The sequence below is a fragment of the Dermacentor variabilis genome, chromosome 3 (genome assembly GCF_050947875.1).
Source record: "Dermacentor variabilis isolate Ectoservices chromosome 3, ASM5094787v1, whole genome shotgun sequence".
Lineage (NCBI taxonomy): Eukaryota > Metazoa > Arthropoda > Arachnida > Ixodida > Ixodidae > Dermacentor > Dermacentor variabilis.
Genome location: NC_134570.1, coordinates 54056355 through 54116771, shown reverse-complemented (window position 1 = coordinate 54116771; position 60417 = coordinate 54056355). Strand labels below are relative to the sequence as shown.

The following is a 60417-nucleotide window of genomic DNA, read 5'->3' as shown; positions in this document are numbered from 1 at the left end:
TCTCTGCGAGATTACGTCAGCTCGTCCGCTTTGCCGCGGGTGGTTCAAACTGAGGAAGACCAACGGGACCTTTGCCAGCAATTTCCTACGCAACAAAGTGACACGTTGTCAGAAGGCAAACGATGATCGATGTCTGTCGGCCTAGTTTAACCTAATATTTTCCTTTAGTGTTCTTATAACGAATCCGGTAATTCGCCCAGCTACCTCGAGCACAAAACAACAACTTGCCGGAGCCCACGCACTAACCAAGAGTAGCACCTAAATATTTCTCTTTTAAATCTGTCAGCCATCCCACAACACTACAACACTAAGAGGTTCCGTTTTAAGCAAGTGTTCCGAGTCCACATAACTCCAATAGATTGAAAGCGGTAAGTTTGCATGTATTTTCTTTTAACCAGCCGATGACATTGCAAGACTCCTGGATTCGACCGCAGATCCGTGCGCCAATTTCTATAGATACGTGTGCGGCAGCTCTCGGCGAAATACATCAAAATTAGACCTCTCCGATCTACCGGGATCACTTCAAGCACGATGGTTGAAGGTTAAGGACGATATATCAAGTAAGTGAACACATATTTAACAGAAAATTTTGCTCTTTATGGCAGAAGGTTTTGAGTATAGTAAGCGTTGCAAACAGGCTGCACGTTTCAAAGTAGAGAGGCTGCTATTGAAACACGATTGTCCATGGTAAGTAACAATCGATGGTGCTAAAGAGACACGTACACAACGCCTGTCCACTTTCTGAATATATACATCTGCGGTTGAAATAAAATTTATATTTTAAAAGCAACGCTGTTCGTTCAGTATAGTTTGAGCTGATGCTTAAACGTGAGTTGCGCTTGCGGTATTGAACATTACATATCATCAGTTAGGTAGCCTACCTAGCTAAACACCAACAAGGCGGCCACCAAGAAGACTCCCATTGCTTATGTGTGTATGGCTTACAGTGGCTCTTGTGGCGAGCACATTTTAGAAAGTGAACGCGCATAAGATGAAGGGTTTGTCAACTTGGGAAAGGCTCATAGTACTGAAATGTGTAATTACCGATGCTCGTTGAAATAAAATTTAGATGAATGCGCTGCAGTAGCGCTGCGGTTGGAATGTCAAGAGTTGACTCACTTTTTTGAACTCTCGAAGTCATTCCAAACGAGACGATCTTTGCCTAGACTTTTGAAGCTGAGAAAGAACATGGTCGTTTTGTTCAACCTCAGGTATGCTGCAAATTCGTGAGAGAGCTGGCTCTAAAGTATCAGAGAAAGCCATTATAGCCTACCAGTCTTGTATCAAAGGAGGTAAGTGAGTCCTTTCACAGCTGATTATCTCTGGGGCCAGCGCGACCCGTTTGTTCGGTTACACATTTAAGCATATTCATGAGATCTTGAATCTAAGCATGCTCTTATAAGCGCAGTGCCGCTGTATAATCAAATGAAATATTCTCTAATCAGTGAAACGTAGGTAGGTAGCGTCATTCAAAGGAAAAATTGATATCCGGCTTAAAGCAGCACGAAGCAGCAAGAGAAACTTCCACATATTCCTTTATTGATAGAGCGATTTCCTCGGAAAGGCGGTGGTGCAGTATCTTGTTTCTGGGCTAGGAGGACTTTTTCATTAACTGTAAATGTCTTTGAGAGTTACCTTTATTGTAGATTCGCACGTACATTCAGGTGAATTCCGACCACACCTTTTGTAATGTGACCTTAGATTTCATACATTTGGAAACGAGGTTTCTAAAAGAGGACCATTACTTCACTCCTGGATGCATTTCGAAATATGATACATTCACAAATGTCATTGTTCCCAAGAAGTGTTTAATGGATGCAACAAGTTCTAACAAATTATGCTCTCCCAGACACGACAAAGATCGTTTTATCGATAAGCGGACGCGCATAAATAACATATTCCATTGATGCCCTTTTCTTGTGTCATTCTTCAGAGAGTGCCCACGATATCGATAGTCTGAAGGAATTGCTGACTGATCGTGGGATTTCTGACTGGCCAACCAAAAGCAGCAATGCCAAAGAGGTTTATGACGCAGGAAACGATATAGATTTGACGGAATTGGAGGCCTTCTTCCATTACGACGTCATTCAAGACAAGCACGACAAATCCAGGCACATGCTTTCGGTAATGTGATGCATAGTTCGAGTGTGCTAATTGTTTCATAGGTTACAGCGTTCACATATGGGTCCTCGCTTCGGTGAAAAGATGGAGGCGTATAAACCTTGCTAAGGGCAGCCGATGTTGCCCAGATAAAGACGAGTCTTTTTGTCGAAACGTTAGGTCCATGTACAAAACTGTCTTGATCGGCCACTGCTCATTCCTTGAAGTTTCTGTCTCTCCGCGAAGCCTTTGTCTTGCGTTTTACGTTTTCTTTTTCCTCTCTTAGGTCGGAAGGGCTTCTTTACCTGTTTTACATGGAGGGGTGCTTGCAAGGAGTGATGACCTAACAGAAGTGCCTGAGTCACTTGTACGAGAGCGAGCACATTCATACACCGGAGGAAAGCAAACAGAAACTGGAAATGTGCACATTAGCTGTGAAAGCACGGGCACAAATGACACCGAGGACGAAGCAACGGCTCAAGACTTAACAAGGGCGGAAACGCGCATAGTCCAAGAATATCAGTCGTACGTGAAAGCAGTGATCAACTCCACGAAAAGCTTGGCCAGCGTCGAATCGATGGAAGTAGCAAAGGAAATCATTCGCCTAGAAGCGAAATTGGCCACGGTGAGATTTTAAGTCGTACTCCTCGGCGCTGCATCTAGCGGCGCATTGCATGCATTGCACGCTTAAAATGGTGTAACAGGAATGTATTCCGATAGCGCAATGCGTGTAGTCATAGACGCCGATGCATATATGCTACGAGCCTCAACAATACCTTATGCGCGATTCGCACAGTACATTGATGCGTGGCGCGTAGACATGTAAATAAATTTACCATTGCTTTGCGCAAAAAAGAACGGGGTCACATAGGCATTGCCAGTTTGCATGCAGCAAGGTGCCTGTAAAGTATTGTGCAAGCCAATGATTTCAATGCCAAATGAATCGCTAACGTACTTCCACCTTTCCCTGGCAGGTAACAGAGAAAGGAGGGAATCAAAGAGAGAGAGGTTAACTAGTCTTAGTCGAGTTTACTACAACAAACCCGGGTAATTAAGCTCTTAAACTTCCACGCGCTCAGTTCTTACAAAAACAAAATTTCTGAGTAGTGGATCGTCTTATGACGAGCAAGGATATAGCCATAACTCTGCTACGGTAGTAAGTACCGCTACAAATTTCGTAGGTATTGTTGGAACAATTAAGTGCTTACCCCACTCGAAATTTTGGTCTCTAGGAAAGTCGAAGCAGCTTGGAGACGCACAACAAACTATTGCATTCTTTGAGCTCCAAATAAGCTTGCAGTTTTGTCGTTAGATTGCAGAAGCTGAAACAGGGGCCCAACGGAAGACTGCCATCTACACAACATTAAGGAGACTTAACGAAAAGTACCCTGCGGTAAGTGCGAAGTTTGGCAACTCGTATTCGTTAGTTGCGTGTGAAGAAATTCAATATGAAGCCGAAAGGTAGCGCACACTCACCGAAAGATCTGTTGCACTAAGTGGGCTCCCAATTTTAGGTAACGATTTAAATCTTCCCGCTTAAATAGAAGACGCGCGTCCACGCGGCGCATTCTGCCATCTCTCGGGAAAATATAAAGTTTGCAGTGTTTTGACTTTGTGTTACACGAGGGCGCCACCTGCAAATGAGTTGAGAGGAACGCTTTCAAGAACGTCCGAGCGAAGAGTGAAACATTGTAAATAGAGATTGCGCTTTTAACACGAAAGTAGAACAAAGGACAGGAGCCCGCCACTGCGACAGCTAAGTTAGTGATGGCATAATCACGGGCACGTTGCAACATTATTTCCGCGAGCCGACGTGCCACCCACTGAGAAAGCTTTATCCTCACATCCAGTTATCCCCTTAAAATACGGTTACATGCGAAATTTGTGCTACTGATGTGTACATACTTCAATGCGGTTCCAAACCAAAACAGAATATAAAAATGGTGGTCTTTAATAAGACCGGTAGCCCAACCATAATCGAGCCCTCACTTTTTTTTTTTTTACGCGAGTTAACAACGGCAAATAAATAAGATAAAAAATAAAGCGTGAGGTTAACTAATCCGCAACAAAACGAAATATTCTAATAATACCACGAGTGGCAAAAATAAGCCATTTCCCTGGTAACCGTCTAGGCGTCTAGGCTCAGGCGTCACCATGTATACAGTATATGTATTTGGAAAAGATGATGTGAGAACACTCCTTTTTCAGATATCTTTATCCGTGAACTTACTAGAAAAGTATCTCCGAAAAAAAGGAATAAAAATTCGCAACGACACCAAGATATATATCGCTGAACCAACATACATCGAAGATGTCTTCATTCTGCTTCGCAAAACAAGCAGGTAATTCTCTACAACTGAGGTTAAACAGCGCGAATAAAACACGGACACGAGGAATCAAATACCACAGAGAAGCTGTGGAACAAATTTACATAAGATACAAATTCACATAAAAAATATGTGCGCTTAAGCTGCTTTAAGGGGGGCAGTTTACACAACCATACTATCTATTTTCGTTGCAGAGTTACAGGTTTGTAATCTTGACGCTTTTAATATCTTTTCTAAATATCCAATTCTCGAGAACAATGTAGCCCATTTTATGCCCTAAATCAACGTTTCGCTTCCGACAGTCATTATTACATGCCTTTCTCTCTCAAATTCAACAACTTTCACTCAAATTGGTCCACAGGTTGTGTCAAAAGAAATTCTACGTTTTACATGTGTTTGAATAGGTGGCATGAGGGTTGCCCGCAAGCTAAAACTTCTTATACTGAAGTTTTTGTTTCTACAGGGATGTAATAAGTAGTTACTTGAGTACGTTGCTCGGTAATTCAGTCAATTTCTTGCGCATCTGTACGGTTGGAGCGTAATCAACCGGACACTTAATTTGGTTAACCTCTCTACCCTTCACTTTTTGTTTTGCCTCAGCCCTTGACGACAAAAAGAAGGCATTTTTCTTACTTGCAAATGTTTACTTACTTTCTTTCCATGATATTGAAGCACACGTACCTTACAAGAGTGCCTAATATTAATTGGTGCTTATTCTACTTTGATTCTCCTGGCCTCCATCACCAAGTATGTGATTCACTTGACCACTATGTCTTAGAAACTACTGTTTTACAACAAATGAAGAAGTCACACCTCTTCAAAGATAAGCAGCCTTTGTTTTTGTTTACACTTTTGCCAAAGAGCACCTTATACAAAATTATACTGAGTGCATAGTACTAGGCCTGAACAAGTTATATTAACTCAGGCTGACCTCTCCGCCTTTCTGTAACGGAAAATTCATTCTCTTTTCACTTAATTACCACAATAAAGAGGGAAAGTAGGGGGTTCTCTTAACTTGATATTTCTGTTGTTTCGGTGTTCTTTCAGATATAAAGTGAAAAATTACGTTGGCTGGAAAATTATAGCAACCCTAGCGCCATTGGTGAGCCCGTTGAGACCTCATCATGAGAAATTTATGGCGCAGTACGGATTGCATGAAAAGAGGAAGCAGGATATCTGCAAGGAAAGCATAGCTGCTATAGGAAGCGCCATGCGACCTCTCATCAGTCAGCTGTACGTTGAGAGAAAATTTTCGCCGGAGGCCAAGAATGACGTGCGTATAAATTATGAATTTTTTTTGTAGGAATAAGTGAGAGCTCGAACTTGTCGGATTTGTAATTCCGCGTAGGCTGGCCTTCTATTGAGCTAAGGCGGCTTCTCCGTAAGAAGGTGCACAATACACAATACCCGGCTCGGCGTTAACAATGTTCATCGATGTCACGCGCTATAAAGACAGTTGACCTTAATTAAGTTTCTATGGCGATTCACGATTAATGAAGTACTGCCCCACTAAGATGTGAATCTGAGCTAGCTGGTAAAGCAACATTTTGGAACGAAACAGAGAAAAGTGACCGGAGAACGCGAGTGGTAAATACACACACACAGCGCATGTTGCCCCCTTAACAACTAGCACAAAGATGTTGCCTTACCAAGAAGCTCGGATTCAAACCGTAGTGCACATCGCTCAGTGCGATTATGGTCCACTCGCCTTGTAACATATGCGCTGTTTCGTTCAATGATGGAGTGCATTAAGTAACTACAGTCCGCTAGCCTAACAACTGCGCGCGATGAAAGTATAAAACATGCATCGCAAAAAATGGCGTAGCGAGGCCACACTTCATGGTTGAGCGGGGTGAGATATGTGACTCTAACCCTCAACCTTTCGAGAAGAAAGACTGGCCGACGATCCTACGCGACTAAATATGGACACGGGGACTTCTTCCTAAATGCACGAGAACGGAGACATAGTTTTCTTAGTAACCGCTGAGTCCTGATGAGGTTTCTCGCATTTGAAAAACCAACTTCACTTCTATTGACTCAATGGAGCAATTTTTTTTAAATTTATTGTCATGCATTCGTGTTACTAAAGTTGTTGCAGATGAAAAGAAATAACCGAATCATTAGGTTTTAAGCTATCTAACTCGGTAAAAAAATGAAGTATCATAGTTCTGTCAGCTGCATATAGAGGCATCCAAAGCGGACAAAAATTGATCGAATACCGCTCTGAAACGTGCCACTAATATCCGAGCACGAATTTGGCGAAATCCCCCTTGCACTGGGAGAACGGTAAAGAACCCCTGGTGGTCAAAATTAATCCGAAATACGTCGTCCTCATAATCAAATCTTGGTTTTGGCACGTCAAGACCCAAGATCCGATTTCCGAAATCCTCGTAAACATTTTAACCATTTCGCGCAAGCTGCAAACTCCTATGATATATTTATTTCCCCTAGAGGATGTTCTACGATATACCGTTTACAGAACTGCGATATCAAATTTTTGTGCTGAGTTATAAATTTGTAAAACTGTGTATGAATCGACATTTTGGCGAGTTGGTTGAACATCTTGTATGGGCAGCGCAAGACGAAAAAGGCAACAGGCAGGAAACACACAGGACAGCGATGTAAAATGTGTTCCTCAGTTTTCGAATACGTATATTACCAATTTCTGCGAAGTGTCACTCAAGAAAAAAGAAAAGATATCAGAGACCGTAAATCAAAATTCTCCTTATTACAGTCCTTACACTTCGGCTTTTACTCGCATATGCAATACCTTTTGTTCAAGTTAGTTCCGTAGTTGTCTAATGGGAAAACCTTCGCGTTTCTCGCGTACTAGAAGAGGGAAATAAAAGTCCGACCTGAGCTAAAGCTTCCTCTTAAGTATGCTTATATCCTAGGAATAAGTGGAGCTTGCTTCTTTTTCAATGGGAAAACCTTCGCGTTTCTCGCGTACTAGAAGAGGGAAATAAAAGTCCGACCTGAGCTAAAGCTTCCTCTTAAGTATGCTTATATCCTAGGAATAAGTGGAGCTTGCTCCTTTTTCTTTCAGAAGAGGTAGGAGCCCTGAAACTTTGCCTGGCTCGAAGCTCCTGGCCTCTTCGCGATCGATTTGTATCTTTCGTTTTTGAAACGCTTTGCATTTCACGTGATATGTCCTGAGAATAACGCTGCTTCTCGGGATGATTCTGCTCATTACGCCATCTATTTCAAACGCGTACTTTCGTTGTGCCAATTGCATGAGCTGTTTAAGTGGCGCTTCATTTTCTGTTCACAAAAGAAAGAAGAAGCTTATGGGCTTAAGCAGGCGCAGTATTAGACTTCCTCTTCATCCACGGCAACTTCAATGTCTATTTGGTTGTAACTGATGCGTGCGCTAACATGCGGCTCCATGCGACATACCTTGTTCTCGGAGGCCACCGCTACGGCTCTCGTGTGTGTCTGCCGCGTGACCATACTATACGTGCGCGTCTGTGCAATACACTACTAGCAGTCTTGGCATACATGGGTACCATTTAAATGTAATGTATTGCGCGCATCTGCCTCGCGTCTCGGCCTGAAACTGGCCTAACCCGACTATACTCGAAATACATTGTAGTAGATATGATCTATTATCGGTGCTAGCACTGTGTAGTGTGAAAGAGGAAGGCGTTGGTGCAATCTGGGCTCACTCGTGCTCGACCCGTCTCAGTTGACACTGGCCCATTTTAGTGGTCCTCTTTCAATGGCCGAGTAGATGCTATATACTTAAGCCAACACCCGGATTGATCTGGTTGCAAGATGAACAAGTAATCTTCTAACGAAGACAAATCTTTTTTGCCGAAACGCGTGCTCCAGGTTACTGAGGGTCCCTCTGTACCGCCCCTGCGTGTCGGTTTCGTCGAAATGTGCACGTGGACCCTTTGCCGTGTTTAGATTCCTGGAACGTTATATCGATCGGGCAAGTCTAGTCTATTCAGTTTACATTTAATAACTACGGCACTAGGTGAAGGAAAGAGAAACTGATAGCACTTGTAGCAAACGCTGTCATGTTATCGGTGAAACTTGCCGTGATCAGTAGGCTTTGTTCGGTTGACGTTGGAAAGGAGAGAGAGTATAGAAGAATCTGCAAGAGGCCTTTGTGCTGCAGTGAACGTAACTGGGCTTGTGATAAGATCGATATAAAAAAGAGAAAAAGAACTTAAGTATGACCGGTTCGAAGGATGAGTTTACTTCAAATTGCTGCTACAGCCGCTCATCGATTGCAACGGCTCGTTGCCACACTAAGTATACGTTTTCTGAATTACAGACTACTAGCCCGTCGCAACGAGCCTTGAAAGTAGTATAGAAGCTACCGACGGCAGTAATACAATACTGCGCTCCCTGAACGTTATTGATCGCTTTGCTTACGCATGCCTGTACCGCCTGACTTAGGTTCTACTGATGACAGAGCTGATTCAGCGAGAAATGGTAGCCTCGCTGCGGAATTCAAGGTGGACAAGCCACGAAGCCCGAAGAACAGCCTTAAAAGCAGTAGGGTATCAGTTCTTCTTCATTGGCGCTACAACTTCGCTGGCATTGAAGAATTTCACCACCTTACTCAGCGCATTACTCTCGCTTTGCACAGGTCGTAGAGATGGACAAAATGATTGGCTACCCGGACTGGATGGACGACGAAGAGCATTTGGCAGAACTCTTCGGCAACGTGAGCACTGCGTTATTTAAAGAGAGAGAGAGAGAGACTAAAGATAGCAGAAAGAAGATAATTGCTTAAAAGAAGATTCTTGTTAGATACCCCACTTTGGGGACGAGAGGGCAAGAGGTTACAGAGATAAAAAGGACGTATACATATATACGAGAGAAGTAGGGAAACTGAAGGGCTCGATTTTCGTTTTTCGACACCATATAAAGTCGACAGACCATGAAGCCAAGGAAAGCATCGGGAGAATCAGTTGTTGCTAAAATTAAACATATAAAAAGATAGATAGATAGAGAGAGAGAGAGAGAGAGAGAGAGCACAAGCTCATGCATAAGGAGGCTCTTGCTTTATTCACATACTCGATTTATTCTCTTTTGAAAGAAAGAAAATGGAAGGCGTGAGAGTCTGTCTAGATTCACGAATTATACCGGCAAGAAGATACTAAATCCTAAAGCATTCCTGTTGTATTGGCCAAATGAATAGAAGAACTAAAAACAGGATCAACCAGTATGAAATCTTTCTTTTTATTTATTTAGCAGGGAGCTTTAGCTCGGGGAATGCTCCGATTTGGCAATTCAAATATGTGTAAAATGCAGAAATGTCTGTCGAAATATGTTTAATTTGAGAGAGAAAGTTACGTTCTATTGGCTCAAGGAAGATATTTTGACTTAGTGTGCGGAGTTTTGCACAAAAGCTGCCCAAAATTGGCAAGCTGCCAAACATTGAAGCACAAAGTCTACAAATCCCTAACTGTACGCCAGTAACAGATATCTATATGATGTAACCTTCAATTTTAGAACACCTAAAGCAGATAAATATTATGCATTAACTGATGTCTTATATGCATTCGTTAAGATCTTTACGTTGGTTTTACAAATGTCCTAATTATAGATTGTTGACTTATTTCATGGAGGTGTATAATACTTGAATTTTGTCTGCTATAGATGTATTGTTATGCGCGATTGATGTAATTGTGATATTATTCTTTATTGCTTAGTTTAAGGGTTGCAAACAGGCCTTATTGAGGTTCCTGAAATATCGCGATTTTCAGAGATTTTTAAAGCATTGACCCCCTGTATATATGTATCCTTAATGAAGTCATTAGGTGCTATTTTTTAATGCAGGAAACTTTCGTTAGCATTTTATTTAGATAAAAGCTCCCGAGCTAAATTTCTTGATTAGAAACGATTACGTACCTCATACAGCACGGGCGATGAACCGATGAAGCACGTACGCACTGTGTAAGATACGTAATAATGCGAGACCAACTAACCGGCCAGCATGTACACCCAGCCACAAAATATTACGGACCATAAAATTTGAGAAAAAGCGGAATATCTCTGCAACTTCACAACGCAACCTGGTATTTGCATTTCGGGCATGGACTAGAATATTTTAACAACACAGTCGTATACAGTTCTACTTGCTACTGCTACAGACTGCTTGGAAATTCAACGTTTTCTACAATTCCCTGGTCCGTAAACTTTTGTGGCCGGGTGTACCTAAAGCACATTTTAAAATCAAATCGGAATTATTGGGGATATTACCCAGTAATTGATGCATTGTGCATCATGCGCACCTTTGCACTTCAGCAAGAGAACATAAAATGCTCATTGCGTGTTAAAGCCAGTGAAGAATAACAACGTCTATGTTGCGATCGCTAGAACTTGCTGCATAGATTTCAAGTGCTCAGTCAGCACCATCCCAACAATTCATTTCCCAGGAATCACAAGGCATCGTGTAATGTTCTGTCCTGTTGTCTACAGCGCTGACCGTGACGTCAAGTTGTATACGGCGCTGTAAACACTCATATTTTATTCCAGGTGCGCAACTTCACCACGCAGTCGCCATTTGTACGGGTCTACGAGGAGCACAGGATGGCCGCGTTTGAGAAATTGATGAACAAGCTCTCCTCACCTTACTCCGCGAGGGATGAGTAAGTTTGCATGTCCGTATTTTTACTCTGTTACCAAGTCTAACCCCCTTTTAGTGAACTGAACCGAATTTTAAGAAGAGAATAACGCCGTACAAGATGCATACCTGTGTTATTGCCATTTCTCTGTGTATGTTGCCCGCCGTAGTTGCTCAGTGTCTGTGGTGTTGGGCTGCTGAGCACGATGTCGCGGGATCGAATCCCGGTCATGAGGGCCGCATTTCCATGGCGGCGAAGTGTGAAAACACCCGTGTACTTAAATTTAGGTGCACGTTACAAAAACCCAGGTGGTCGAAATTTTCGGAGTCTTCGACTACGTCATGCCTCATAGTCAGAAAGTGGTTTTGGCGCATAAAACACCACAATTTATTTCTATGTATGTTCAGAGACAGGGTATAATTCTGGCAACAGGAAGGACTTACTCCAAAGGAATTCGTTTTGGCTCTTCTTCCTGCAGAGAACTGTGTCTTCTGTGTGATAGCATTCACCTGAACCGGATGGTGCGACCTACACGCACAAAGAGAGAGAGAGAGAGAGAGAGAGAGAGAAAGAAAAAAAGGCAAAGGAAAGACGGGGAGGTTAACCAGAGATTATCTCCCGTTGGCTCAAACTATTAATACAGTCTGGCAGCTAGATGGTGGCTTCTGATGAGAAGGAGCGAAATAACTTTAAACCAGAATACGTATTTCTTTTTCAGAGGCTGAATATGCTAGCTGCCGCAGTTCTAGCGAGGAACTGTGAGCTTCTACGCGCTGTTCTTTACGGCTACCCCACATACAGTAGTGCACGCAATTCATTGCATGAGCCGCTTTCCTTTCAACGTGTTCGTAAGAGTGAATGTTATATTAATGCGAAAGCATTATATGCTCCGTCACGTGAAAATCTGGCGTTGTAGTTGGTGGCGTGACCGAATCATGGTACCAAAAATGGCCTGCGGCAAACAGTACAACCACGTCAAACTATACTCGGATTGAGGTCAAAATTCTCAGGGAAGTTCTTGTAAACAAAGTAGACTAATCCCTTTGAAAAGATCAGTAGATAAATTTCGGTCTGGGTGGGAATCGAACCCGGGACTCCGGGCTGCGAGACGAGCACGCTCCCCGACGCTACGCTGGCTGCACGGTTCTGATTGGCTGGTGTGCCTAGTGCGTGCGTTATTGCGCACGTCACGTCACAGCCTCCTGGCTGGCTAAAGGTGTGGCCTAGTGCATGTTTCATGGGGTACGCGACGGCGCAGCGGATGGGGAAGTAGGTGGCGCCACCTAATGGAGTGTATAAAATGAGTGCATATAATAAAAAGCATTCATGTCCAATTGAACGCCACTGAGCGGTCCTTTGGATATGAACTCTCCGCAATCAAGCGAGCGCGTTAAGACACTTGACGCACTTTCATTAGGCCTTGCCGAGGCGCAGTTAAAACGCGGGCGGGAGCTTGCACTGACAACGCGCAGACAACAAAACATTAAAAAATAATCGATGATAGGGTTTTACGTGACAAAACCGCTTTCTGATCATGAGGCACGCCGTAGTCGAGGATTTCGGAAATTTCGACTACCTGGGGTTCTTTAACGTGCACCTAAATATAAGTACACGTGTGTTTACGCATTTCGCCCCCATGGCAATGGGGCCGCCGTGGTTGGGAAACAAAGCATTTCACCAAAAGACTAACACTTTCGAGTTTCCCACACATAAGCAGGCTTAACTGTCTCTGCCGAATTTTTCTCGTCTTAGATGGAGTGGTGCGCCGATGGATGTCGCATATGGATATGACTCATCATCTAATTTGCTGTGTAAGTACTTTCGCGCTGCTTTGCTGTACTTCTGAGGGCTTTACGAGGGAGGAACCCCCCCCCCCCCAAAAAAAAACAACTGGCTCAAGTTCTGCCGTTATGTTGGCCTAGGTCGACACTCCACAAGTTAGCAGCCAAGCTAACGTCGCCGTAAGATGTGGCACGGATTTGTAGTGACAGTTGACCCAACTGCTGTGTCGCTCCTCATCGTGGCGTCTTTTCATCGAATTCTCCAGAACAGCGAACTGTCGAGATTTTCATTTCTTCCTCGAAAAATCAGCAACGGAACACTTGAAATGCTTCTAATGACTTTTATAAAAGAGACACTGAGCCGCGCAATAGGTTTTGAGTGGTTCGAGTTGTTCCAAGAGAAGACATGAGCGTTAAAGTCGGTGTTCATTCTGGCTCCCCTGCAACCATTCATACCTACGAAATTGTTGGAAAGGTTTGACAAAAAAAAAAGCCAATGAGAGTCGCCGCCTCACAGTTGACTGCTGGCATGACTTCGAGCTCACCTAAGTGGATGTTGAGATTCGAATATGGCATGAGGGGCATTGCCACGACGTTTGTTACCCGCCTGCAGGACAAACAGTACTTTGTCGATTTTGGGCCTGGGTTTAGAAAATCATGCTGAAAGTGACCCCGAAATTCTTTCGAAGATCATCACAAGTGACGTAAGCTGGTGCTATGAGTATGACCCCGATAACAAACTAATTTCGAGTAGTTGAAAACGTCTTCAGCAAAAGCGAAAAGAAGGGACAAGTGCCCTTGTGCGACGACGATGATCATCGTTTCATATTTTTCTTCTTCACCATTTGTGGTACTGTGCAGCGTGGATTTGCTCGTGCTGGACAGACTGCCAATCACCAATCCTGCTTGAAATTATGAAGGCGATTAAGAAAGACTATGGCACAAAGACTCGCAAAATTGTGGAATGTGGGGGACTAGTTTCTCCATCACGAAGACATCGCAACTCCAATTGCTTGCGTTCCTCACGCACCTATTCATCGGACCAATCTCCCTGTCATTTTTTTTTATTTTAAAGAAGAAAGTTTAATAAAGGTAGCAGATTTATCACAGTGCACTAGGTGAAGACAGCTTTGCAGGGGGCACTCAACAGTATTAAGCATGAGGAGCTCCAGAGATTTTGAAAAGTGGTAGAAAAGCTTGGACACGTGTATAGACTCCGTTAAAGATTATATTGAAAGGAACGAAGTGTTTTTTGTCCTACACGAAAGTCTGTTGTTATTTTTTATTTTGAGGCAGTTTTTTTTTTTTGTGGGTGGGTCGGGGGAGAGGAAGGAGTGGTTCCCCTCGTATAACTACAAAAGTGGCGTGAATGTACGTCTATTTGTACATTTCAAGAACAGTCCTGGTGCCAGAGTCCCTCATGGTTCCTCTACATGGAAACACAAAATCACGTATAATAGGCAAATCAATATTCCGGGGCTTTCTGTGCTTCTGGGATGAAAAATCATGCTGGTGAAGACATTTTTGATAAAAAGTCCAAGGTTACTTTGGCAATTCCTTTCGCGGCCACGCCATAACAGCGATAATGGAAATACGTGGCGTCACGCGTTTGCTATGCTGTAGGAATATCGTCTAGTTTTCCTAAAGAATTGCTAACAAAAATTTTCCGCTTAAGATTTCTCTCACATTGAAATCTGCAATGAAAACTTTTGAATAATTAACTAATCAGTCAAGGTCGGAACATTTCCCTGTAACATAAGAGTGAGACTTTAGCTGTTCGAGACGTCTATTTGTGAGGGGCTTCAGAATCTTTATTTTACATTTGAGAGAGGGATTACAGACTTTAGGAAGCTTTATCACCACCATTATCATCATCATCTTCATCACTGAAAAGGTGGACGTATTAGCCTGGCTAATCCCTTCACATGCTCCTCCATATCCTGGGTGATAATTAGGGCAGAACTGGTGATTACATCAGCACACAAACACCACATACACTCAAATACACTCCCTTGCGCAGATATGCGCTTACATTTGCACGTTCATTCACTGAAAGCAGTGCATCTGCTTTCCGCAAGATTCGCATGGCTTCCGAGACCACCGATCTCCAAGCATAAACTCAAGCTTCTTTCGTTTTAGAGTGGCTTCTAGTACTACATTAACAGCGTGGACGCATAAACATTTAATTTTGTCCGAACATTAGGGCCCCTTATGTAACTGCGCCGCTTCTCTGCAGAAGTGCCTGCAGCAGTTCTACAACCGCCGTTGTACTCTCCGCATCGTCCGAGGTTTGTCTCTTTCACTGTGTTGTTTCTTAAAACAACTTCATGACATCATTGTGACCAACGTTATTTTTCTTCAACAGGGTCGTCAACTATGGCAACGCTGGTGTTATGATCGCCCGTGAGATGGCACAAGCTTTCAGCGCCCAATGTAGGCATGCAGCTATATTTCACGTATAGCTTGGTAACCAGAATGCAAATTTATTGCGATAACAATTATATTGTTACACGAAGGATGAGTCAGTAATACGACCAACTATTTACAGGTTATATTTACAACAACGGTTGCAGCGCTGGCCTGTTAGATTCAGGGCGCGAGTCCAGTTCGTTCTTCCTCCTCTTTTCTGGAGTGATGGCACCCACGCACCTCGCTCAAACAAATGGCACACGCGTGTAGCAATACAGACACTCCAAGCGCATTTATGCCGTCGCCGTCGCCGTGACGTTCCGCATCAAGTCCAAACACGATAACATAGTCGCCGCGCGACGTACGCTGTATATGTGCAAGTGAAAGCTTGCACATGTACCGCGTACGTCGCCCACCCACCGCGGCTAAATCTCAATCTATGACTCTAGGAAGGCGGGGCAAGCGCGCCGTATTCTGTCGTGCGCGAGGCATGGTGGGAAGGCAAGAGAGGAGGGCGTCCTACTGCGGCAGCTGCTCCTTACGGCGCGCCCACCCGGGTGCCACATGTTGAAGGCGATCTGCGACGTGGACAACGTGCGCGCCCCCACGGGCGTCATCTTCGTAGCGATCTGCGACGTGTACAAAGTTCGCCGAATGCTGGTAGCTTCGTATGTGCTGCGCTTTCGACGTTTTAGTTCTCGTTGAAGCGACAGACGGAACGAATGTCAATTCGCTCGCTGCCGGGGCTGCGTTTCCTCACTCAAGTGCTTTGACTGCGAGTTTACGCGGTCATCGACAGAAATGTGTTCATGTTTACCCGTGCGCGCGTGATGTGCGTGTTAATTTAGTTAGTAAGCCAATGTTTGCAAGTTTGTAAATGCGATAAAACTACTGTACTTACTTCGTATACTTGCCTACTAATTTGCTATCGCAATCGACGCTTCGCATTTCGGAAGACACTGGGACATTTTTTTTTTCTAACACAAGTGAACTAGCTGACTGATAGAAGTAGTTACTGTCCAAAAGAACCAAAGCATTGCGTTCTAGAATTTATACATGTAGAATTGTTGCGATGTATTGAAGTGTTGTTTGACTTAAACATGCCTTCATCGTTCCCCGGCACATTGGACTTCCAAGACCTAGAGTCAGTCAGCGACAAGTCGATATGTCCGAAAAGAACTCTTGAGCAATATTACGAACGTAATCCCTCGTGTGCAAGAGTATGCCGGGATGTCGACGGCATTGACGAGGTGGTAAGCATGACATTCTTTCTCGCTTTTTCCGATTGCTCTTGGAACGCTCGCGATAGCTTTCTAAATAAGGTACTGTGAGCGAAGATTACCCGTTGATTAACATATATATGGAAGAAAGGGAACTGAGGAGCCAACAAACATTGGCAACAAGGATGACATCGCGGAAATTACTTGCACTTACTAATTGAATTGAAGAGATGATAAATTAATTGAAACTTAGTGGATGAAAAAACAAATTGGCATAGGCGGGGAATGATCCATGTCGTCGCTTGACGCGTGCGATGCTATTACCATTTAAACATCCGCGGCGCCGCTTTCCCATCCACTTTCTGGGTTATTAATGTTTTACTACTAGAACTAACCCTGTGAGTGTTAGCCAACGCTACCACTCACAGACCGCGCAGGGAATGCTGGCATGATGAGTGGCGTGGGAGCCAGCTGTGGAAGGAGATGACGACGACGACGAACGCGCGAGAAGTAGCAAACGCGTCTAGCTCTGTGACCACAAACACGTATGCAATCAGACATGCACTAGGCACACCCTTAGTAAGCCAGAACCGTGGAACCATGTCACGGAAATGTTTTGGCAAGGGCACCGCGAACGTAGACACCTAAGCCTGTCGCGTTAAAACTATTGCATACGCCCCTCAGCAGTTGTAGCGTCGGTTTTCAACAGCTTCGCTGGTCATCCGCTTTCGTAGGGCCGGGATGGCGAGGGAACGTGAACGCCCGGAAAAATTGTTCGTTGATTTTGGTTTGCCATGAGGCCCCACCGGAAAAAATGAAGTAGCAGCGCATTTCAGAAAAAGTTTATTTCAACAAAAGACGATACGAACACTGAGTCACAATCAGGAAACAATTCCACCACGACGATGACATACGCGAAATACGAAGCATACGTTTTGAAAGAAATGTCCGAGTCCGCACTCACTAACATATACGCACATATACCCACGGAAACGCACAGTTATAAACACAGTTAAACTAGTAACCCCCCCCCCCCCCCCTATATATACTGTGGCGAGGAAAGCATACGTCGCCTTGAAGAAGACAAGTCCACTTGTCGAAACGTTGGCTGCTGCTTTCATCTTGTTCTCGTTTTGCTCATCGTCTTGAATTTCCATCGCCCGCATTTCCCGTGTTCTCCACATAAACTAATTGTGACATATCAGAAAATTTTGTTCAATATATACAATTTACACAATGGTTATGTACAATAATGATGTGACTTTACATAGTTTTGTAGCGATGCTACAAGATGATCATGCATGCACACGATCATGCATGCAAAGATGATCATGCATACGAAAGCAGACGGAAATTATGGGCATCTACATACATGTATATTCAGTGGACACTTTAAATGGCCTGGCTACAAGAACCACGGTGGCCAAAAATTAAGTCATGAGCGTCCATCAGCCACCGACAGGAAACGGCATGGCCACTGTCGAAAGAACCGTTCTTCTACAAGGAGGAAAAACTCGTCTGACAGAAACGACTGTAGCTCAGAGTAGAGCCACCACAGAAGTGGAAACAGTGTGCGGCCATGATGTACCGCGGCAACTGTCTCGCACCGGTTACGCCATAGACAAAAGGCGGCCGCAGCAATTAAAAGTCGCGCGAATCAGCCACGTGAGCAGCGACCAGATGTAATAAAGCGGTTAACTCCAAGGCCACCGAAACCAGTATGGATGGCCTTCCAAACTACCCTAGCGACAACGCGTTGCAGCAGCACATGTTTATTGGATTCTTGAAGGGGACAATTGGGACACAGCGAAGATGGGACAACGCCCCACCGCTCAAGCCTCTCACGAGTAGGAAGCACTTGCCACCCTAGACGCCACATGAAGTCGCGCAGGTGGCCAGGCAGAAATGATGCCGTTATCGCATCCCACGACACATTATTCGAACGGGCGCGGCGCGCTGGATGAACTAGAGTAAGCAGTAAGGTTGACATAGTAATTATAACACGGTTTTCGAGAACGTCTACATCAGGACATACTCGTTATATGTGGTGATAAAATGCCACGGCCATAGAGTAAAATACAGGTGCGTTTACACTTCTGGTCCGCGATTTAAGCGTACCCCCGTTAGCACGTCACGGATTTTTGTGCCAAGGAAATAGCAGGTGAGTTCATGCATGGGACACTGATCACGCTGCAACAGGCGGAGCAGAAATCGCAGGGCAAGCAGCCGGCAGCGGATAGGCACCGATGGGAACGCGAACCCACCGCGAGAGCGTGGTTGTCCAAGCGCCGCGCGGCAGATAAAATTCTGTACGGCCCGACCAGAAGAAGGAGCCCAGAAGGGACTGCAAGGACCTAGTAACCCGTAATGGTGGCTGCAAAACGTGACAAACGTACCACACTCGGCCGCAAAATACAGATTGTGCTAAGTACCTTCTTTCTAATAGGGGTAAATCATACCCTTGAACATCTTGAATATTTCGCCTTACATCTTCAAGAATTGAGAGCCGTGCAGATTCTGATATGTCATCATAGGTGTAATCAAGGCCTAAAATAAGGAGATAATTGCTCTTTTGAAGACGGAGAAGGTGACTTAGGCGTGTGTGTGGTGAACCAATAAGCAAATAACGACACTTTGAGAAATTCAGCGCAGCACCTGAATTATTTCCGTACTCAGTGAAAATTTGAAGACGGGTTAAGCTGTCTTCATTCCTGAGTTATAATGTGATGTCATCGGCGAAGGCTTTCACCTTCACAACACCGCTACCAGGCAGTGTTAGACCACATACGTAATCGTCGCTCACTAATGAGCGCAAATAGTGGTGCACTTTCTCGACCATCAAGGAACAATGTACTTGGAATATTTGAATAGACATTCCTAATAAGTTCAACAAAATTCGACGAAAAGCCGAATGCGGTCAGTATATTATATATGTAGGTAGCTATGTTCAAGGCGATCGAATGCCTTTTCCTGATCTACTGAAACTGAAAGACCACGTGCTGACCTGGTCAGCGTGTATGTCATTATGTCACACGTAACGAACGACAGACTGTGTATCTCTCTGCCAGGGACTGAGCATGCCTGATGGTGTCCAATTAAGGAAGGCATCAGGCTTCCCAAGCGCCGGGTGACTACAGCTGTGAAGGTTTTGTAGTCAACGCTGAGAAGCGTGATTGGCCTCCATTCCTCTGGACGAACTGATGATGGATCGTGCTTAGGTAGAAGCACAATACGACCCTCGCGAAAACTAGACGGGAATTCAAAGTTCTCAAAGCAGCGGCTGATAACAGATACGAAACTGGCACCAATGTCTTCCCAGAATGTTAAATAAAACTCAACGGGTAACCAGTCCAGCCCTGGGGCCGAGCCACGCTTCATGGAAAATAATGCTGCCTTCACTTCACCAGCTGATGACCGTGCACAAAGATGGTCAGCTACCTCAGGTGGAACCTGAGGCAGCTCACTAAGCATTGTACGCAATCCTCGGGAGCCAGGATCTATTTGCATAGTCGTACGCGCCACGTTTTCAAAGTGCGTTACAAAAAGCGAATAATCACGCGTGGGAGGCGATGTAAGAGGAAGTGCTCTTGGGACCACATAACCGAATGCATTAGCCTGTCTAAAAGTGAGTTTCTTGCAAAGCGTAGAACTTCAGGGTGTGCACACGGATTATGTCTGCATCGCCAAGCAGCAGCTGACAAAGACGACGCTGCGATGAGGCGTTGGAAACGCCTCTGTAGTCCACGCTGCCATGACCGCATCAGCGGAGTCAGTTGATTGTCTCGAAGGGCAATGCAGAGTAGAGCTGTTCACAAGCCGCAATCCTGAGCCCGCGCCCGGCCCGGGCCCTACACTACCACAGGCGGCCCGGTCCGGCCCGACGCTAATGAAGCCTGAGTTCGCTCGGCCCGGCTCGGCCTGGCTCGGCCTTAGGCCGTGTTAAGGCCCGGGCCGGGCCCGGCCCGACCTGCAATAAGGCGACGCCGACACAAAAAGAAAGAATATCAGGAAAATCAGTTTATTTAAGTGACTTTAGGATGTTGAACTCTTGCATTCCATATGACAAAATTGTGAATATATACATATGCAGCGCGCGCACAGAATTGTTATTCTAAGCTTTTGTGCAAAAACAAAAAGTTGTCCATTGATGAAGGGTTGAAGCAAGTGCGACGCTCCTGTATTATGAATCCGGCAGCGCTGAAGTTTCGTTCACTGCTTGAACCCCCGTCATTGTGGCTTGCAACTAGCATGGCCGGACTGGAGCAGCGGCGGCGGTGCGCGCTTTCCGCTCCTCGAGCCCGGCTGTGCAACTAGCTACTTGCTCCGATCGGGCAGCGTCGGGAAGACGAACAAGAGATAAGGCAAGCGCTTCCGGGTGCGCGTCTTCGGAGCTTTGTGAAGCCTCGTCCTGAGAATGCCACAAAACACCCGATCGGCCCCTTTTTTGGGTGCCGACAGCGGCGAGTTGAAAAAGTTCACCCGTTTCTAAGGTGCTGCTGAAAGAAAACAAGTGACCTTTCTAGCATGGGCAGTGACTGACGTGTGCTTCCTGTCGACTTCGGTCATCGACCAGTCTTCAAGCAATACCGCTGCCCATTGGAAAAGCCCCCTATACGTCGCCGCTTGGCTAATTTGTATGTGTGGCAAAGGCGACCCTGCGTGCGCGGTACACAGACTTATCTTCGCTTCCCAAACGCTTCCCTTCTCAGCCTTTTTACTGGGATGCGCCTGCAAGCGGCAGCTTTTCCAAAGCGTCGGTACTTGGTAGAACCGAAAACGCATTCCGAGCCTCCGCTAGCTTTCGTTTGCCTTTTGTTAGCGTTTGTACTTTTCACCTGTCCCTGTAAATTCTATTTTTGATGAATAAATACACTGCACTTCCTGCTGTACCTACATGCGCGACGACAAGCATACTTTCGCATAAGGTACGCCGTCGAGATCGGGTAGCCCGACCGGTCCGTCCTAGACATAGAAAGCCTGGTCCGGGCCCGGCCCAAGCACGAGTAAGAGAATCTCCAAATGGCTCGAGCCCGGCCCGCAGGCCGGGCCGGGTTCGGGCTTTCGGGCCGGACCGAGCCCGTGCAGAGCTGTAATGCAGAGCTTTGTGGCAGTATCCGCCAGTTCTTCTGACATACGTCGTCTGAGTGCACGACATTCAACTGAACAATGCAGACGCCACTGCACCTTGAGCGCGTCCCATGACTCTGGGTCGGATCTAGGAACAGAGGCGTCCAATACGCTTGATAAGCAAGAGCGCGAAAGCGCGTCATGTAGAACGCGGATGTCTAGACGCCAAGGTTTTACCGATGAGGAAGCAGGGAAGCGAATTTCAAGTAAAACTAGTCTCTTATCGGAACTATAAACAGGAGATGAAGGTAATGTTATCACATCAGATAGGGTGACATACAAGCTAAATTGCCTGGCACATAGGTACGGTCTAACCTGCTTGACGACGCGCCGCGTCGCCACGTCCAGGCAAATAAAGAACCATGAAAATGACTATGCATCCAGCAACGAAAAGTGCTTGGACGAGGCGACGCAACTCCCGTGCGTTCCAATCAGGGCGACCCCAGCCCGGGCCTTGCACATCTGCTCGCGTGTCTAAGACGAAATTAAAATCCCCAACAAGATCCACGTGACAACCGTCCAGGGAATGCACGTCCAGATCACGAAAATCATTGGCCCTAATAGCCTGCGCGGGTCCATATATGCACAAAATCCCTAACCTAAATGAAGATAGTACACAATCAGATGCCAATATCCGCCCTGTTCCATCATAAAGGACATGATGATCTCGCAAGAGAGTTCGGTTGAAAATGATAATACCAACTCCACTATAGCGTGATGTCGCGAAGGAGAAAAAACAGTCTAGGTTAAAAGTGCGTTTGAAAGTATGAACATATCCAATGGTGAAAAAATTTGTTCCTTGCAAACACAGTATGTCACAATTTTTTGCGCAGGCCACGCTGATAATTTCGGCTTGTTTTACAGGTCTTCGGAACCCTTGTGCGTTTCATGAAAAAATGTTTAGGGTGTCAGCCATACTTAATTAAAGTATCACCAAACTGACCTGGACGTGTTGTTCAAGTAGGCGCCCCGGGAACAAGTCCCGGGCTTATGCAGTGCACGCGTCACTTCTTGGACCCTCTCGAAGAAGGCCGAGGTTTTTTGGGCCGCCGTAACTCGGCACGGCGATCCGGGCCGCCGTCCGAGCCAGAGGCTGACGCATGAGCGCGCTTTACGTCTCGTGGGGCCGCCATTTCTATGTCGAGTTCATCCAGGCTTGGCGAGAGTCCAACGCTGCCATCAACTTCGAGGCTGGCCCTGTTTTCTGATGGTGATGATGGCGTAACGGTAGGATTGATTCTATCGCCGCCGACAGTGTAAGCTGACAAGGAAATTTATTCACGCGTAGGCACGCTTACAACTGTGGTATGAACGAAAAGTACAATACAAGATACATCCCATGTAATACATCATACTTGATGTAAACAAAACAGATTAACAAATGAAATAATAAATGGCGTCTTCTTGACACTGGCTTTGCCACACACAACAACAAAACTCATTACCACATGCAACTACAAAGTTGTTGCTGCGGAGCCAGATTATGTAGTGCAGCACAGCTTGGAAGCCATAACCAGAAGCCCCCTCACGTGCTCTAAGTAGTATCTTTATTTCGACCAATGATTTATTTAGCGCTTGCGGCAATTGCTATGGTTAAGTTGTATTTCCAACACGTTCAATATTAAGCATGTTTTTTTTTACTTAATCAAGACTGCTTCCTTGTTCCAGAAAACATACGTAAAATTGTAGGATAATGATATGAACAGTGTTTTGTTTCCGAAAAGTACCGACACATACGTTTCTTTTCCGATTTCATTTCCGTACTGGTTCCGTACTGGTTCCGTACTGGTTCCAATTCGTGCGTACGCATTACAAGAGAATCATCGCCGTTGCCATCTTTACGACACTATTAACAGTAACATGGCAAGGCTGGGTCGCTACAACGGTTTCCCTCTCACGCCAGTGTGACAAGGAGGCTGACGCCCTGGCAAAGCCAGCATACCCCGCCACTGTGCCCGTCACCACCTCTGTAACGACCTTCGACTACATATGCAACGCGCACGTTGCAACAGAACCTTACGGCGCTTTACCCGGATAGGCGCGTTGCCAGCGGTCCACCCCCACGTCCCCTGCCTGATCGCGGCATCATTTATTTATTTATTTATTTATTTATTTATTTATTTATTTATTTATTTATTTACCCTACAGGCTCGGAGGAGCATTGGGTAAGGGGGTTTACAGAAGAATGACAAATATTTAAGGCAAAAAACTGAACTACACAGTAGGAGAAATGAATAAATTTATACATTGCAAGAAAGGAACACTGGCAAACATTGGAAAAATACATACAAAGTCAAGAGAATACAATGCAAAACAAAGTGAAAATACGATACAAGGGCGAATACAATACAAAGTCGTACAACATAGTCAAGCGAACATGTGAAGCTCCAAAGGTTCACGAAATTTGGCAGGATCTTTTAATGAAACAATAATATTTGGAACGCAATTCCATAGTGTGATGGCGCACGGTAAGGCAGAGTGATTGAATGCCTGTGTGCGGCCAAAAATGTGCCTGAAACTGAGATGGTTATGAAGTCGAGGACATGTGCGAGAAGGAATTTCAAGCGAAAATAAAGCTGCACCATGATTTATAGTAGTACTTATGAAAGAGACATAGAAGGGCAACAGAGCGGCGGGATTCCAAGTCCGGAAGGGGAACATCGTGTTTAATTTGGGTAATGCTAGATTGACGACTGTAAGTAAAAGTTATAAAGCGAGCGGGCACGATTTTGGACGGATTCCAATTTATCCACTAGGTATTGTTGATGACGAGACCAGATCAATGAAAGATATTCAAGTTGAGGGCTTACAAAAGTTTGGTAGGCCTGTTGACGGATGGTAGATGGCGAAAGGTGCAGATGAGAACGTAAAAAAACTAGAGTTCTGTTAGCTTTAACGCATATCTTATTGATGTGAGAGCTCCAGACAAGATTAGTACAAAAATAAACGCCAAGATATTTGTAAGTAGAGTCACGAGGAACTTCCGCCGAACAGATTTTGTAAGGAAACTTAGGATATAATTTCATACGAGTGAAGGAAAGAACGCAGCACTTAGATGTGTTAAGTGTCATTTGCCAACGATCACAGGGCAAGAGTGGCCTCTCTTGCGGCGGCTGCGGATCGGCTGCTCCTGGACGGCATCTTGGAGGTGCAGCAAGGGTCTTGGCCCCATCCCTGGTGTGCTCAGCGTGCGACGACACCGACACAATCGAGCGACTTCTCTGTTTTCCCCCGCTTTCTCCAAAATTCGAGGCGCTATTCTACTCTGTTAAGGTTGGGGACCAGCAAAGCTGTAGCACATCGCACTGGGTTAGACAAGGGTACATGTATTTATTTCCATCATTTGGTAATGGTAGTGACGATAGCTTTCTGATTACTGTGATATAGTCGGATTTGTTTGGTTATAGCCTTAGACAGAATCTTGGCCTAAGTTAAATCTATACACTACCGTTGTTGAGTAGAGTGACTTGGATTGGCGAAGCACTTCAAACGGAAGTCTTCTAGCACGAATTGAAGGAGCCATTTCTTGTCTGGTTTTGAAATACCGTCATTGAAGTCTCCAACGATGATCACAGGGGTAGTGTCATCACGACTAAGTCATGCAAAGCCCATGTTCATGAACTTCTAGATATCCCACTTGGGTGTGCCTGGAGACATATACACAGCGGATATCGCAATTCCGTTTTTCATTTGCACAGCACATACGTCCCCACAGTCGGCGGTATTGTCTTCTTGTGAGTTAAGGGTGTCATCATCATCTTCTTCTTCGTCTTCTTCATCACCATCAGCCAATTTTATGCCCACTGCAGGACGACGGCCTCTACCTGAGATCTGCAAGTATCTCTGGTTGGAACCAACCGATTCCAACTTGCGCCTGCGAATTTCTTAATTTCATCACTCAACCTAGCCTTCTGCCGTATTAGACTGCGCCTCCCTTCTATTGGCACCCATTATGTGACCCTAACGGTTCTAAGGCGAGTCAAGAGGGCATGGTAGTACATAGATTTTCTCCTTTGCGTATATGGGAATGTCTCCTGCTCGTCAGTCCATGGGCTGCTCACAAACGATTCCAGAATACTTATCGACTTGAATCAATGCATCTTGATCGATTTATTTTCTTTTCATAATTATTTATATTATTAATAATAATTATATTATGATTATTAGGGGCGGAGCGCTTGAAGCTTGCTTCACTTCAGCCGCGGATCAGCCCGGTATTGCAGGACCTCAGGGATCGCGGTGCGCATTTTTCTCCACGGACACGACAAATGCATTGAGGGTAGAGGTATACAGCTTCGCTGTAAAGACGTTGTTAGTCAAGAGGTGAAAAAGATCTTTACGACAGGGGAACGTGTAACGATTTAAGGCACAGTGAATAAAAGCTTGAGTATAAGCTTGAACCCATGTCTAAGGCCATGCGAAAGTTCATACGATTGAGCAAGTCGAGACAAAATCAAAGAACACGTCCGACCTGTTTGTCACCGACGGAAATATATTAGGGACATTGCAGTGATGTTCACAGTGGACGCAGACTCAAGAAAACAAGGGACAGGCAGAGGCTGAAGGAGTGCCTGTGCTGCTTCACTATCTGCTAGTCCCTTATCTTTTTTTTAGGTCTGTGTGCCAGGTTAACGCCATCTAAATCAAGCGTTACACCATCGCGCAAGGTTCAACTTGTGCATGCTATTTCTGGGCTCTTAAGGCGAGTCCCCATCATTTCCAACAACAAAGACTGCCCCTGGTTATAGTTAACCAAGCACATGCTCTATTTGAATATGCTTATGTTTCCTAAGCTTGACTTCTACACAGTCATTGACAGCGGACAACGAAGATTTGAAGGAAGGGATCATCGACAAGATTGCCTTGAAATTATCATGGAAGGTAAGGAATACTGCGGTAAAGCATTACAAGTCTTAATATGTGGTAATTTCTTCACCATCATTTCAGGCTTACTTGACTCACACAAAGAAATTAAAAATAGGGGACAATTTGAATACTGAGGAAGAGACGAGAAAAAAGAAACTGTTCTTCGATTCAGCGGGTGTGGTAAGTCATGTTAGCGTCGAACAAATTATTGATCGAGTTTGCTTGATTGCTTCTCAATGCTAGAAACAACAGCATTAAGAGAAGCTTCTTGAGCTCAGCGCCTGCTCTGGTGCAAAACGGTTGATATACTCAGTGATGTTCAAGTAAGCTTGTGCTCTATTTGCTGTCCCAAGAAGTTAGATATTTTCAGTTCCTGGGGGAAAAATATATGCGGCAGGGGGAGCCTAAATTGTTTTGTTGAGATAGCAAATATATGGACACTCCAGGGACATTTTTGGCGTCGGCGTCGCCCTAATGTTCTCTATAAAGTCCAAGGGCGATAACACAGTTGGCGCTCGCCGCATGCTGTATGAGGGAGAGAAAGTAGGCGAGGGGCACCGATGATATCGGCTCAATCTGGCGCGCACGCAGGAGAAAGCGGAGAGCAAACGCGCCGTCTTCAGTCGCGCGAGAGGCCGTGGGGGGTCGGGAGGTAGGGAGGGACACGGGGCGGCGTGGTGCTCAGGCAGCAACTGCGCATATCGCTACAGGGCGCAAGGGGAACTGACAATCGCGGCCACGGAGGAAGGAAACTCTGGAGAGGTCCTGACGTCACTCTTTGTGAAGCTAAAGTGAAGCCGGAAGTTCGCGTTGCTCATGGCGTTGCTCCGCCTGTCGGGCCAGCTATCCTCTCTTGTTTACATTTCTCGCGAAACCACGCCGCGCTGCGCCAGCTGCGCGCAACCGTGCTGCTCGGACCCGCGCGCTTCGCAGCAATACTAAACAACCGTTAGCACGTTAGCATGATTCCGCCAAAGAGGGAAATATTTCCCGAGGATATTCCTTCGTCCGTTGCCATTGCCGTGGCGCGGTACATCGCGTACAGCGTTGCATGCGCGTTCATTTCACGAACTTTAGTTCCTCCTGTCCCACCTGGCTACAGCAACATCCGGGAGAGCACCATCCAGATAACGCAGCGCAACAAAACACGGAGCCCAACGCAAACCTGCGCGCACGGCGCCTTTGCCATGGTACGAAACCTACGGAGCAACACGCGTGAGCGCACAGAACCAAAACAACGCCGCCATTGTGGCCCGAAAGGCGTGGCCACTACGACAAAGAAATAAAAAATCAGCAAGAAAGCAAAAATCAGCAAGAAAGAGGAGAACCTACTACGTCACTTCCTCCACACTTTTCTCCTAGCGCGCGGAGGGGGTAGGGCCTCTCCTCAGTTTCCCTCCTCCATGATCGCGGCTGAATCTCGGTCGTCATACATGGAGAAAAGCGGAGAGGCAGCACGGGAGTTAGGGAGGGAGGGTGGGAGACTTTAAGTGTAGCTTACACGACCGCGCGCGCCCCATCTTCAAAGGAATATGCAGGCTGCTCATACCTTTGTGCGCATTGTGTTCCCGCTGTTGTTGCAATGAAGCGATAGACCGCACGAACGTCGCTTCGCTCGCTGTTGCTGCGACGCTTGCTCGCACAGCATTCTTGCAACTAGTCTCCGCGCTCATCGAGTGTGATGTTTACTTGTGCCCGCGCACACCATGCTCGCTAATTCAGTTAGTGAGCGAATGTTTCCAAGTTTACACGGCCCGATAAATCGACTATTCTTACTTCGTATATAGCTGTCTACTAATTCGCTATCGCAATCGATGCTTCGCCTTAAGGGCGAAACTGCGACTTTCTTAATTGAAACAAATCGCATCGCATTCGCAATGCGACGTAAGAACAGCAGAAATTCAGAAGTTTCTGCTTCTCGACAGTGCTGGCACCGTGTGCACGATTGTGCGTGCTGTTAGGTACGGGACCTGTTCCTGAGCCTACTTCGAGTTCACCAGACCACATCGAATCGCGTCACACCTAAATAAGGAGCGCAGAAGCACATCTACCACGTTCCCGAGGCGCGGTTTGTTCTCGAGCGACCTTTCAGAGGCGCAAAGCAGCTTTGCTCGGGACCCACGTTACCTGGAACAGCGCCAGGCTCCCGCTACACTTTCGCGAAGAGTCAAGCAGTGGGACAACAGCTCCACGTGCGGCGCACGAGGTGGGGGACGCCAACTTGTTCTGTGCGCTTGCAAGCCGTGAGGCAAGACGGCTGTAATGCACCGTGAAGCCCTGGCAGCAAACCCCCCCCCCCCATCCGACTTTGTGACGGTAGTTGCAGACCAGGAAGGCAATACCGCACAGAAGTACTCCCTCGGAGAGGTGGAGACAATGGAGCGACCCTCTGCTCCGGGTGTGACTTACATTCGCACGGGCGCCTACCATTGGCCGAAAATTACGCCACCTGAGCGGGCTCGCCATTGGCCGAACGGGGCGTGACTTCGAGACACCGAAGGGGTTAAAAGTCAGAGATCGGGAGCACCAAGGGCATTCCTTCATTCATCTCTTTCGAGCTTCTTGCCGCGGGCTGCAGCGTCCGAGTTGCTGCCGGCCCGTAATGACCTTATGACTGTTAATTTCTTTGTACTCTCACTGTAAATAATGTAAATAAACCTCCAGTTTTCATCTCAAAGTCCTCCTCAACCTCGGCCAACTCCCGCACTCAACGGCAAGGTCCAAAATCTGGGGGACAGCAATTGGGATTGTCCTCCAGATCCAAAAGTGCCAAGATAATGGACTTCTGAACAAAAAAAGAAGTGTAATACACGTAGCGCGTGAATCTTGAAACATTTCTCATTGCACCTGTGCTGCAAGTTTTAACAATATATGTAAGGTGTTTTAATAAAATGATTGAAAGGCGTTAGCTTCACTTTATTTATTATTTTTCACAATAATCTTACAACAAGCATACTTTTAAAGTGGCTCGATAGCTATGTTACTTTACAAGTATGCTACACGTGAAATAGCTGATGTTCCCGCACGTTGACGTTTCGGTAAAGAGTTATCGCGTGGGGTCCACGTTCTTGCAAAAATTCACTCAAGAACGGGAAAATCATTGATCCGTTCTGCAGGCGTAGGCTTTCGATGATCCTGAAGAAGCAATATATGAGGTTAAACTACGTTTTCAATGGGTAGAATGAATCGGCGCCTGGAGAAGCTGGGCTAGGACACAACTTACCAATACAATCCTCAAAGTGGCAGCCAGTACTAGGCAAGGCAATGTGTCCACTGGCAGTTGAAGACTTGAAGTAGTCAAAAGTGGGTGAAAAAAGGAATCATCAGGCTGTCGCCAGCGTTTCGAGAAGGAGACTTCTGGCCACAAAGAAGACAAGTCTCATTTTAAATGTGTTAGTCCTGCAAGCTCAAGTTGGCCTCTCCGACCACTAGCTGACCAGGTAAATTCAGTACTAAAAGCTTAGAAGCTGGTGTAAATTTGAGCTAAAGTGTAATTTTTTTTCATTCGACATACTGCCAAGACCGCATGTTTCTTTAGTGCACAAGGCTCTGCTACCGGTTCGACCCGAACATTATACCAACAGCAAATACGACATGACCAACGGAGATGAAAGCACAGCAGCTGAAGAATGAAATGACGTTTACTTTTGAAGAAATTTAAGTGCGCATCTCACTGGTACGAAAAGAGGGACAATTAAACAACTAAGGTTAGAAATCAGGACTTCATACGTAAAACGCAGCGTTAAGCGCACTCAAGTTTAAAAGAGGCAGCACAGTTTGCAATTTTTTTTTTGGCGTGCGCCCACAGTGGCCTCTCTAACTAGTTGACATCGAAAATTCGTTTGTTTTTCTTTTCAGTTTTTACGCACGATTCTTTCGAATTATGACATACGCAAATGTGACACTGATGACATCATGGATTGTAGGTAAGCGCCGACGTGAGCTTCCGCGCTGCTTTATTATAATTAAGCACGCGTAGTAGCGCTTGCCATCATCGGTGATCCCGGCTATTCAGTTTTGCTTAGCAACAATTATATACCACACGTAGGCCAGTTTAGGAAATTAATCATAACACTAAATCCGTAAATAAAAGTTGGACCGCCCATGCGCAGAGCTCGCAGAATATTAAAAAAAGATTCACATTACTTAGCACCTCTTCAGTGTAAATAGTCGATAACGCGTGTGACTATGAGCGGTCAAAATGCATTGGATATCTACTTAGAATAGCCAATTAAACAAACAAAAAAGTGGCTGTGGGTGTGAATGACAGAGTACTGTTTTCCTTTGCGGAGAGTAGAACACGTCATCATTGATTACCGAAGAAACGACAAGGACGCTGTCGCACAAATTATTTTGGCTTATCGTTCTCATTTCGAAAGTTTCGGTATAATGCAATTCAAGCAGTTAGGGAGGGTGGTGGTGGTGGTGGTGGTGGTGGTGGTGGTGGTGGTGGTGGTGGTGGTGCAGTAGGCGGGGTTAGCCTGGCATGCATAGCCGGCAATTCTTCCCCCTGAGCCTCCTAGGAGTCTCACAGTGTGTGTCACCAAGTGTTCAAGAGCCCCGTGTCTCGAATGAAGACAATCAGCAGTCGTAGAGCAGTTAGGGATGCAAAAGTCCATCCAACCGTTTTCGGGAGGGAAGGGTAAATTGTGGTCTACTGTATTGCAGACGTTCAGAATTCACCCACCACAGCACCTGCTGGTTGTCGGGCTCGCATCGACAAGTGGCCATTAAATAGGGTAGTTGACGACGGTCCGTAAAGCGCTTGCGTGACAGGATGACAAACAACGTTGTTCTGTGTATCTGTGCGAGCATGTAGTAAAATACAAAAAAAAATATGCTATTCTATACATCGGATAAAGTGATGATGTGTAAAATTTGGCTATGTCGCAAAAGGAAAGGCGCGTGATAGTTACACATCAAAAAATATTTGCACCTTAAAGGTGTTGCGTTGTACTGTGATATCGGCGTGCACGGAAGTGGAGATCAAACTGCATCTTGGGCAAGAGAAGCCGCAGTTGGAGAGAGAGAGAGAAAGAGAGAGATAGAGAGCAAGGACAGGAAAGGCAGGGAGGTCATCGAGACTAGCACCCGGTTTGCTACCCTACACTGAAGGTGGGGAAAAGGGAAAATAGTACGCAGTTGGAAGCTGCGAACTAATTTTGGCTACCTGACGCGCGCTAACGTATCTGACAAATGGTACTTTAAGCACGATATCGAATAAAGCTTATTTCATGCGTTTCTCATATCATGTCATCTGTCTCCGCTACCGTCATGTTTTCTTGAAACAAAAGGTAAAAAAAAAATCATTTGTAGCGACGCTGCATTTGGCTTACCTGCATTGCAACTTTTCAGAATGAATCATCTGATGAAGATGCCAGAGTTCCGCGAAGCATTTCAGTGCAATGACATGGAGAAGGTGCGCTAAAATGATGGACTTCACTAGAGAAGAAGAACAGAGAACTACTTATGATGCCACCAGGGACGTTTGGTGTAAACATTGTTTCTAGTTCACAAGTTTAACGCAGTAAGCTGGAACTGTACGTTCTAAAATAACATTTTTTGCTATTCGCACCAAGAGGGTGTTATTCCACTCCAGCTAGCAGCGCTTCTAAGCAGTGTCCAACAATAACGCTGACATTTTGCTTGCCTTGTTTACGGTCAGCGACGTACATAAGCCAGAAGTTGAATATCGCGCTACTCCTGCGTTCTACCACCTGGCAGTAGATGGCGCCCAGCGCCCAAGTTTGAGGCGCGGGAATGCCGGTTGTGGCTTGTGGGTAGAACGCGTTTGGGGAACTAGCTAAAAAGAAATAAAGCTTTCTTTTCCTTACTCGATGAAAAGAAATGTGGCTTATATGCTAGACGCAAAGTAAACGCGCCTAAGGAACATAATGTGATTAGGCAGCGTCGTTCAATCTATTTCAGAGAAGACAAAACCAACGTCGCAAAGACTGCGCTCGGGTTTCAAGAACCATCCTGTAGAAGAATACCGGGGTCCTGCTCTAAGACGATACAACTGCCAGAGACTTGGACGTTTAGCGAAGAACTGCCGCAGTCCACGTCACTTGCAAGACATGCTCAGAAGACCACAGCCACTCAGAGTGCAAGCCTGTGGGTCAGCTCAAGTGTGCCAACAGTGACGGAAACCACACAAGGTGCTACTCCGGGTGGCCTCAGAGCAGAGCTGCCTCAAAATTACATAGACACGAGTTGATATACGGAAGGCTGCCTCCATGAAACCGCATAACCTTGATACCGTAAAATATGCACCCCCAACTCCCAACAAAGAAAAAGAGCAAGGGGACAATTTGAGCTATTCTGCAGCTCTGAAGCACTCAGGTCGACAACGTTTCCACAGCGAGCGACAGAATCCGTCTTCAGAGAATGTTGCTCATCTTGTCCACGCATCGAGTCAAATTCGCAGACCTTCTCCGCAACGCCTTCTGCCATTGACGCAGTGACCTCACCTAACATCTCAGCGACTACCTCAACATTCGCCCCAACCACACCAGTCATCCAAGCGACCATTCTACTCAGCTCTTCAACGATCTGCTCCACCCGCCGTGGTTGAGTTGAGTTGAGTTGAGTTGTTGTAGGCTACTGGTGGGATTAGCCTTGCAGTTGCTGCCGGCAATTGCTCCACCGTAGAGACACTTAAAATAAGTGAATCACATAATCAGACACAGACCTCCCAATTACAAATGGTCACTCCTCAGTTCACCATGTGGAAACCAAATCCGTGTCCTGTAGGTAATTTAACAGAAGGCGAGAGACCTCCTTCCTACACAACCTGTTCCCGCGCGGGAAAACAATGTCCTGAAGAGAACTGTGAGGTAGTCCTGTGTTCTTGAGGGACCCGGATAACATCCTCCTTTCGGCGTTATACACAGTACAGCACATTAGGTAATGTTCTATGTCACCGCACACACCACACGTTGAACATAATGGTGATAACGCCAGGCCAGTCTTATACATCCACGCAGGGGTACGAGCAGAGCTCGTGCGAATGCGGAGCAGTCAGGTGGCTTGGTTTCTTTCGAGACCCTTGATCACACATGGCTTGTGAGGTGAGCTCCACAAAGAACTGAAGTGGCACGACACCGCTTCTCTGAAGAGTCTCTTGTCTTCTTGAGGCACTTTTCTCAAAGGATTCCTAGACAGCGCTCTATGGGCGAGGCTGTCCGCCATCTCGTTGCCTATGATACCTAAGTGTGATGGCACCCATTGGAATCGTATGGAGAAGCCTTTGACACGGAGATTTCGCACCAAACGTAGGGAGCTTAGAGATAAGGCATCAGTAGGTTCTCAGTGGCTATGGTGTTAGGCTGCTGAGCACGAGGTCGCGGGATCGAATCCCGGCCACGGCGGCCGCATTTCGATGGCGGCGATTGTGCGAAAACACCCGTGTACTTAGCTTTAGGTGCACGTTAAAGAACCCCAGTTGGTCGAAATTTCCGGAGTCCTCCACTACGGCGTGCCTCATAATCAGAAAGTGGTTTCGGCACGTAAAACCCCATAGTTCTTAATTAACGATCTGCTCCGATCGCACATGGAGCTTCAGCGTCATTCGGTGAGTACGCGTCTACACCCATGGCACAGATGACCCTGCCCATGCTATTCACAGCTCTGGGTGCAATTCTCAGTGCCACTCGACAGGCAAACAACCTAGTAGAGGTAAAAGCACTGCTTTCTATGGAGTCCTTGGTGCATCCAAAACCACCAACAGCTCCACGGCAGGATTACAATTAATAATCTTTACAAACAATGTTTTTAATATCAATGGAATGCTAATAGCCTTTGTAATAAGTCAGCTGATTTTCGCAAACTACTAGCTCAGCGTAATTCTCCTGTTTATTGTATGCAAGAGGCAGGCATACGAGATTACTTTCGTCTTTCAAACTATGTAATATATATATATATATATATATATATATATATATATATCATCGCGTATTGCCGGAAATTGCAGAGCCATGTTATGGGTGAGAAAAGACCTGCCGTCCTATTTAATACAGTCGAGCGATTCAGATATACCAGAATTCGCAGCATGCAATATGTATTCTAGAAATACATGCGTCAGAGTGATAAGTCTTTATCTACAAGGTTCTAGCAGAATATGTGTAGACAGCTTGGTGAATGTGTTTGTTATCGAAAACTCACACATGCTGGTTTGTGGGGACTCTACCGCACATAACGTAATGTGGAGCAGTGAGCACATATTCCCGCGGAAGTGCTATAGAGTGCGCTGCACAAAAATGTAATTTGAACGTATGAAATGAAAGCTCTCCAGCGTTTTTGCGGGGGTTTCACTACTCCAGCCGTATATATGTAGTGCTCTGTTCCCATGAGCTTCTTGATGGCGTTGAATGGTCAACGGACATAAGAGCGGACAGTAGTGGTCAATTTCCGGTTCCGGTAAAGCATTGTCTCATACAGAGCGAAGAGACACGGCGTTAGTCAAAATATTCTAATTGGTAAAATTTTCCTCACTATTTAAGTAACTCATTGGGCGAAAATCCGAAATTTAAAAATACTACAAATACATTGTGTCAGTCTTAAACGATCTGCACAAACAAGTCATTGTCCCAAATCAATAGGCTGCAGTTGACGGGGAATATGAATGCCTAAGAGCAATTCGAAGACGAGCAGAACGTGCTTACCACCGAAGCGGAAAACTGCATGACTACAAGATGGCACAGAAAGCTCAGTCAACCTCGCACATACACTTACAGAAATTAGGTAGGAGAAAAGGGCGGGAGTACTGCACGTCGTTGTCTCCTGTCACTCCAGTTCCCAGAATATGGTCAGTTGTCCGATCTTTTAATGGTCCAGTAACCCTGAACCATACTTTCCGAGTCCTTGCCGAAGCTCGAAGCACTCCGTAAACAGCTGTTGCTGACGAATTCTGTCAACTTACATTCAGACCAGGAATTCCGTTTATTTGCCTACAATTCACAAGTTCCACAACACTAGCAGAACAGAATGTTCGTGCGTGTATTATGTCACAACACCCTGAACATGGCTGTAAGTGTAGTTCAGGTTAATTGAAATGTGTTCTTACGTAATGCCGTACAAAGACAACCGAAGATGGCCCCGACGGTGTTATGTATATGATGTTAAAGTACCTCGGTTTAGAAGGTAGAATGACTGTTTTGGAGATAGTTAGTGATACCTGTATAAAAGAGACTCTTCGGCATTCATGGAAATTAGCTCGTGAATTCCAGTACTGAAACCAGGAAAGACTCCCCTTTGTTTTGACTCCTACCGACTCGTCAGTCTCATAGGCTGTTTTTTTGTAAGCTAATGGAGAAGATGGTAGACAGTCGACTGCAATGATGGTGTGAACACACAAATGTGTTATCCAACTACATGACCGGTTTTCGACAAAAGTGGTGTACAATGGATGCAGACATTGTCACATGCGTCGAACATAAACGAATGTGCTCAAATGTGACACTGGCAGTATTCTTACATTCAAAGACCATTCGACACTGTAAGTTACATACACGTCCTTGTTGGTATGTTAGAGCTTGGCCTACATGGCCGAACACTGAAATGGATATCAGATTTCTTAAGCAAAAGAAATATATTTACGGAAACAATCGAAGGAGAGAGAGTAATTACCACATCATCACGCAAGGCGTTCCGCAGGGCGTTCCGCAGGGCAGTGTTCTCAGTCCGTTTATATTCAACTGTGTCACGGCAGCCTTACCACAAAACTATTGTATGGTCTCTGTACGCAAATGACATCTGTCTATGGGCCTCTGGATGTCATATACAAGACATTCAAACAACGCTACAAGAGAGTCTTGATAGTATCGACACCTTTTTAAAAGAAAGGGGCACGAGTCTTTCATACGTAAGGACAGCCGTACTTCCTTTAACTAGACGACAGCTGAATAATTTCCTACTTACGCTTGAAGGGCGAACTTTGATGTTCGTGAAAGAGCATAAATTTCTTGGAGTTATTCTTGACCGCCAGCTCACCTGGGCATCACACATCCGCGTGATTGAAAAGGAGATCGGTACTGTAGTAAACGTACTTCGGAGACTCGCTGGCACATGGTGGGGGGGATCAGTATCTTCGCTATTACAAGTTCATAACGCACTCATAAAACCAAAACTTGCTTATTCGGCACTTATTCTCCATGGTTTATCGCAAACTTCTGAGGAACGTCTTCATCGTTTACTGGCAAAGGTACTGCGATTGTGTCTTGGGGTCCCGCAGGCTACCTCGAGTGCTCTAGTAATTAATTGCTGAAGCTCGTCACCCACTATTTCCAGTCATACGAACGGTTGAAGCATGCCGACGTATTTATCGCATCTTAACCCAACACGAGAAGCATCCATCAAACCTCAAGCTTAGCGAACACAGCAAAAGGAAAATACATGATGTTGTTCGAGAGCATAGAGCATTACTACCAAGATTTGAACTGTGATAAGTGGATATTAGTTACCCTCCTTGGATGTTGACAGGTCCTAAAATAGAAATATCGGCCGACGGGATTATATCTAAGAGACACATGTTCATGGCAGCCGCACAGCAACTGGTACTGTTGTAAATTTGCTCATCATATCACCAGTACATCCACGTGTATAACGATGGTTAGTTTCATAAAAAGTCATCGGCTTCAGCACTCGTCATTCCACATTTGGCGCTAGAGCAAACATTTAAATTGTCCCTAGAGACATCTTCCTCGGTGGCAGAACTGTTTGCAATCCTGTATGCTTTGCGTTTCATAACATCAGAAAAAAAAAGGCGCAAGGATGGGTTATCCTTAGCGATTCGCAGGCCGTTGTCACATTACTACAAAGCAATAAGAAAAAGTTTTTGAACACGTTGCTATTGTATGAGGCGCTCAAAGAACAAACAAAAGAAAGCGCAATGAATCACGTAATTGCATTTCAGTGGATGCCCGGGCACTGCAATATTCCTGTAATACTGCAGCGGACGCAGCGGCCGAATCGGGCGCACAAAAAGGCAGAGACAACCAAACTTCCCCTTTTTGCGTAGTGAGTTCCGTCTGCTCCTGAGACAGATACTCTGTCGTCTCAGCAAAACTACCTGGTTTGATCAGCCATATAAGAAATCGGAGTTATACTCTATAGACCCATGTATAAACCTACCAATTCCGTTAAATCTGATAGAAAACAGAAAATTCGATACATTAGAGCACCACCTGATGCTTGGTGTTGCATTTACGAGGCGCTTTTTATACAGGATAAAACGTACCTCTAGTCGGCAGTGCTCTTGTGGCCATCCAGACGAAGATTTGCATGATCTCTTCCTCGAGTGTACAAAATATGATTCACCACGAAGGGTACTGTAAGCAAACTTGTTGCTTTTAGACAAAAGGTCATTCACTCTAAAAGGGATACCTTGTCCATGGCCAACTGCGGGTCTTTAGAAAAGCGTACTAAATGCTCAGAAAAAGTTTTTCGAGCACGCCAACATTTGGGGGAAATATTGAATTTCAATTTATGCGAAAAGTTAAGCTAAATGAGTGATATAAATGTTCTTCGGGATTCAAAATTTACATATGAGATGTAATGAGGAAAATATGAGGAAAATATTTGACTTTATGCGTATGTGTACTGAACTCATGCAAAAAAACTTGGCGATTCATGTACTTACTGTTGGACTGCATAGCTTCTGTTTTCCTGGTGTTCTACTGAGTACCATGTTTTGTGACATTATTCTCCCTTTTTGCGCATAACTGTTTCCCTTGCTAAGTGTCAAGAAGTAGCCAGTGCCGCTACAAAGGCGCCCACCTCTCCTATTATTCATTTAAATAAAAAAATATAGTGCGCTTCGATATCGGCTACTTATGTTTTTTATATATAGTGGACAGGTGTTACAAAACTGCTTGAAGCTTTCTGGAGTTTCCACATCTTCGTCGGTATCTGTAAATATTTAGAGGGAAAATATAAATATTCTGTTTAGCGCTTCAAGTTCAATAAATTGTAGGCGAATCTACAAAGCGGTAGCGTGAAAACAGCACTTCTGCTTTTCGTGTGCGTTTCTTACTGCGGAGGGCTACCCTGAGCTTAAGCTTTCTCTTAGGAAGCTTGAGCTCTTACATTTCCTATATTTGGATGCAACGAATCGCTTGAGTGTTCATGTTAGGCTTGTCTTGCGTATTTGTGTACTTGTTTACTTGATAGAGTGTATTATGTACTTTGCCACACAAAGCAAGGGAACACAAATGGGAGCAGTTGCGGAATTTTACGACACGTGAGCACAGAAGTTGCGCTAAAGTTTTCTGTAGTTGTGCAACTCGAAAAAAGAAAAAGGTTTTAGTATGTACGTGTCGTAGACTATTACGTCCGCCAATATAGGTCAAGGCACACAATGCCTTCACCCGCACGCCTACAGTGACCGACCGATAGTGTCTACCGAGGCTATGCTTCCAAACACGCCGCGTTTGTTTTGTGGCTAATGGCCTTCTGGTTCCCAGCATCAGGTTGCGTGTTCGAGTCCCGACGGCGACAGCATGGCGGTGGAATTCAATCTAGATCTCTCCACAGATACCCCGGCCTTCTCCCAGGCTGGGTTCACCAGTGCTAGCTGTTCCTCGGAATACGAACTTGACAGCTGGGACTCTCGCTATTCTTCAGTGTTTCCTGGTTTGAGGAAACTCCCCGCCAATGGCGAATAACGCTTCGCTTGCGAAATAGTAAAAGTGTACCGTCTCTCTCTCTCTCGCCAACGGCGTCCTTCATTGCTTTGAGGCGGTAAACAACACGAAAAAAAAAATTAGTGAGACTACTTCTATTGGACGGCAGAAAAAAAAAAGTGACACTTGAATTAGCCTGACTTTTGTTCCTTGACACCTCATATTCATACCGATATTTATTCAGACAGCATAACAAACATTTATCACAGACATTACAGACATCTATTTAGACAAATGAGTACAGAATTCTATAAAAGAGGATAAATAAAAGACACAGATGCCTGAGGCGAATGAGCCACCTTTCAATCCGAATTCCCTTCACATTACACATGAACAGTGATTACAATAGACAGTCGAGTATAGTGCATCACAAGATGTAGCTATAATTGCCGTAGTAATACCATAAATAAAATCTCTTGAATAAAATAAAATTGCCATTCCAGAATAGCGTTAGGAAGAAAATACACAGTCATTGTATTCATAAGCCCGCACATAAAACGCATAATAAAAAATAAAAACACGAATATGCATGTAGCCGCTGCTTCAAGCAAAGTTCTGCAATGGAAAATGTGAGTACCGTGCCACCGAAAATAACCAGGTAATTAAACATGGATCTTGATTAGATAGAAAATACGAACTCATCTGTTTCTTAATCATTGCCGATGATCTCGATCCGTAATTTGCTTGTCATTTAGGCAAGAAAAAAAATTTAGGCTTAAGCTTAAGCTTGACCTGGAACTTATAGGATGTGTACATTAAACTTTGTATCATCGCGAGATAGCACGAACCGCATTTAGCTTGTTCATGAATACGAGGAGAGAGTTGGAATAAGTTTACTTGACATACACGGTGACTTGACCTGCGTGGGTGCGGAAATGGAATGAAGACAAGTCATTCGCAACAACGTATTTTTGTTACTCATAAATTCTTCGTCATTGTATTACGTTTCTCGCGAGTCGAGTGTTGCTGGGCTGTGGTTGTTCCTGTATATCCCACTTCAGAGCATGGTGCATGAAATATGGACTACACCTTCTTATTCGCGGTGTTGGACTGCTGAGCACGAGGTCGCGGGATTGAATCCTGGCCACCGCAGCTGCATTTCAATGGGGGCGAAATGCGAAAACATCCGTACGCTTGCATTTAGGTGCACCTTTAATGAACCCCAGGTGGTTCAGATTCTCCCGGAGTCCCTCACTACGGCGTGCCTCATAATCAGATCGAAGTTTTGGAACGTAAAAGCCCAGAATTTTTAATTGATCACACTGGCTACGACAATCTCCAGAAAGGGAAAAAAACATGCGTGGATTCAGGACACCTGCTTGGTTTCTCAGATAAAGGCCAGTTAACTGCGGATCGCTCCTATGCCTCGGGGCTGCTTCGTAGTAGTTACTTTCGAACATCTATTCTTGGGTCAGTGCTGGTGATAGTGCGCTACGTTCGGCATGATGATGATGCCTGTTCAGGCTTGGAGACAATTATTATCCTACGAAGTAGTCATGGCTACGACATAACGGCAGCTGTTAGTTGTGAATTTTGTTACGTTGCAGAAGTGACATATAAACATGTATTTACACGAGAGACAACGATGCATAAACAAGATGGCTGTCGAAAGCGATTCCACCCCAACACGTCAAAGCATCTTCTTCTGACTGGCGCCACTCTTGGTTGCGCCGTAACAATATCTTTCTGAAGCCGCACGAGATTCCGAGACCCATAGCTGTCTTTTTTTTTTTTCAGATCTTTTAACCATGCATGTCGCTCCTCTACTGCTGCGCATTCCTGTTATTCTATCTGTCAATTGATTTTCTGCTCCTTTGGTCAGCATTTAATGACATGGAAACGCCGGTGACGAAGAATTCTTGGCATTGAATCTCGCTTTAAGTAAACGGTCTGCTTTGTTTGCTTCTTCAACCTACTTTTCTTTCTTCCAGAAACCAACCGAACATAAAGGGATCTACGTGATGCAAATAAGGCTGCTGTAACATAGAGCTATTCCAATCTGCTTCTATACCATTTCCCTCACTAGCCGTCAACAATTGCTCAAAATAATTTCGGACGGTCACCCTTCACCTGTCCGTCACGCGACGTCACGAGAACAGCGAACACTGACCATCTCATATGACGTGTACACACTGATTTTGAATAATTGGGCCAAAGAAAAGAAAAATACTTATTTCCGATTCTACGCCTTTTTCACCACTAGCTCACCGCTGTTGGCCAATTTTTCCGACTGGCTGGCGACTGGTTGGCCAATTTTTCCGATGCATGACTGACAGGCTAAATGCCTGTCAGTCATGCATCTCCCCGAAACCGCGAAACGCAACCTTGTCAATATGACGTGCACACCCTATAAAATGCATTAATGAGCCGAACAAAACGGAAATTTTTCGTAATAGTCGGAGACTGTCCCTTTCCGTAAGGAACAAAAGTTGCTGCCCACCGATCGCTCTGGAACTTGCAAGTCTGGTCTGCCGGGGAGTATGGGTGTCTCTGTGCAGAAGAAAATTTTTTTTTCCGTGGGAGTATAACGTTGTCGATGCCTTTTGGCATGCATACTACATCGCTTTGCCAAATTTTCTACCTTGCGAATCTATGTTAGTGGCACTCTTTAACTTTCCTTTGCACGCCCCCGCGGTTTTCAACGAGCCACGGCCAGCTAAGCAAGAGGAAGCGGACCAATCGTAGGCTAGGGCACTAGCCTTTCCACTTGTGTTGTCTCCTCGCCCATTGGGCAGCTTCTTAAACAAGAAAAAGCTGTCAAAGTATGCAATGCTATTCGCTTTCAAAGAAAGCAAATGCGACCTGCGAGGAAGAGGGAAAGCGCTCGATTGGGCTGTTGAAACAACGCTGCGGGTCAACGCCCGATGCGCACGTCGGCTGCTACGTAAATTTGACGTCAGAAGATTGGAATAAGTATCCGAATGGAATAATTTCACGTTACATGGTCATATATAGTTAGCTGTGTGTGATACAATGTTCTTTGAAGCTTAGCTTGTTGTTATACGGGGTGATCCTTTTTAATGTTAACGGATTGTTCAAAGTCGCCTGTGGCAGAGAGCAGAATTGTTCGCCTTGAGCTGGATGACTCGAAGAGGTAGACATTACTAGCACAAGAAATAGAGACACACGTTGAACTAATTAACAAATTTCTCTAATTATCTTCTTAATTAGTTACGTTACAACACATATTACAATTTACGTATTGTAGCCGGCGACTTATCCAAGACGTATACGCTTGAAACGAATTTCTATAATGACGCCAGTTCCGAGATATATCCTAAAGCGTGGGACTAAATGCATATGGGCGTTCAAGTTACTTTTTTTGCCTCAATGCATGCAAGAGCGTTTTGTAAGCGGGAAAAAAGTAAGCGGAACAAAAGTATGTTTATATGGCGAGTTTGCTGGCGCATATCTCCAAACTGGCGTCATTCTGCAAATTCACTTCAAGTGGATACCCCTTGCAAGCCCACCGGCTACAATTCGTAAATTGAAATATGCGCCGTAAAGTAATTAATAAGAAGTTAATTAACGCTTTAGTAGTTAATCCCAAAGGCTCTCGCATTCATCGTATACTGCAACGCATAATTTCCGTGTTCCCAGCGTCACAGGTGGCGCAAGAACATGCCGGCATCCGGGCACTCCGAGCATCCGTGAGCACTGTGCCATAGAATACGGAAGACTTTGTTTCAGAAGCGCTGAAAGTCATAGGATAAAGCAAACGCTGTGAAATATTTGCACATCGGTGCCCTCGCTGGTCCTCTCACATACTCATGTAACAAAATTTAAATTTCCTGTAATGATGTCCCCCAGTCGATTCAAGAAGAAAAACAATTTTCTTGTTCTATTTTTGTTTTCCTTCGTGTATCGCGTAAGCCCTCCCAAGTGCGAATCTAAGCTTCTCTTCCTCAACCATACTGTGTTTGTATATATATATATATATATATATATATATATATATATATATATATATATATATATATATATATATATATATACTTGTTAGTTTCATTTCTGTTCTTATTCGCCGCGAACGCTCCAAACATAGACACTGTGCGCATTTTCAGCTCCTCGTGCTTATATAATTCGCATTGAGAGCGTCACGTTCAATCAATTCGTGCGCCTCTGAGCGTTCGCAATTGAATGAAAACACGCGCGGATGGCGCACCCGTCTAGTGCAGTTAAGCGAGATTCTCTTGCAGGGTTCGCAAGTTTGTTTATTTCCATATCGGACAACCCGTAAATCCTAAAATCCGTAAAACACTTTTATTTTAATGTAGTTACTTTGTTGCTATTATGTTTCGTTACAGAGCCCCTTGATTTAGTGAATGTTGCAACTTCTTCGTTTAAATCGTTAATTTTACCCCCTGGACCGGGTGTCGCTACATATGGGAGTGAGGGTTTTATGCGAAGAGAGTGAACAGAAAGGAGTCCGTGTAGTTCACTTATGCAGACGATCTCCTGATTATACAATGTTAACACTTGAAGAAACTCGCGGTCATAATTGATGAAGACGTCGGCGAGAATTCTGTTCTGCGCCTGCGACGTACGAGCCACAAATGAGAGAATGAAATCTTTGTGTCACATGACGGGACAACTATGTTGTGATGACGATCGATGCCGTGCGATATGCACTGTGGATAAAGCAGCATTTGGTCACGCGTAGAAAACAATGGTGACGCACAAAGCACACGTCGCACACGTTTGCACGTTTCTCTTTAAAAAAAAAAGAGTGGCGTTGTCTAACCAGGCACTCAGAGTTCATCAACATGGCCGTAGTGCTTCCCTTTCAAAGTATACGGTTTCGGCCGTAATGAACGAAGTAAGAAGAGTCGAAGGAAATTTCCGAACGACCCAGAACCTCGATGAGCTGAAGTAAGCATGTTAACGCGCTTGCGTGCCCTGCTTCCATCAGTATAGTGCGCTCAGGCGCACGAAAGAAACTTGATGCTCAATATGAAAATTACATAAGTGGTTGGCGCTGAAACATGCGCAGCATCTAAGTTTGCACCGCTCGCGGTGACCGTGAAAAACGAGAAATGATGGAACTAAATGACAGTTAAGAAAGGAAGCTCAATATTGCTCAATATCAAGAATGACGAAATATTTCTTTGAAATTCTTGCAGACCGATTAGTGTTGTTATAAACTGTCGGGCGAACTTACACTTTCAACTGTATCAGGTGTACATATGCACTCGCTCCCTTTGAAATGCTTGTACAAAATCTGCAGCAGTCATCCGGCGTCTAAAAGACTATAACCGTAGAAACAACTGCAATGAGACAGGCAGATCGCGCTTCCTCACAAGTAATCTGCATCGGAAACATGCCCACATACAGGCGTTGATGGTATACAATGTTAAGACTAACCAGGAATCACAGATACAAAAACAAAACATAAGCCCCAGAGCATGTGCATAAGGCATGCGGTCTATACAGTCACCCGTCTCTCTCTCTCTCGTGATTTTTAAAGAAATGCAGTTCATTGTTGGCAAAGCCCACTCATTTTACGGTTAAGCCCGAGTTGCGGGACAGCGCTGCATGTCCATTCCCTTGATAGTTTGTCGAGTACCTTAATCCGCATTCCTACGCAATGCAAAAGACGCAGTCACAGTTTTAGCCGAAAGGGTAAGCATTGACAGTGATAGCAAAGTATTACACATTTACCCGTCCAGACACAAAGGTTTCTTGGAGTGACGACCGATAGGAACCTCACATGGTCGCATCAAGTGGAAAAACTGAGTGAGAATATTTCCTCGCCGTCGCAAGCATTCCGATTTTTAGCCGGATCACGGCGGGGCAGCAACTGTCGATCACTGGTGCTCCTCCATAAGGCCTACGTCGACGGAACACTGCGATATTACCTCCCGATCCTGCACAAAATGTCTCCCACAAGCAAGAGAAAACTTGAGGCAGCACGGAACAACTGCCTTCGCGTATGTCTTGGCCTTCCGAAGGGGTCGTCCCGCTCAGGAACTGTAGCAGAAGCTGGATGCCTGCCTATGGAAGTGCTATCTTCGCAGGAGACACTTCGGATTCACCTCCGCCACGTCATTCATACGAAGGCACACTTTTTAAAGGATATTTCTAGAACCCGTGCTACATCTAGCTTTGGACAGGCCGTCGGAAGCATACCTATTTCGATTCCTGTTCAGGCGTCACAAATTATTCCACGAAACATTTCACCATGGACACTGTCCCCACAGGAAATCGTGCCATATATCCCTGGAATCAGTGCGAAAAAGAAAATGCCTCAAGCAGCGACTTACAAGGTAGCTTTGGAACATATGCGCAAAGAACACGCAGCCGCAACGCACATTTTCACAGATGGCTCTGCAACTTCACACCGCTCATCGTGCGCACTTTTTGTTCCATCTACAGGGCAACGATTCTCGTTTCATCTGGAGAGAGCGACATAATCTAGTTCAGCAGAGCTATATGGCATTAAGGATGCCCTTGTGTATGTACTTCGACAGCAGCCGCCAAAGACATGGGTGATTTTCACGGATTCAAAAGCAGCCCTACAAAGTATGTGGAACAGGCACAAGCGTTGCAATAATCAACCTGCAGCATTTTACATTGCTTATCTTCACCACAGGGCTAAGATTGCTGGGCATTGCATAAAGTTCCAGTGGATACCTGGCCCATGCCGGCATTTCGGGAAATTAAAAACCGGATGAAGCTGCCAGAAATGAACTACAATATAACGCAATTTCGAAAGAACACAATTTAGGAAAGCCGACGCTTCAAACATGGCAAAAAAATATGCCTATCAAGAAAAAGACCGCATCTGGAATCTGCCGCTTCACCAAGATAACTTCCTGCGTTACACTGACCAAGAAATGAGACAGAAAATTCCACGACCACTTCCTCGACACTTAGAAACATTTCACCATCGTCTTCGACTGAACGCGGCATACACGAACAATTATCTATACCGCATAGGGCTTACCACTAACCCCTACTGTGATAACTGTGGCAACTTAGAGAAAATGCAGCACATATTACTAGAATGCCCCGCGTACCGCGAAGAGAGAGAATTTTTCGAGCAACAAATGGACATGATTTGCCACGAACCGTTAACATTACCGAGCATCTTAGGTCCAATGCCCTGCCCTTCGAAACAGCGGCGGGTTTTCGGATTTATTGTTCAAATACCTGTCAGAAATTGGTCTAAGTCTAATAGGAAAGCTTTAAAGATTGCACATTTCATATACAAAAGCCTAAATTTACCCGCCATGTCACCTGTAAATATTAGTATTAGGTCCTCTTGCACATTTCACATTTATTTTTATTCTCTTTTTCTCCCAGTCTCCTCTAGAATCTTTTAATCCCATTCCCGATCCCTGCACAGAGTAGCATGCCAGCGGTTATATACGCGCCGACAAAATTCTCTGTTTTTCTATTAAAGAGTATCTCTCTCTCTCACACACACATAATTACACGAAGTAGCGTTCGTAACTTCATCGTACGTGAAAACTGCAGTAAGCATTCTCTCGCGGATTAATTTAGCAAGCATGGCGTCTCGTGCGCACAGACAAACATGGCCAGCTCTAACTCGATGGTCACCACGCTCAATGTCACTACGCTGGCACGACGAAGAGCACGAACTGAGGGTAGCGAACGCTTCTGCTGCCTCGTTTCAGCGCGTCTACGACGTTTGCAATCACGCGACCTCTAGCACTAGGCGCGCGCGAAGACAGCGCAAATGCAGCCACCAGCCATCTCGGCTCGCCCAACCACTGAACCACGCCGGAGATCACCTCCATGACAGAGCGCGGGCAACGCACGGCCAGGAGAGAGGAGCAGGCGTGCCCTGATCTTGTGCGTTGTGACCTAACGTGTTCTTGCAGCCCTGGAGCAAGTGCAAAAAAGAAAGAAAGACAGAAACATAGCTATGAAACAACAAGACATTAGTTTGGAAGTGTCGGGTACATCACCCACACTACAACCACAATTGCGGAACACCATGACAATGACACTCTCAAAACCTTTTTTTTTTTCGTAGTTGGTTCGATGTTATTTTTTTTTTTTTTTTGGTTGGAAGTGCAGGACACGTCGCAGTTGACTTCTTTCCCCGTAACACACAGAAAACGCTTGATTTCGCAGTTGAGGGAACTTAGCAGAGGTTTGTATCTGCTTGTGCAGATCGTAGACAAACTTCTTGAGTGTCTTTGTGTTGCTGCGGTGCTAGGTTATGTCTCGACCCAGGCTACATATGGTAGTGGGGCAAAGGCTTCGGGTTGAAGAAATCAGAAGCTCGGAAGTTGGTAAATCGAAAACCAACATGTTTACTGGCACTTGAATAAAACTTAATTACATGGTTTGAATAGGAAAAACAGGAAAAGGTCAAGTGTTTAGCAAGGTACGTCTGGATGAGCCTCGTTTCCGTGGCCCTGAGCCGTTAGTTTTCTCTCCGCACCGCCATTATAATACCTCTGTTACAAAAACCCTCCCTGCTGGCGGCAGTCAATCACGCACAGGTCGCAGCTCACCAGGCCAACAGCCAATCAAGAAGCACAAACAACGCTGCTGCAGGCGGAATATCGGACTGGCGGCCCCACCAAATTCTAGTGGGTGCAGAGGCGGAGAGAGAACGGGAAAGGATATCTGTTACTCCCAAGTGGTCTTCTCCGCTGCTTCTCAGTATTGTTGTCGACTATGCTTACAACGTATCATGCTTTTTCTTTGTTCTCCGTTAACATGGAGTCCTTTTATCTCGTATGCCCTTTCCTGCATAGGCCTGAATAGGCTTACAGTATTGAATAAATAAATAAATAGGGCAGGCAGCAGTTCAGGGCGGTTTTCTTCTGGGAAATTTCCATGAGCCCTTCGCATCGTCTCAGTTCCTTCGAAAGAGTGGCAACTCTTTCTTCCCTTCGTGGCGCATCTTCTCTGACCAGGGGAGCTTGTTACGGGAAATTTAGCCGCCCCCAGCATTCCGTGGGAGCTGTCCTCCGACTATATTCCCAACGTGGCTCTCGCATTGTACTCTTGCGCGTGACCAACCACACGTTGTCTATACGGCAGTCATAACAGCGTACATAAATATGTTCAGCATGTATATTAGTTGAGCCCTCTGTAGCTCTTGAGCCTGACCATCATCTGACGGCGTTGCAAATATTGGCAAATTGCGGTGCCGGCTGTTCCAGAATGTTTGTCAAATGAACATACAGAAATGACATTAGCAAATAAGGAAACAAATGCAGAAAACGCTTACACAACATACAAGGACGAGTGTTTATGGGTGACGAGCTCGAATCGATGATAAATGCATCGGGCGCGTTCGGTTCACGTGAAGGATCCTGTAGAAGTTGGTAGTTTGCTGGGACGTATACACCAGATGCAGCAGTTATCTCAAAACTGGCTTAACTTAAAATCCTGAATAAAAGAAAAGGCGAAGGTAGAGGTTGCATGACTAGTAGACCAAACCAAGGTAATAGTTTCCAGTGTACGGTGAGGTAAGAAAGAGAAAACCCAAACGCTGGTATGCGGCACTTCGCTATTGTACGCAAGGCACTGCACGCGCTCGTACGCTTAGTTATACAGATTGCGCAACATACAATTATGCAAAATGACCGTTTTGCGTCTTCCGTAAGGAAGGGAACTGTTGCGAAGCGCCGACTTGTGCGGAATCTCTTTGAATGTGCCCGCAACTACGGACATTTCGTAAGATACAGCTTCTTAGAAGCTGAGTATCGCACACCTGCATCTCAGTAAGGATATAAAGGAGGAAGGTCGTCATGTTTTTCAATCAGCGGTCTCTGTGCGTGCATGCGAGCCAGCATGTGGCCGCAAGGGAGACAGAGAGAGAAGACGGGTGACATGTAAATGAGATGCGAAAGGAATGAAAATTGACGAGAATACAGATATTCATTTTTCTACCCTGCACTGGGGAAGGGCTGTGTGGCATGTAAAAGAAAGAACGGAGGCTGAACGCAGCAGAGCTAACATAATGTGGACTAAAATGCGTATGATACGCTAACGTAGACAGACAGACAGACAGACAGACAGACAGACAGACAGACAGACAGACAGACAGACAGACAGACAGACAGACAGACAGACAGACAGACAGACAGACAGACAGACAGACAGACAGACAGACAGACAGACAGACAGACAGACAGACAGACAGACAGACAGAGAGAGAGACAGACAGACGGACGGACGGACGGACGGACGGACGGACGGACAGACAGACAGACAGACAGACAGACAGACAGACAGACAGACAGACAGACAGACAGACAGACAGACAGACAGACAGACAGACAGATAGATAGATAGATAGATAGATAGATTACACACTTTTGTAATACCGCATGGTTCTATAGCGGATCGTCGCCGAAAGCGTGGTACACTTACGCTTCCGCATTCCTCCCCTATAGGAATGAAGCCTCCCCGGCCGTGACTCAAACTCGCGACCTTTCTTTCTAGATATTATCGATTGTGGCGAGAAATACATTTCGTGAAAAGAGACAGAAAAAACAAGACAGGGGAGCGCCAAACTACCTATCATCATCCTTCACTAGATCGGGCAATAATTTAACGTTGTGTAGAAGCTGGCGACAAACTCTGTTTGGTGTAATCATTTTCGCTATCGCGATAACTAACTTACCAAATAAATAAATAAATAAATCCGCAATGTCGTCCTATAAGGCCACAGCAGCGGCTGCGTAGCCGCTGCGGTGGGCCACACCTTATAGTGACGTTGCAAAATAAGGAAAGAATAAGCAGGCGAAGTCGGGTAAGAAAAATAAATTTAGAAAGGAAGCGTCAGATGTTAGTGCCGTGCAGCTCAACATTTCTCTAAATCATGCTCGCCGTGGTATACGCATAGTCGCTTCGCCTAATGGGCCTATAGTGCCATATCTCCTGAGTGCCCCCTAAGGCTCTAGAAAATTAGGATGCCACTTGCGATCTTTTGCAGCGTATTAACAGGGGCGGTGAGGCAAGCGTTCCACTGCTAACATGTGACCTGTTTCGACGTACAGCCGGACGAAAATATTTGGCTAGCATTACCCGAGCGCCGCTTATTGCGCTTCGCGTAGCGCGTTGCGATAAAACCAACGAAGCGAACTTGTGAGATGGTCAAGGCTAAGCTCACGGTTATTTTTTTATTTATATTTATATTATTTCTGAGATGGCAGAAAAACTGCGAATATATATTAGGTAGTCCCTCTCCTATAGCGCTGGCATAAGTCGGTACTCGTGCGTGCCAGCTAAATATTTGGCCGGCTGCATGCGCATTCGACACACGTACGCGCATGTGAGGACTTACCTATATATGCGCGCGAAGCAGTATGAGCGCTAGTTTTTTGCGTCTTGACGCGGTGCTAAACTGGAGCGCGGGATCAGCAGGCAGCAAACAAACAAAAAATACGTGCCGAATGATGCGATGGAGCCCCGATGGAACCATGCGACAGTAACGAGGGACGCTGGAAACATAAGTATTCGTGCAAGCAGATTACGCACCTCGGAAATCGAGCTGCGTATGTACTGTGGGGTATGCACCACGTGGACCACGCATTCCTCATACAGAAGTTATATCGCGCCACCGTTTGACCAGGCGGCGACTTAGATTAATGGAGTTTAGCAGAATGCGTTGTTGGGCAAGTTGGTTCATTGTAATTGGAAACGTTGGTTGCGCTTTTTTGACAATCACAAGGAAGGGTTGTGATTGTCAGAAAAGCGCAACCAACGTTTCCAATAGATTAATGGGGCGTTTGAAACTCGTGTTGCTGGTAGACGGGTAAGCGCGCCTTCAATTGCTCGGTCTACAAAAGCAAGAAAGAAATAGAATTTGTGGACGCCGCGGGCATATGTTAGGGGAAAAAAAAGAAAACAAGAAAAGAATGCAAACAACCTAAGCACATATGTTGACTGTAAACGTGAGGTGCGAACTTTTATATTGTCGCTTCTTTTCGTTTTGCGCCCGGTTTAACTTCTCCGTTAACTCGGGTTGCTTTAGACTAGCATACATAAGGCGCACGCCGTCACGAAAAAAATCAGCGACTTGTGAGTTCGCGCTTCATTTTTGTCTGCCTTCTTCTCTGCCCTTCGCCTGTCCTTTTGTAACTCATTAAGGAGTGCGTCTAGCCATAAAGGCCGTGTACGAGACTTGATTTCACACAGTCAGAGAGTTGCTTCTTTGGCTCATGAAAGGACTAACACCAGCTTCTCCCATTCAATGATTTGCAAATCTCCTGCATTGGCTTCCCTCGACGGGCAAGGTCAAGAAAGTCCTCGCCGAATCACACTCACGTCGCGTGCACATTATACCGCGTGTCCCAGCAAACGTTAGCCAAGTCGTTCAAAGAATAGAAAAACGAAAAGATTTTAAGGACCACGGTGCAAGATTACGAATATAAGGTTTACGCTGTTCAGTCCTCAAAAGTCTGTGAGGCAAATGCAGCATTGAGCTGCGCGGCATTCCCGGCCCGTGGGGACGCACCACCTGGGCGCGTTGCTCGCTACGAAAACGCGCTCTTGGTGCTTCTTAGATCTACGGACCTTAACGAAACTTTGCGAATAACTTTATTGCGTGCGTGTTGCTGTTAGTGAGTGCTTATATGCTGTTTATATGGCGGTGTAACTGTGTGGTTGCAAATAATTTCGCTGTTATGCGTTTCTTGGCTTCATTACCTGTTGGCTTGATATATGGTTGTGAATAGCAGAAATCGGGATCTTAGGATCCGCTGTTCTTCTGTGTAAAACATATCTATAACCCAGAATCTGTAGCAGCGTGTCAGGTGAACAGCCAGGCTAATACCTCCCGCTTTTCCTCAAAGTATGCGTCTCTTTCACCTGCTCTGTCCGGAAAGCACTCGACCCCCCCCCCTCCAGCCCCCAAGAAGAACAAGAAGAAAAAAGAAACTGAAGTTCACGTTATTGATCAAGGTGAATCAGACAGTGAGAGTGAGGAAGCAATACCAAGTAAGACTGATGAACGCATGGCAAATCTGCCACAGCCTTTCCGCCAGCTTTGTGGAGGAATGACGCGTCATTTAATCACCCCCGTTATCGTCGTCATTATAATTAGGTTTTTTTTTTCAGTAAGAGGAACCCGTCAAAAACATCTTTGGTTGCCCGTCTCTTTCCCCAACCGAAAACGGCACCATGCCAAACTCGTTAATTATCTCGTTTAATTTCTGCACCAATTCACTGACGGACTTCGTATTCGCTCCTCACGGAATTCATTCTATTATACTGTAGCCGACAAAGAGTCAAAATGCCTATCGCATCAGCTCTACAACGGTTTCATTGTATACAGTTGCATAGCGAAGGCGCTTGCAGATACACGAGAGTGGATCTTTGCGTTTCCCATTCCAACGCCGGATGAAACCTGTGCTTCAAGAATCCCGAGAATCCCGGATTCTGATTTGGCGATTTTAGCTGCCTTGTCTGCTTCGGCGTCATTGAAATAAATTGCAAGGGCATGACGCGAATAACAGCGCGAATGGGACAAGGACGAGAAGGCGGCACGCGCATGCGCTGTCTTTTCGTTATGCTATTCCGTTTTCGTTCCGTTCTTGGTCTTTTCGCGCTTCATTCGCTCGCTACGAGTCATAACCAACTATCCCACCAACAAGCCTTAACAAACATGACACGGGTGTGCAGCTCAAACTAGATGCCGAAGTTTCATAACGCGGTTTTCACTTTCCACACCAATACACAAACACACGCGTAAAAGAAAATTTAAAAAAATAAACTAGGAATGAAGAATTCACATGCCCTCACGCGCGTCCGCGACATCGACTCGAGTTCGCGACGCAGTTATTTGTTCTATACCTTCGGCTATAAAGTGTCGCAATCGTCTCACGTAACGTGCAGGTATACAAATGATCCCAACAATAAAGAAAGATCGCAGCTTACTTTTTTTCTCTCCCTTTAATCCCGAGTCGTCTTTTCTTTCCGCTTCGCGCATTTTTATGCAAATCCTGAAAGCAGGAAATGTTTGTGCTCATCTGTGTGCGTATACGTGCGCAAGCTTACGTGTGTGTGCGTGTGTGTGCGCGCGCGCGTGCTGATGTAGCGGGTGTGTGGGTACGTGTCCGAACGCGCGCATGCGAGGGGCACCTCGCCTTGGCAACGCTCACGTGAGGAAGCCGGCGCTATGGACATTTGATCAGGAATGCCGTAAGGTCGAGGTTCCTTCGGAGATAAAGGAAGTGGTACCGCGAGCACGCACGCGCGGGTGGTAACGCAAGCCAACGCGCGCGTAAGAAAGAAAAACGAAAGAAAGGCTCGACCGGTATCAACTGGCTTTCACACGCCTATTATACACGAGTGATTGTGACTGCGCACCGCCGGTTGATCACGTGTGGGTGCGGCACGTAGAAATGCGCGGCAACCCAGGTTGCCCAATGGAATCGCATGAAGCAACAGACGCACGTTATATACACTCGTTTTCTGTATTTTTTGCGTCCCGGCGTAAACATGGCGCCCACGTATGGTCGCGTGTGCGCGAGTGTGTGTGTGTGTACCACGCAAGCGGTGCGACGCGCTGAAAGGCTTTTGCGAGCGAGTCTCTTTCTGTCACGGCTGAACGCATGCCAGAGTTTTCTCGCGCGTGACCTCGAGGGTCAGTGTCGTGGATGTACGCGTGACACGGGTGCTCGCTTTTCTTTTTCTCAATAACAGCCGCTTTTTTTTTTCGCTACGAACGCACTAAGAAATATGCGGCTCTCTGCAGAGACACCGGGCTCAATTACTCGACCGACGGGACAATATCGCACGCGTGCAGCCCCAGTCGCGGTAGCCCTGCAGCAGCACGAACGAGCGACAGATTTCCTGATAGAACTGCTGAGATGAGCTGTTGGCGCGACGCTTATTGGTTAGCTATTTCGTAAATGCTATGTGGCGCATGTAGGGTAGCCAACCGTACCGTATTTGCCGGGACAGCTTGAATTTTAGAGTAAGAGTCCCAGATGGGGGGGGGGGGCCATCTGTCTTCTTGTGTATAAAGGCAACTTTGTTTTAATGCGATCGGCTCGCTTTTCCTACTTGCGGATCTATCTATCTATCTATCTATCTATCTATCTATCTATCTATCTATCTATCTATCTATCTATCTATCTATCTATCTATCTATCTATCTATCTATCTATCTATCTATCTATCTATCTATCTATCTATAACAGCGAAGCTGTTCATAGCTAGGGTTACGTGAATTTATTTCGTGCCCGTGAACAAATATGCGTCGGCAAAACCTCAGCTACCGAATCTGATGCAATATCGCTTCATTCTGTGCAAAAGTGTATACGTCTCATCGCCTGGCTGTGCATTTTCAGTTGATTAGTTATCAATAGGCACCATCTTTAGGCACAACCATAGGCACCACCAAGTCGGACAGACAGTTCAACTGGCGTGTTCTAAATGCAAAAAAAAAAAAAAATAAAACTGGACACCTCGCCCGAAACTGCCAAAATAAAATTAGTAAAATAAATTTTGTGATGTACGTTTGCTCCGCCAAGTCTTGGCTATTTGTTACAAGCCTGTAGTGGCGCGCTTGAGTATCAGATCATTTGTCGAAAGCGGTCGCAAGATTTCCCCACCCTTTTCTTTTTTAAATAAGCCGCGCTATTTGGAGGAGCCGTCGTTTAACTGCACAATCTTAGAAAGTGATGGTACTCTTCCGCTAAGGCATGTTTACTCGGACACAGAGAATCAAAGTGTTAGTGCGCGTCTCGCACGCGTATTCGTAAGACGACAGCATGTTTAGTATCGTTTGGTTGTGCGTGGTAGTATTTAGAAATAAGCTCGAATCTTCGTGTAGATTGAAGCGCGTAATTTACGCGGTGTCTTTTTTCTTTCTTTAGCGCGGGTCTGTGTAGGCAAGGGATAGAAAATGTTTGTGGGTGAGTTCGCATGAAAGTGGAATATTTGCGTAGCCTTACACGGAATATGTGGATTGTTTCGAGAGGAAAGCCTTGTCTTCACGACCCGTGCTTGTCTGGTCAGACTCTTGCAGAGAATTCATTCTCTAGTTTGACACCAGCAACCGTGGTCTAGGTGTCGTCCTTGCCCCACTTAACGAAAGGGGGGAGGACCACCCAATGCTGTACCTTAGTGGAAAACTGACACCGCGAGAAAAGGCGTTCGGCACCTCTGAGAAAGAGCGTACGTGGATAGTATGGGCCATTGAAAAGCTAGAATGCCATATTCACGGCACGAAATTCACGGTCGTGAGCGACCACTGTTTTCTTGTATGTCTGAAGCAAATGTCGGAGAAATATACGGTAGGCTGCTGAGAAGGAGTCTCATTTCGCAGAAATACAATTTCGAGGTCAGGTATATAGGAAAGGGAGCCAAAATAAGATTGCAGACGGGGACTGAACCAGGAAACTTGAGCAAGGAGCTTAGGGCATTTAAAAAAAAAAAACGTGTTCTGTACGTATCGATATCGATGTTAGTGAGATGTCTTGCCGAGGGCTGACCACGACAGAGAGAGAGCGAGAGAGGGAGCGACGGAGTAGAACTTTGTAAAGTGATGTGCGGATCATAGCGTCCCGCAGGCGTGTCAATAGGGCGCGCCAACCTGAGCGTGGCTGTGCTCGTGTATTCCCAGTTAGAGGGCCACAACGACGTGAAAGCTAGGACCTCAAGTTGCAGTGTGACATCATCAGCCAGCACCTCTAGAACAATCCCCGAGGTCGCGACCGGACATCAGCGCTTCGGGCAACCCGACAGCTGGTCACCCTCAGGTCGATTCTCCTGGCGGCGGAGGAGTCTGTTACGTCTCAATAAGGCTATGTGCATTCCTTTGACGTTTACTACGAGGCAACCGCCCACATTCACCAGCGCCTACCTAGAAGTCTACCCAGCGTTGACGCCCACTGTTGACGGATCAACAAAAGACTCTTTTACCTGAACCTGACAACCTGAAGTGAAAAATAATAATATTTGGGGTTTTACGTGTCAAAACCACTTTCTGATTATGAGGCACGCCGTCGTGGAGGACTCCGGAAATTTTGACCACCTGGGGTTCTCTAACGTGCACCTAAATCTAAGTACACGGGTGTTTTCGCCCCCATCGAAATGCGGCCGCCGTGGCCGGGATTCGATCCCGCGACCTCGTGCTTAGCAGCCCAACAGCATAGCCACTGAGCAACCACGGCGGGTGAAGCGAAAAATGTCGTCGTCGAATGCTACCATGGGAACGGCTTTGACCTCGGATTCCCCGATTGCTACGCGCTTGCGCCATATGCGGGGACGAAGGTGCAACATGGGAGGCGAAATTCGGCGGAACGGTGCGACATCATCGGTGGAATTTTTGCAATGCGGACAGTTGGGCTAGTCGGCGATTAATCATCATACCTTGCTGGTGAAGCAGCGCAGTGACACGGACACGGCGAAGAGACACAAGAAAACACGACAATTTTTGCGACCGATTCGACGATTGTGATTGGCCGCGATACGGGCATCAGATACCCTAGGCTAGACATCTAGAGAAGACGACGGTATTAAAAGCGGAGATCTTTTTTTCATGCAATGGGGTGGGCCGACGTGTCGTGATGTGAACTCGGACGTTTAATATGCTCCTTCATTTGTCAGTTTATGTCTAACGTGAATTTCTTACATTTGTTAGGAGGGTTTTGCAGAAGTTCTCACATATAAGTGGTTTATTTGAGAGCCATGTATAACACATCAATTTGGTTCGCTTCAGATCTACTATTAGGTGACACTTACACAATTGTTATTACATTTTTTATTGCTGAGAGACAGACTTGTGAACTTCACAGTTTCATTTTCGAAAAATTTGCCATTTTTCACAATTTTTAATAAAACATTGATGACTTAAATAAGAAATTCGCAACCAACGGCCACCACATTTTAACTTTTGTTTTGAATGCAGCAGACGTCACCAAATTAGGTGTAGTGTTTGTGGAGAAAAATGATTTCTCTTTTCCCATGTATAGAAGCCCCAGAGCTGAAGCCAGCTATGTTTTATTAAGACTATGTCGTGATCACACTTCAGAGAAAGGATTCAAAAAGAGCGAACGCTTCCATAGAGCCCAGCAGTTGAACTGACTGCAGCGCACCAAGCCGCCGACATTAATATCTGCACCACATTTCTGGTTCCGGTTGTGCGCGCGCGCGTTTTTAACACTAGCTGGAACGCGTTACGCCGGCTGCGCTGATCGGTGCGGCATTTGCATTTTTGGCTTCTACTGCTCAACCTCGCGCGGAATAGTTTTATTATTAGGTAAAAATCATTGCGAACGATCTTTACAAGCCTCCATCAAATATGTGCCACGTGCAATTTCATAAAGGAGACGCAAGACGCCTTGTGAAATGAGGAAATGTTTATTTTGCTCTATATAAATGGTCGTTCCGGGCTCTTTGTGCATTTGTCCAACGTTGTGGAACCAGGTAAGCAGCAGTATAACTTCCGTACGAAACACCATCGGACGACGTCAGCTGAAAAAAGAGTCAATTACAAGCATGTGTCATTTCGCATGTGTCATTTCGGTATCAACATCGTATAGGAGTTATGCGTGTAGAGGCGAAGCGTGGTGAAAGCGGTGAATGGGCGACATACATTACAGACAAAGGCAATTGGCTGTTACATGCATGGCGTAGAATAGAGCCAATTCATCCCAAACAATAGCGTACGTATCACGAAAACATCCTATTTCCAAGCATTCCCCCATACCCGGGCCTTATATCCTGCACTTTAAGAGCACAAATACACGGGCAACTGCACGTTTCCAAAAGAGCACGGCTTCAACCGACGCGATAGTACGCTGCGTGTACACAGAGGTGGCCACAACACAGGCTCTCAAGCGGACCATGCTAGAAGCTCGCAGAATTCCTTCTAGTCGCACTCAAGACAAATGCGTGGGTGCAAAGCCTGCATTCAGTCTTCCAGAAGTCATAATTTTCGACTTGCAAGTTCCTGATGTTTCAGCTCCATCGCGTTATCTCTTGCGCATTCTGCCGCCGCAAGCAACGTGCTCCCGTGTTGCCACTTTTGGTAGCAGCTCATCGCGTTTCCGACAAGCGCGAACACCCGAAGAAGGTATACGCTGTTGCGGGGCCATAAAAAGAACCACATACTTGTCCCACTTAGATTCGCTACACGTTAAACTTTGTCACCACGGCCGAGCTCCTTTTCGCTGCGTCGTTACAGGCGCGGGGAGTGTGCCTCAAACTTATCCCCAAATGTAACGGAATTAATTAAAATTATTTTGGGCGTCACAGAAAGCGTCACGAACTCGTCCCAGTAAGATTCACTTTACGCACGAAAAAAAAACAGTGTCACTTGACCGATCTGCTTTGCGCTAACTGCGTCACAACGCCCGGCGCGGCGAGCGTGCCTCAAAAATATTCCATAAATTAACAAAATTAATCAGAATAACGCTGGGGGTTAGAGAAAGCGTCACAAGCTTGTCCCAGTAAGATTCTGTGCACGCGAAATTAACGCGTCACACTGCCGAACTACTTTTCACCAGGCGCGGCGAGCGCGCCCAAAAGCTACCGGAATTAGTTGCATTAATGTGGGACTAACAGAGAGCGTTGCAAAAGTCTCCCAGTACGAGAGAGAGAGAGAGTAAAACATCTTTATTAATAATATTTGATTGGCGAGAGCAGTGTGGGAGGAACCCTCAGTCCAGGGTCCCAAAGATAATTCCGGCGATGTTTCGAGCCCGTTGTATCACAGCTCGGAGGACCTCGGGAGGTCCGCCGCGGAGGGCACCGTCCCGCAGCTCTTTGTTGCGTAGGGTTTAAAGGAGAGTTGGCAAGGGAGGAAAGAGGTTTGCAGTGCACCCAATCGTGACGTGGAAGATTGTGGGCGAGCTGCCACAGCCAGGGCAACGATCTGCATAACAGTGTGGGTAGAATTTATTGAGAGAGACAAGATTAGGAAAAGTTGCGGTTTGTAACTGGCATTGTAATGCCACTGCTTCCTCCCGCGAGAAGGACGGCGGTGGTGCGGCGTGGGTGCGACGAATGCGTGTATAATGACGGAGTACGTCTTTGTAACGAGTAATCAACTCAAATTGACTGCGCCAGGACGGCAGAGTTGTTTTTCTCTAACTGCGTCAAAAGCCTAACCTCTCGAAATGAGTCGCAGACAATCAAACGAAGTGTCTCACCTTGCCGTAGTCCAGTAGTATACAGTGGTGCCGCGTGGAAGTTCAGTAGGAACGCAAGGATACATCGGGGGGCCCAACAAACCAGGCCAAACCCAGAAACAAAGAAAAGCCTGGCTTGCTTCGGCGGCGTGTTCTGAGCCATGACGCCATTGGCCTGTCGCTAGGTAACGCAAGTAAGTGGCATACGCACATAGGTTTACCGTCACAACAACTGTGCAGGAGCGCTAGGAGCCTCAGGTTTCGTTGCTCGTCACCCCTTGGCCTATTCGCTTAGCCTCCACAGTGGCTACCGTCGTGTCCTCGGTGTCGACCAAGTGTTTCTCGAATAACAGCTAGAATAGGGAAAGTACAAAGAGTGGCGCATCGTTACGTAGCCCACAACGCACGTCCTTTAACCGGAGGCCTGCGATACTAGCTTAGAAGTAGAGAAATTCGTTTCTTTATTAATTTTTTTTATTTCAGATATCGAGCGGTTGTAATTGACGGAACGAGCAGCTGCCATGCAGAGCTGTCGCGCGCAAGCAAACTCTGTGCTGTCGCCGTCGAGACATGTGCAGCGCTCGCTACACTCGAGTTAGGACGCCTTCGTACGTACGGTTACGCCCTCTGGCAACAGTTCTTTAATGCGAAGGCGTTCTTCGGCAACGCGAAAATGCGCGGGAAACTTGTACCTACGTAAAACTACGTACCTTGTATCGTAATTTGTACCCGCGTAAGAATGCGCAACTAGCGAAGTTAAGACATTCCATCGTTATAATAGTGTAAATGTAGATGATTGGTAAATTTATGAGAGATAAGGAACAATTTAAACAAAAACAAATAATAAAATTGCTCACAGAGGAGACCCACAGGGATACATAGGGATACCTTGAAAATGCAAGGAGAAGCTTAGAGCAGTGGTGGGCCAAATGAAATTTGGGGCTGGCCCAACTTGAAATTTGGGAGTGGGTCAACTTGAAATTTGGAGGTAGGCCAAGTAGAAATTTGGGGTGGGCCAATTCAAATAGGGTGTGGGCAAACTTACGTTAGGGGTGGTTCATATTAAATTTGGGTTTGGGCCAACTTGAAATTTGGGTGTGGGTGCACTTAAAATTTGGGAAAGGGCGAACTTGAAATTTGGGGCTGGGCCACCTTAAGTTTGGGGGCTGGCAAACTTGAAGTCTGAGGGACTTAAATTCAGGGGTATGCTTACGCATACATAGACAAGCCAAGTGGAATTACTGC

The 60417-nt window shown here is 45.7% G+C and overlaps 1 protein-coding gene across 6 annotated transcripts; it reads left to right on the top strand.

Moving 5' to 3' along the window:
* The first annotated feature begins 348 nt into the window (after positions 1 to 348).
* On the top strand, positions 349 to 31969 carry LOC142575618 (neprilysin-1-like). 6 transcript variants are annotated; one of them, XM_075685119.1, is made up of 17 exons: positions 354 to 560; positions 1212 to 1292; positions 1934 to 2124; positions 2387 to 2725; positions 3413 to 3493; positions 4309 to 4442; positions 5475 to 5700; positions 8835 to 8933; positions 9028 to 9105; positions 10923 to 11035; positions 12764 to 12822; positions 15029 to 15080; positions 15158 to 15225; positions 16339 to 16451; positions 26358 to 26429; positions 26496 to 26594; positions 31770 to 31969. In XM_075685119.1, coding segments are annotated over exons 2-12 (1401 nt in total). In that variant the 5' UTR covers positions 354 to 560; positions 1212 to 1213; the 3' UTR covers positions 15031 to 15080; positions 15158 to 15225; positions 16339 to 16451; positions 26358 to 26429; positions 26496 to 26594; positions 31770 to 31969. The 6 variants fall into 6 exon arrangements, with proteins under 6 accessions (XP_075541237.1, XP_075541238.1, XP_075541234.1 ...); XM_075685121.1 differs by lacking the exon at positions 26496 to 26594 and adding an exon at positions 30273 to 30340 and having other exon boundaries at positions 31770 to 31796; XM_075685118.1 differs by lacking the exons at positions 26358 to 26429; positions 26496 to 26594 and adding an exon at positions 30273 to 30340 and having other exon boundaries at positions 16339 to 16454; positions 31770 to 31839.
* Positions 31970 to 60417: the final 28448 nt, after the last annotated feature.

Bases quoted from the DNA above. Each gene is read 5' to 3' on its own strand.
- LOC142575618 (XM_075685119.1), top strand. From the start codon at position 1,214: ATGCTGCAAATTCGTGAGAGAGCTGGCTCTAAAGTATCAGAGAAAGCC. The intron at 5,701-8,834 runs GTGCGTATAAAT...CGCCTGACTTAG, and splicing joins CGCCGGAGGCCAAGAATGAC to GTTCTACTGATGACAGAGCT. The intron at 9,106-10,922 runs GTGAGCACTGCG...ATTTTATTCCAG, and splicing joins TGGCAGAACTCTTCGGCAAC to GTGCGCAACTTCACCACGCA.